General features: G+C 38.8%; 2 protein-coding genes and 2 pseudogenes across 8 annotated transcripts in view; 1 reads left to right on the top strand and 3 right to left on the bottom strand.

Annotated features, from left to right (window-relative positions):
• PHF3 (PHD finger protein 3) overlaps positions 1-998 on the bottom strand; it is an 83,353-nt gene extending 82,355 nt beyond the window's left edge. The window contains exon 1 of one of the 4 annotated variants that reach the window (XM_047858388.1): positions 665-998. The gene's annotated coding sequence lies outside the window, so the exon portion shown is untranslated. Of the gene's footprint in view, positions 1-359; positions 544-664 lie in introns of those variants that run through there. The other 3 variants (XM_047858384.1, XM_047858382.1, XM_047858387.1) reach the window with 3 other exon arrangements.
• Positions 999-18,096: 17,098 nt separating this feature from the next.
• On the top strand, positions 18,097-18,761 carry LOC125165458 (60S ribosomal protein L23-like; annotated as a pseudogene).
• An 8,524-nt stretch (positions 18,762-27,285) lies between these two features.
• On the bottom strand, positions 27,286-28,643 carry LOC125165457 (tubulin alpha-1B chain-like; annotated as a pseudogene).
• Positions 28,644-56,670: 28,027 nt separating this feature from the next.
• On the bottom strand, positions 56,671-66,451 carry PTP4A1 (protein tyrosine phosphatase 4A1). 4 transcript variants are annotated; one of them, XM_047860041.1, is made up of 6 exons: positions 65,735-66,451; positions 61,671-62,215; positions 60,277-60,369; positions 59,817-59,947; positions 58,549-58,623; positions 56,671-58,105 (listed from the first exon to the last, which is right to left on the bottom strand). In XM_047860041.1, exons 2-6 carry the CDS (start codon positions 61,773-61,775, stop codon positions 57,925-57,927), a joined length of 585 nt encoding a protein of 194 aa, XP_047715997.1. In that variant the 5' UTR covers positions 61,776-62,215; positions 65,735-66,451; the 3' UTR covers positions 56,671-57,924. The 4 variants fall into 4 exon arrangements, with proteins under 4 accessions (XP_047715997.1, XP_047715993.1, XP_047715995.1 ...); XM_047860037.1 differs by having other exon boundaries at positions 56,671-58,109; positions 65,735-66,426; XM_047860039.1 differs by having other exon boundaries at positions 56,671-58,109; positions 61,671-62,212; positions 65,735-66,426.
• Positions 66,452-72,089: the final 5,638 nt, after the last annotated feature.

Below are 72,089 nucleotides of genomic sequence, written 5' to 3'. Positions count from 1 at the left end.
TAGCACCATTAACACGCACGAATCGACAAGTGGTTCATTAAATTACTCATATTATTCCGAAAGCCACATTCTAGGCTTCCTTTTTCAAACTAAGCAAAAGGAGTCGACAGTTTGGGTCCCGAGCACAAAAGCGCGCGGTAGCAGGAGGATGGATAGAGCGCCAACTCCCCCCTCTCCAAAAGCTGGGACAGGGTTCAGCCTCGCGGCAGGGCCCAAAGCTCGATGCCGAGCTCGCTCCCTTGGAGGGAAGAGGTACGAAGGGCCAGGTCCGGGGGCCTGCGGGCCGGGCCTTCCTGGCAGCGCCCGCGGTGCCTCCGGGCCTGCAAGCCCGCGCGACGGCGGCAGTGGGGCACACTCACCGCGGAAGGCCCGGGAGCAGAAGCCGGGGAGAGGCCGCGGTCCAGACCCTCCGCCTGGCCACCTCGCCGCCGCGGCTCCCTCCCACCCCGCGATCCAAACGGTCCCGGGCGACAGAGGCACGGCCCGGGCAGGCCGGGGTCGTTGCGCAAGAGGCCGGAGAGGTTTCCCGGCTGCGCGGGAGAAAGGCGCGGAGTGTCCGCCGCGGGAGGGGCGGGGAGGCCCGCGGAGGCGCTGTGCGTGTGGAAAGGGATGGGGGAGGGGAGAATTGCCCGTCTCCCTGGCCGCGGCCAGAGCCGCAACTCACCCAGCTCCGCCAGACGAGCGCTACCACTGGCAGCAAGAGGAAGATGGTGGCCGCTGCCGCCGCCGCCGCCGCCGAGGAGGAGGGGGCCCGGTGGGTGCCGAGGAGAGGGGGTACGCGCAGGACGTCGGCGTCGCTGCCACAGCCTCTTTTGCTCACAGGGCCGAGCGGCTGCTGCTGACGACACTAGCCTGGCTTCCGCGCCGCCCTTTTTATCCTCGTAGCAGCCGCCGCCGCCCAGGGCCCGAGGGTCGCTCGCCTCGTGGGGACCGTGCGGCGGCGCGAGACCCCGCAGCCATCGGCGTGCGGCGGCGGCGCGGGGGCAGGAGCCGGGCCGCGTCACGTGACCCCACTGTTTACCGTTCCGGGGGCCGCGGCCTGCACGCTGCGCCTGCGCAATGTGGGCTCTCCAGTGCCGCGCCTCCGCGGGGCCCGGGCTGTAGCACTCGGCTGCGCTTCCGCGCCGCTCCCAGTCTTGTCTGGGCGCGGCACGCCTGAGGGCCTTGAGCTATCACCTCGCTCGCGGGGTGAGGCACAGATCGATTTTTCTCGATTGTAATGAGCACTAAGGCTTCATAGTGCAATATTGATAGTCAAATCTGCCCCCCCCGCCCCAATACGTTTCATTAATTGGGTGTGCTTTCAAGAATGGTAGGCTACAGGGCAGTACATGAGCCCCTTGCCGAAGAATCCCGGCTGGCTATACACAACAGCCCCATCATTAACCACCTCTGTTCTCGCCTTTTCTGTAAATAGATGGTCTTTTTCAGGACTCAAGTTGCCTACAAGAATCATTCCTGGTCGAAGTCAACAGTTTCCAAAATACGGCAAGAGGATCCTCTGAAGGGTTCCCTAGACCTTTAAGAGGAGCGTCAATTCTTTAACAAATTTTCTTCATCTCCTTCAACCAAAACATGTAGCAGCTGATTAAATACAGAAGGAGATATGAGAATCCAGCCACCTATTAAGCCAGACATTGAAGAAATGTGCAAAAATTTAAAGCGATGCCACTCTTCTCATTAAATTTTGTTGGGAAAAAATTCATAATAAGTTATTTATGATAACATATAATGAATTTTGTTATTTTGTGTTTTATTATTCTTAGGTTTAATTCCTACGATAGTAAATAACTAACCCACATAAACAAAAGCTCTTAGAAGTCCCTCAGTAATTTTTAAGAATATATATAGGTTCTGAGGCCAAAACCTTTGAACTCCACTGGTCTTGATTAAAGTTTCCACAGCAGCCTGTGCTGACTTCTATCTCAGCCCTTAATCAACATTGTGAGGTAATAGTTAGTTGTTAGTCATCACTCCAACCAAAACAAGCCCCTTTGAGGACAGGGATTGTGCCTTCTCTTGGCAAGGAACATTACAGTACCCACTAAAGAATGATAGCCAGCACCTGCTGTGCTCTTCAGAAACCTTTACTTGTTGATTTAAGCTTCATGCCAACCTAGGCCACATTGTAAGATTTGTGCAGAGTAGAATAATAGCTTACAGGCATGTGGTGATGAGCTGTTCTTTACTCTCTCCAGTCTTCCGGTATTTTGAGCACTCCCAATACTCAATGCTCTTCCACAAAGGAAGTTTAGATTGTTCCAATTCTACTGGAATCCTAGAATTCCATCCCCTGCCTTGACTCATTGACCCCTCAAAACTTGGTTTTGTAATCTCTTTTTTTGTGTTGTTGTTTTGTTTTGTTTTGAGAAAGGGAAATAGAAATGAGTAATCAAAATTTTTTTCTCACTTGGAATGTCTGGGATGAATTGCTAAAATAAACCTTAACTTTATTTTTACTCTTCTTCTGGACCTCAATGTGAAATTTGAAAAAGGCATTAGGAAAGAATAAGATGATAAACAAAATCCAATTCTAAGGGATTTAATATAGTAGAGCTCAAATAGAAAATCATTATCTGGAAAATTCCCTTGGAAGACCTGGGGAAAACTTATCTTCTTAAAGAAATTTTAGTAAATTTGTGAAAAAAACACAATGAAGGTTAAAAGAAACTATAGCAGGTGCGCCTGGGTGGCTCAGTTGGTTGAATGTCCAACTTTGGCTCAGGTCATGATATTGTGGTTTGCAAGTTCAAGCCCTGCATGGCACTCTCTGCTGTTTTTGTGGAGCTGGCTTCAGATCCTCTGTCCCCCTTTTGCTCTCTGCTCCTCCCCCACTTGCATGCATACTTTCTCAAAAATAAATAAATATTAAAAAAAAAAAGAAAAAGTACAGGAATGGTAAGCTTGTCACATTTACAAAACAGATTTCTAATCCTAAAAAAGCCAACAAGCTTACCACAAAGCGTGAATTTTGACCATGTTATTTTGAACCAGGCAAGAACCCAGTTCACATTTGTTCATTAATGATCTTTTCTTTTTGCTTCCAGATATAAACACAATCTGTCTTTTATCCAGTCTATAAAAAGATTACTAGAAGAAAGAACCATCATAATAATACTGAGAATGGCTCTCACAGCATGCAGGACATTGTTTTAGTTAAAAGACCTATTGGAAAATCAGATTGTATTGATAGCATTAAAAACTCCAAATTAACTCAGGAAAATTAAATTTGGTAGAAAACAAGACAACTAACAATGGCAAATACTGACCAATAGGATTGTAAATTGACCAAAACCAAAGCAAAACAAAACAAAACAAAACATGTGGAAAAATGAAAAATTGACAAAATTTGGATGTTGCAAAACTTTACTCAAGAAAATTGAGCCTGGCAGAGAGTGGGGCCATGGAAGACAGCTCACAGTGCTGGTATGGAAGTTAAGTCTGATATGAACAATGCTTGTCATCATGGAAACATTGGTTCCTACAGTATCAGTTCACTGGAGTAAAGATGAAAAAAGTGGGATGTTAACTGCAGCAAATAGAAAATCAATAAAAATATCAAATATACTTAATGTCTTTTTTTCTGGAAAACACTTTTTATATACACAGACACACTTTCACGTTAGTTTGAATAGATATAAATGGTTTTATTCTTAAACATGACATCAAAGCAGTAGAATCAAAATATTCTGAATTCATTTTACTAAGACCATTGTGAAATTTAGAGGCTTAACCCAGAACACCTTGTTCCTTATGTCAGGCTTGCTCCCTTCCCACACAGTTTTTTTTACCTACTTTCTCCAGAAAGATAGCTCCCAACTAAGGGCATATCCTGATCCAGGGTAAATAATTTGCACAATGTACCAGAGATCAGGGGGTGCCTAGAGGGGCTGGGTCAAACAATAAAATAAAAGTTTTCCATGTACCTGGTCTGCACAGGGCATAAAAGCACCTATGCAGACTTTAGCAACTATAAGGTACAGGGAAGGAGCAATTCTGTCATTCAGTGCTTTGACACTGGTGGGCACAGAGGACATGTATTCATGCTTTACCTGGCCTGGAGTGGAGACCAGGCATTTCTGACAGTGTATGCCCTCAAGGACAAGAAAGTTCTAGAGAATCTGTGTGGTTCTGGAGCTACAAATCTTTCATTATCTGGTTGGACATATTGCATCAATGACATAATCAAAATTCTTCTATTTTTTTAATGTTTATTTATTTTGAGAGAAAGCACGAGCAGGGGAGGGACAGAAAGAGAGGAGAGAGAGAGTCCCAAACAGTCTCCACACTGTCAGCGCAGAGCCCAACACAGGGCTTGAACTCACAAACCATGAGATCATGACCTAAGCAGAAATCAAGAGTCGGATGCTTAACAGACTGAGTCCCCCAGGAGCCCTTCAAAATTCTTTTAACAAAGAAAGTGTTTGTGAAAGGGTCCCTCGGTGACAATGTCCCCTCCTTACTTGAAATTTTTCCGTGGTTCTCCAAAATAAAAAGAATAAAACCCAAACCTCTTAATATAGCTGTTAAGACACTTTGGGATTAGTCCTTATCCAGCTCTTCAGCTTCTCTTCTCACGTTTCCCTGATTTTTAAATTTATGACATAGCAACATCTAACTTCTGTTTCCTACACACATCCATACTGCCTCTTAACCTAGTCGTTGCTCATGCTGTTACCTCTGACAGGAATGCTCTCTTCTGAACTGACCCTAAACACCACTACAGACCCTCCCACCACTTTTAGATTGCTTCTGAATCCTTTTTTTTTTTTAAGTTTATTTATTTATTTTGAGAGAGACAGAGACAGCATGAGTGGGGGAGGGGCAAGAAAGGGAGAGAGAGAGAATCCCAGGCAGGCTCCTCATTTTCAGCACAGAGCCCGATACAGGGCTCAAACTCACAAAATCACAAGATCTTGACATGAGCTGCAACCGAGAGTCCAGCCCGAGGCTCAACCGACTCAGCCACCCAGGCGCCCCACTTCTGAATCCTTTTAAGATGCATCTCAGTGATAGCTGTCTGAATCCATCAAACTAAATGGTGAAATATTAGAACCATCCCCACTCAAGCCAGGGATGAGCAAGACTGAGACTATGACTACCATTATTCAATATTAGCTGATACAGAAAGGTCAGAGAAGAAATGAAAGATAGATATAAGAAAATAAAAGATACAATGATTATTATTTGCATACGCTATAACTGCATATCAAACAGAATCAATTAAATGACTACTAGCATTAAGGAGTTACCTGAGTACTAGGCCAGTTGTTCAAAAATCAGTTAAAAGAAATTAATAGGTTTCCCATAAACAGCAATCTTGGTTACAATTTGTTGGGAAAACAAATTCCAACAAAAATATGTAGCACTTAAACAGCCTAACAAGAAAAAATTGTGCATTTCTTCACTATATGGAAAAAGAAAAACCTTACTTAAAAGGAAACCTGACCTAGAATAACCAAAATAATCTTGAAAAAGAAGAATAAAGTTGGAGGACACACACTTCCCAGTTTTAAAACTTACCCACAAAGCAACAGTAATCAAGATAGTGTGCTAATGACATAGGATAGAGTTATTAACCAATGGAATAAAGTTGAGAGTCCAGAAATAAACCCATGTGTCATGGTCCACTAATTTTGAGCAAAGATCCCAATATCATCCAATGAAGAGAAAGAATGGTCTCTTCAGCAAATGTACTGGACCAACTGGATGATGGATGCATGCAAAAGAATGGAGTTGGACCCTTAGCTCAAACCATATACAAAAGTTAACTCAAAATGGAGTGAAGACCTAAATGTAAGAGTAAAAATTATAGAACCCCTAAAAGAAACCATAAGGGTAAATCTTTATGATCTCAGAATTGGCAATGGATTATTAGATATGACACCAAAGTAAAAACAACAGAAGATAAAAAATAGATAAATTGAATTTCATCGAAGTTAAAAACTTCCGTGCTTCACAGAGCACAATCAGGAAAGTGAAATGACAACTCAGAAAGTGAGAAAAAACGTTTGCGAATCACATTATCTGATGAGGGACTTGTATCCAGAATGTACATATGTAAAGAACACTTAAAACTCAACAATAAAAGACAACCCAATTTAAAAAGGGTGAAGGATGAGGCACCTGACTGGTTCAGTCGGTAGGGTATGTGACTCTAGATCTCAGGGTCATGAATTCAAGACCCACGTTAAGTATAGAACTTACTTTTTAAAAAAAGCGGGGGGGGGGGGGGCGGTAAAGGATCTACATACACATTTCTTCAAAGCAGATATACAAATAGCCAGTAAATGAGAGGCTCAGTTCCCTAATTAGTCATTAGGGAAATACAAACCAAAACCATAATAAGACACTACTGTACAAATACTAGGATGTCTATGATAAAAAAGATAGAAAATAACAATTATTGGTGAGGCTATGGAAAATCAGAACACTCATATACTGCTGGTGGGAATGTAAAATCATGCAGCTGCTTTAGAAACTAGTCTGGCAGTTCCTCAAACTGTTAAACATAGAGCTACATATGATCCAGTAACTCCACTCCTATACGTATACCGAAGAGGTATGAAAACATATGTCCATGCAAAACATTGTACATGAATGTTCAAAGCAGCATAATTCGTAACAGCAAAAGGTGGAAACAAAATAAATGTACATCAACTGATTAATAGATAAAATGTGGTATAGCCGTACAACGGTATATGATATGGCAATAAAAAAGAATAAAGTACCAATGTTCTATAGCATGGGTAGACCTTGAAAACGTTATGCTACCTGAAAGATACAGTCCCAAAATATATATTTTATGAAATAAAATTTGCCTTATTTTCAGAATAGGCAAACAAGTCTCCAAATATATTTATGAAGTAAAATTTGCCTATTTTCAGATGAGGCAAATCTATAGTCAGAAAGTAGATTAGGACTTAGAACTGGGGTGAAGGGATGGATGATAGAGGGATGATGTGTAAAGGTGTAGAGTTTCTTTTCAAAGTGATGAAAATGTCCCAAAATTGACTGTCATAATGGTCACACATATCTGTGAATCTCCTAAAAACAATCAAATTGTACACTTTGAATGGATGAATTGTATGGTATATAAATTTTATGTCAGTAAAACTATTATTTTTTTAAACAGAATCTTGAATAAAGATTGTATGTTCTAGGTAGCAAAAAACAATATAATGAAGATGTCGATTTTCCTCAAAATAACCATGAATGTATTGCCATTCCTTTTATAATTTGGCAAATTAAAGTTAATCTAAGAGGGGACACCTGGGTGGCTCAGCTGGTTAAGCATCTGACTCCGACTCACGTCATGATCTTGTGGTTCGTGAGTTCAAGCCCCACATGGGGCTCTGTGCTAGCAGCTCAGAGCCTGGAGCCTGCTTCAGATTCTGTGTCTCCCTCTCTCCCTCTCTGTCTCTCTGTCCCTCCTCCACTGGTGCTCTATCTCTCTCTCAAAAATAAATAAACATTAAAAAAAATTTTTTTAATTAAATTAAGAGAATGGAAAAGCTAATATAGTCAGCAAAGTTAAAAAAAAAAGTAATGTGTGGGAGTGGGATGTGGACATTCAATTTAAGAATAAGAATATATAAATTTATCATAATAAAAATACACAAAAATTAACAAAATAGGAAAAATAGACAAAGAAAAATTAACAAAATAGAAAGGCCAGGAACAGGGGGAATGAGGATTTGCTGTTTAATGGTTACAGAATTTCTATTTGGATGATGAAAAGGTTTTAGAAATAATGCAACATTCTGGATGTAATTAATGTCACTGAACTGTAGATTGAAACTTGGTTAAAATGGCTTTTTTATAGATGCTTTACCATGGTTTAAAAAAATTAATAATAGAGTATACCAAAAACCATTACATTGCACAGTTTAGATGGGTTAATTGTGTGGTATGTGAATTTACATCTCAACAAAGCTGTTAAAAAAGTCAAGAAGCAGAAAAATAAACAAAAATAAAATTTTTGTCTGTAGTAAAGATGCCATCTCAAGTCTATAAGAAGAGGATTATTTGCTACATGGCAAATAAATAAACATTAAAAAAAATTTTTTTTTAGTGTCCAACTTCAGCTCAGGTCATGATCTCACTGTTTGTGAGTTCGAGCCCCACAGTGGGTTGTCTCCTATCAGCACAGAACCTGCTTCTGATCCTCTGTCTCCCTCTCTCTCTGCCTCTCCCCCACTCATGTGCACTCACATAGTCTCTCTCTCAAAAAAAAAAAAAAAAAAAGACTTCAGCAGAAAATAAATCTTTAATAAATGTATCAGAAAATTATCAACTTCATATCATGTATCATTAGGCAGATAAGTAAAATATTTTAAAAGTCATCATTTAGTGTTGACGTGGGCATGGATAAACTGTCATATACTAAGAATAGAATACAAATTGATAGTTTTCTAGAGAAAAATTGGTAAGGTGTATCAAAAGCCCTTAAATATGCACATTTTTTGATGCAGAATTTCTGTTCTTAGGACTGTATCTAAAGAAATAATAGAGCAGGAGGGGCTCCTGGGTGGCGCAGTTGGTTAAGCGTCCGACTTCAGCCAGGTTACGATCTCGCGGTCTGGGAGTTTGAGCCCCGAGTCAGGCTCTGGGCTGATGGCTCAGAGCCTGGAGCCTGTTTCCGATTCTGTGTCTCCCTCTCTCTCTGCCCCTCCCCCGTTCATGCTCTGTCTCTCTCTGTCCCAAAAATAAATAAACATTGAAAAAAAAAATTTTTTTTAAAGAAATAATAGAGCAGGACTCTAAAATGTTATGTACAAGGATGCTTATAATATAAAACTGAAAACAATCTACAAGTTCAATAATCATATTAAGTATATATCTTACAGAGTTTTGTTCTATATAATAATGTATATGCACACACACACCTGCACCTCATCCCATATATATTTTAACCTTTTTAATCTTCTGACTCTAGAATTCAACCTCTGGAAATTTATCTTAAGAAAATAAAAAGTTGAGGGTACCTGGGTGGCTTAGTCAGTTAAGTGACTGACTTCGGCTCAGGTCATGATCTCATAGTTCTTGATTTCCAGCTATGCATCAGGGTCTCAGCACAGAACCTGCTTCAGATATTCTGCCTCCCTCTCTCTCTGCCTCTCTCTCTCTCTCTCTCTCTCTCTCTCTCAAAAATAAAGAAAAGAAAAGGAAAGGAAAGAAAACAAAAGAAAACAAAAGAAAAGGAAAGGAAAGAAAAGAAAGAAAAAAGTTTGAATATGCAAAGATTTGTATACCCAATGGGATTTTAATATATGTACTGCTTTAAGTTTGCTTTTAAAAAATCAACAATATACAGTAAAAATTCCTCCCAGTTAATCATGTAGCTCTATAGCAGCATTTTAAAGGATATGTAAAACTTTATTTACAACTTCTGGATATTTAGAACACTTCCTCTGAAGTTGTGACTAAGTTATTTGAATGACCAAATGAATAGATCGGTGCTAAATCCTATCCATTCTTCCCCCTAGAGATCTCCAGAATCTCCCCTCCTCTGTACTTAATTGTGGAAATAATCTCCCATCTTGTCTCCCTTCAATCTGTTGACCACATGCCAGGATGTAATCTTTCTCAAAGGTCAAGGCTAATTTAATAACATTATTCCTCTGCTTGTGACCTTTCAAAGTTCCACCCTGAATAAATACAATCCTATGTTTAACTTCTTAGCATGATTTATAAGATCATTCATGATCTCATCTCAACTCACCAATATCTTTTTCTTGCTTCTTATAGTCCAGCTACCAAATTCCTCATAATTCTGTGGTGCAATCTCATGCTTCCATTCCTTTGTACATGCTGCTTCCTCTACGGGAAAGTCTTATCTGGCAAACTCTTATTCAGATATCTCCTCCATAAAATCTTTCCTAATTGTCTCCCTCCCAAAGCAGAATATTTCACTCTCCTCTTTGTATCCTGTACACACTTCTGCTATCGAACTTATGAGGCTGCTGTCTTTCCCATTAGAATTTGAGCTTTTTAAAAAATGTTTATTTATTTATTTAGGGGGAGGGGGCAGAGAGAGACAGAGAGAGAGAGAGAGAGAGAGAGAGAGAGAGAATCCCAAGCAGGCTCTACACTGTCAGCACAGAGCCCAATACAGGGTTCCATCTCATGAACCATGAGATCATGAACCGAGCTGAAACCAACAATCCAACACTTAACCCACTGAGCTACTCAGACACCCCTAGAATTTGAGCTCTTGGAGGACCAAGACACCATTTCATTTCTGTATCACTAGCAGTAAGCGCATTTATTATCTGTCTTCTCTGGTTAATGTTGTTCCACACAGCCCTGATTTTTATGTTACTTGATTCTGAAATGTTTTTCTTTAGAGATATTTAAAGCATATTTAAAGATATTTAAAATATATTTAAAGCATCCCATTAATAGGTATTGATATATTTATGTATTTACATATGTTCTGAGTGCTGTTGCACACACTAAGACATTGAGAGCTAACACTGGGTAGACTGAAATGTAAACCTTTCATCAATGTGCATTAGCACAAATCATACTGAACACTCTTGAGCACTACAGTTTCTGCTGCTCTTCTCATAACTATGTTCTACAAAGGGTGTGCTTTGCTGGAAATTTATTTCTGTAATTTATTTTAGGTTAATTGAGAACAGTTTTGACTCACAGTGTCTAATAAAAGATGCATAATTCATCGTGATGGCTATGCCACATAAGAAACAAAGGAATAGTATCAAGCTGATATTTAAAAACTAGCTGATTTTCCCCTAAAGCTCTCTCCATAGAAATAGAAGGAGAAACAATAGTGATCACTAAATACATATTGAAGCAGTGATAAGTGTATAGCAGCTGATTTGAGAAGCTTTGTTGTTAAGTTAGAAACGGAGCAAGAGCAGGAGGCAACAGAGATCTGCTCAAAGGAGAGTTGTGTATATGAGGGTTTAGTTAGTTTGCTCGTTTGAGTGCTAACACTGAACCTCTGGAGATTGGCCTTATATAGGCATAAGGATACACTCCCCATTTTAAAGAAAGGAAGAGTGGGTAAAGCTACGGTTGAAAGTGTTGGTTGGTGGAGCTCCTGGGTGGCTCATTCGGTTAAGACACCGACTCTTGGTTTCAGCTCAGGTCACGATCTCGAGGTTTATGAGTTCAAGCCCCCACCCCCACCCCACCTCCATCCCACCCTCCCACCCCCACTGTCAGTGCAGAGCCTGCTTGAGATTCTCTCTCTTTCCCTCTCTCTGCCCTCCGAGGTGCATGCACTCTCTGTCTCTCTCTCAAAATAAATAAATAAACTTAAAAAAAGTGTTGGTTTGCTGTTATGAGAGGATGGAGGACTGATTGGAAGCAAAGGAGGCATATTGGAATATTTGAGGAGAAAGAAGAAGCAATGAAGTTGATGTCTATAAGAGTAGAAAAGCAAGCTTACCAAGGAAAATGGAAGAGATGTTTTGGGTAGTGTTGGGTGTCATTTAAAGTTTGTGATGATAAAATGAAGCCAGTTAGCCCAGTTGTGCGATTTCCCTCAGCAACAGTCTACTGTTTAGCAATACACGTTGAAAATACGGACAATTGGATTCAATTAGAGTTGAGATTTTGCCAGACAAGTGCAGTGGAAGAAGAGAGAACCAATGAGTTGTAGATCATTTTTAGGGAATAATAACAATGACAGACCTTGGACTATAAACCAGGGACACAGGAAATAAAGACAAGAAGAAGATGATAGATAATGAGAAACTAGTGGGGTTCAATAGTTTGGCATCTGAGTGAGATAGAAAAATTATGTTACTATGGATAGTAAAGTAAAGTTTTGGAAAGCAAGGCTGGTGTCTAGATTGAGGATTTCTGAAATCAAGACTCTTGGAAGTGGTATAATTTTAGGTGATGACAAGTTTTCAGATATGACTACAGAAATGAATAGTTAAGGTGAAGTGAAAGTGAGTGTCAAGGATTTGAGACTTCAGTGTATTAAACGAGTCCTTCACATGAAAACTGACATCATGAAAATTATATGATGGTATGAGTGCAGAAGGCTGAGCTAGAAGCTAAAGCCACCATGAAAAGACTAGGAAGAGACAGATGATGACAACAAGGAGGGGGATAGAATGGTAGCAGTCTGTTGTTGTTGTTTGTTTCCCTAGAAGGGAGAGAGATGAATGATCTAGAAGAAGCTGCAGTTGAGAAAAGGAAAGCCTAGCTTAAGGTAAGAGGGGTGTGAAAAATATATACCTCTACTTGGGAGGGTTGCAGAGCAAATAAGGTTCTCAGGGAATATCAAATTTCAGTTAAGTCAATGACAGTGAAAGGTATCTGCTAAGAGGCAGTTAACTATAACTTTCAACTAGTTAGAAACTGATCTCCCAGTTGCTAGAGTTGTTATTTGTACTCTTGAGTACATACAGAACCAGATTCATCAGGTGCGATTAAGATAAGATTAAGTTTTATGCTGCCTACACTAGCCCTGGTCACAGTGGGAAGGCAAAAGGGTAAGTACATAGCCCAAAAGCACAGGAAGGTTTACAGCTCTCTACACACCAGGCACAAGATAAAGAAGGGGGTGGTAGTCATTTCTGTACCTTGCAGTTTCCCAAGATGCACTAAGTCTATGTCACTCACTCCATCAGTGGAGAAGCAAGTTCAAAAGGAAGCTCAGCAAATTACAGCAACAATAGAATATAGGTCCATGAGGCAAGACTGCCTTGGAATGAGGTCTAAGAGACCTTTCTTATGGGACTAAATGTAGTCATGGCTTTACTCAAAAGGGACCAGTCCTAACATTCCTAGGCTAGGTTGCCCATTTATAACTTTTTCAAATTATAGCACCAAAAGCTAATAACTTGTTTATAATTTATGTTTGAATTAAAATTATTGCTGAAGAACAGAGTTACAAAATATTATAAACAACTTAATGTGTACAGAGACAGAACCTCAAGAAAGTGTAGCATTTGCTAGAAGCATCCAGGCTTTATGAGAAAACTTCTCTCATGTAGTCCCATCAATGGAAATATGTAGGAAACTTTTAAAAAGGGGAGGGGAGCTCCTGGCTGGCTTAGTTGTTAGACCGTGCAACTCTTGATCTCGGAGTTGTGAGTCGAAGCCCCATGCTGGGTGTACAGATTACTTAAGAAACATAATTTGTTTAAATTAAAAAAGAAATATGTCAAAAACTTTACTGATCCCAAGTTGGAATTTAGAGCCCATATTGGAAAGTTGGAAGGGGGGACCGGGGAAACCGATTTCACGAGACTAGAGAAAGTAAGGGGATGAGACTGTGTGACAATAGACAACTAAGGAGGTCACAACTAAGGAGCTCTAGGGAACAAAAATGTTAATTCAAGACTGTGATAGTAATGAATTTGGGATGCTCTAGAAACAGAAAAGGCTAGTGTGAATAGAGCATACGGTGCAAGACAGAAAGCCAACAGATTGGCAAGAACCTGGTAGGCTAGAGCAGGGAATTTAGAACGTATTACAAACAAAAGTAGATGCCACTGGGGAATTTGTTAAGCAAGGAATGACATGATCTGTTTTGTTTTGTTTTGTTTTGTTTTTTTCGGTAACAGGTTTATTGAGATGTAATTCACATATCACACAATTAGCCCATTTAAAGTATACAATTCAATAGTTTTTAGCACATTTACAGTTGCATACCATACCACAATCAGTTTTAGAAGATTTAGATCATTTCAAAGAGTCATCTCATATCTTTTAGCCATCACCACTGAACTCCCATCCTCCCACAGTCCTAAGCAACCAGTAATCACTTTCATTAATCTAATTTTTCTGTCTCTAGATTTGTCTATTCTGGACATTTCATGTAAATGGAATCATGAAACTACACAATTTTTTGGTTATAGCTCAAACATCACTTCAGGAAACCTCCTCTAACTCCCTATACCACAGACCCCCCATTATTTTCTCTTGGGCACCCCTCAACTTTTTTCTAACTGTGCCCACTTGTAATTATTTTATTAAGCATGTGTTTACTAATTGTTTAATGTTCCTTCTCTATCCTGGATTGTAGGTTTCAAAAGAGCAGAGACTATATACTGCTCAAATCTTTATCCCTAGCCCTCAGCACAATATTTGGCTCATAGTAGTAATTCAATAGATTTTCTATGGCGGCACCTGGTGGCTCAGTTAAGTGTCTGACTCTTGGTTTTGGCTCAGGTCATGAACTCACGGTCTGTGAGTCCGAGCCCCACGTTGGGCTCCATGCTGCTGGTGCAGAGGCTGCTTGGGATTCTCCTTCTCCTTCTTTCTCTGCCCTTCTCCCACTCGTTCTCTCTCTCTCTCTCTCTCTCTCTCTCAAAATAAGCAAATAAACTTAAACATTCCATGACTTGATGACTTAAATATGCCAGGAATTGATTTGCAGAAAGACTTTAGCCTCTACAAAAGGATTTTTGTTGTGTCTCACAGTCATGCTTTCCTCTGTCTTTATCACATCAGTGCCACAATCACCCCACTCCAACATCCCCCAGGCCAGGTGTCAAAAAGAGTGGAGTCTGAACAGTATATTGTCTCATGAGCCAAGGAGAGTATAATTCTGTCCCAATGCTTCTGCAGGCAGAAGCCAAAGGAGTTGTTTTCAGTGAAGGAGTTCATAAAATGTGAAGATACAAAGCACTGCTTCTTTGGTATCCATAAGACTAAGTGTGGTGTAGAAGGGGGAGAAGAGTATTCCTCCATGCCTGGAGTAGAACATAAACAGTTTTGGCACCTATCTTCAGGTAATGTGGTTTTTTTGTTGGTACCTTAAGTGTCACAGGTTTGTATTTTTTTTTGTTTGTTTATTTAGAGACACAGAGAGCAGGGGAAGGGCAGAGAGGGAGACAGAGAATCCCAAGCAGCTTCCACGCTGTCAGTGCAGAGCCTGATGAAGGGTTCAAACTCATGAACCCATGAGATCATGACCTGAGCAGAAATCAAGAGTTGGACGCTTAACCAACAGAGTCACCCAGGCTTCCCCTTATTTAGATTCTGATTTGAACAAGCTAATAAATGGTTGAACAAACTAATAACTGAGCCACAAAAAAGACTTTTAAGGTAATTGGTGAAAATTGAATACATACTGGGTGTTCATGAAATTTAAAAATATAAGTATGATAATTTTTTTTTCTTTTTTAGAAAAAGAGAATTCAAGCAGGGGAGGGGCAGAGAGAGGAAGACACAGAATCTGAGGCAGGCTCCAGGCTCTGAGCTGTCAGCATAGAGCCCAATACAGGGCTTGAACCCACAAACCATGAGATCATGACCTGAACTGAAGTTGGACACTCAACTGACTGAGCCACCTAGGCACCCCTGATACTGGTATTTTTAAAGAATCCTTATTTTTTAGAGACACATGTGGAAATTCATATGGGTGAAACCATATGATATCTGGAAATTTATTTATTTAGTTAGTTAGTTAGTTAGTTAGTTAGTTATTTTAAGTGGGCTCCACACCCAGTGTGGGGCTTGAACTCATGACTTTGAGATAAAGAGTCGCATGCTCTACTTCCTGAGATAGCCAGGAGCCCCTGGAATTTTATTCAAAAGACTCTAGAAAATATAAATAGATTAAAAGTTAGTGAATGGAGATTAGATAAGAGTAGTAACATGCTAGTAATTGTAGATTTTAGGTGACCAGTCCTAAATAGTTTCTTCTGTTTTTTCTTATATGTATTTGAAAAGTTTTAGGATAAAAAGTGAATTAAAAAAACCTTTCTTTTACAGATACACATTTAAAAAATATATTTTTGTGAACTACTTCCTTTCCACAAAAATTTAGTCTGTATGCTTTGGATTTAAAACTGTGGCAATGGAAATGGATTTGGTTTTAAGGAAAACAGAATCACCATTGAATTTCCATTTCCTTCTCAGCATTCATGACAAGCATACCAATTCCAGAATCTTCTTGGAGTTAAATGACAAGAGGATCTTTACACTAGGTATCATGTGAGAAAGGCTTGCCTTCTCCAGGAACATCATTTTATTTCTTCAGCAGCAAATGAACTTCTTCTACAGGCAATTAGTGGGTGTTAGTAAACCCTGCTATGCTTGTATTTTAATCTGAAAAGTATGGGAAAAGGCTTTATTTGGTTCCATCAGCCTTTTATATATGAACTGCCAGATATTCCATCTTGCTTGAATAGTTTGTAAACAAGCAACTCCAAATCTGAGTTGACAAAATTAATATTCTGTTTAATTCTGCCTCACAGAAATAAAAAATTCTCCAAAGGGTTTTTTTTTCTTCAAAGATTTTTTAAATATAAATCAAATTAAATAGCTAAATGTAAACTTCAATTCTTGAAGATTATTCTGTTTGATGCTATGAATTCTAATATGTCAAATGGTTCTACCAAAGTTCTACAAAGATTACAACTATCATGATGATAAAATGCAATCTCTATTATTTATTATTATTCACATTTTTAAAAGTTTATTTATTTTGAGTAAGAGAGAAAGCACGATTGGGTGAGGGACAGAGAGAGAAGAGAGAGGAAGAATCTAAAGCAGGCTCTGCTCTGTCAGTGTGGAGCCCAATGAGGGACTCGAACTCACAAACCATGAGATCTTGACCTAAACCGAAACAAAGAGTTGGACGCTGAACTGACTGAGCCACCCAGACACTCCATATTATTCACTTTTTAATTAACATTTGTTAGCTAAAAATTGATATAACATTCTTCTTAAAGTTAGCAAATATTTTCTCTTAACAAAATTCAGACGTTGAAGCCCAAACTTTCAATGGGACTGTATTTGATTAAGGTCTTTAAAGAGAGAATTAAGGTTAAAGGAAGTAATAAGGATGGGACCCTAATCCACTATGACTGAGTCTTTATAAGAAGAGGAAGAATCCCCAGAAATGCGAGAGCACAAAGAAAAGGCCATGTGAAGGCACAGACAGAAGGCAAACATCTGCAAGCCAAGGAGTGAGGTCTTAGGAGAAACCAATCCAGCTGACACCTTAATCCTGGATTTCCATCTTCCAGACTGTGGGAAATGAATTGCTGTTGTTTAAGTCACCCCATCTGTGGTATTTTGCTTTGGTAGCCCTAACAGACTAAAATATCTGACGTATAGTAAATGTTCAGACTCTGCCAGCTCTTGCTAATATCTATTATTTTCTAAGCCCCTTAGGGGTCTAGTACCTCTCTTGTTAGGTTCTCAAGGTTAAAAGGCTGCTCTAGGATGGAATTAAGATGACGAAGTAGTATGGGGACCCTGAACTTGTCACGTCCTAAAAGGCTGCCCTATCTTCCATACTGACCTAACCCCAGGTATCACTTTTTACAGTTTTCTACTCTCTGAAGATATCTTTGATTCTGTATTCATTCCTTTAAATGGTCAGTATCATGTTTTTAGAGTCTCCATGTGGTAATTCCAATATCTGAATTCTCTGAAGATCTGCTTCTTGCTCATGGTAGTTAATTTTTTGAGGTGCTTGGTTACGTATGGTTCCTGGGCATTATGTTTAAAAATAAAATACTTTGAAGTTATGTTCTTCCAGAAAAATTAGTATTTGTCTGCAGGCATGTTATAAGTCCTGCTCAAGTTCATGTCTTGACTTTTTCTGGACTTACCAGGGAATCTGACTGGGCTATAATTCTACATGGGTTCTTTCTCAGTTTGAAAGAAGACCCTGTTTATTGCAGGGATGATCCTTTAGAGCACAGCACAACCTCCAAACCCTTGTTCCAGAGCTGGTGGATTTATCTGCCATGCAGTCCATAAAAATGTCAAATTCTACTCTCACTCTTGATTTTGGGAAAATGTTTTTGGCCAAAAGCAGCTTCCTTTTTAGAGTAACTCTGTAGATTTTTACTTTTTCCTTCAAATTTGGCCTAATAATTATTTTCAATAGCTTGCTGTTTATTCCATATTTTTAAAAATATGTGGAAGCCAGACTGGAAAGGAAGGTCAGGGTTCTAGAAAGGTAATAAACACCTAAAGGAAAGGTAGAAGGGAGAGAGAGAGTTTGGCAGCTGGTTCAGACAGAGAGTTAATCAGCTCCATTGAGTTTTTCTTCAGGGGAGCTATGGTTAGGAGGTAAGCTACAGGGCTCTTTGTGTCTCACACACATGAAATAAGAAGAAAAATTGCCCCTGGGCTCCATTCAAGATGTCAAAGCAAGGACATGATGGGTCTTTGGGTGCAAAGTTCCAGATTTCCCTGGGTCTTCTGGTAGGAGCTGTGATCAGCTGTAATGACAACAAAGGAGCCAAAAATCTGTGTATCATCTTTGTGAAGGGGATCAAAGGATGACTCAATAGACTTCCTGCTGCTGGTGTGGGTGACATGGCGATAGCCACAGTGAAGAAAGGCAAACTAGACCTCAGAAAGAAGGTATATCCTACAGTGGTAGTTCAACAATGAAAGTCATACCAGAGAAAAGATGGTGGGTTTTTTTTGTTTGTTTGTTTTTTTAATTTTTTTTTCAACGTTTATTTATTTTTGGGACAGAGAGAGACAGAGCATGAACGGGGGAGGGGCAGAGAGAGAGGGAGACACAGAATCGGAAACAGGCTCCAGGCTCTGAGCCATCAGCCCAGAGCCCGACGCGGGGCTCAAACTCACGGACCGCGAGATCGTGACCTGGCTGAAGTCGGACGCTTAACCGACTGCGCCACCCAGGCGCCCCTCTTTTTTTTTTTTTTGAAAAGGATGTGGAGTTCATAGCAAACAATAAAGACAAAATGAAAGGTTCTGCTGTCACAAGACCAGTTTCAAAGGAGTGTGTGGACTTGTGGCCCAGGATTGTATCCAATGCTGGCAGCATTGCATGACTCTTTGGTATATTTCTTTTTAAAAAATTAAAAATGATTTGCTCCCCCAAAAATGGCCTTCCAAGAGTGAGAAAATCTACAGCCCAACAAACCAATCTTATGTTAATACTGACACCTGATATACACTCAGTAAATATTTGCAAAATGAGTAAATAAAGCTAATAGACTGATTACACTTATTTAATGCTCCTCCCCCCCCCCTCCATTATCATCAACTAAATGACAGTAAAGAAATACATAACAGTAAATAAAATGGGAAAGTGGTTGATTACTTAACCAGAGTTTTCAATGAACTTCTGAAAGATGGAAAATGTTTGGTAGTTTCTTGACAAATGATACTTGGAGAAGCTTTACAAGGAGTAGAAAACTATAGTGTGATGGAATCTGACTTTCCAGTGGAAACTAGAGAGGCTCTAGTTGTGGAATTGGCATGTTGTATCAGGATAGTTGTAAGTTCACTTCTGAAATACTGTTCGGTTTGTCCTGACTTTACTCTCCCTGTAGGAACAGAGTAATTAAAAGCCCTGAATTTACCAGTAGGGCTGAGTGGAGGCAGTTTTCTAAAGAAATTTAAAGAACTTCCTAGGGAGGTCCAAGGCTTCTAGTATAAGAGTTCTATCCCAGAGCAAAGTAACCCCCTCCCCACTCTCGACTCTTTAGTGGTTCTCCAAACTGTCTTCTTGCTCTCTATGTGAAAAGCCTAAATAAAGTTGGCCAACGAATACCTTTAACTCATCTGCATATACTAGTCAGGCCTACTGGAGAAACAGCACACAGCAGTAGAAACCCATGCAAGCATGTATAAATCAATCTACTCTTTTATAAATATAAAAGGACAAATATATATCCCAGAAATATGAAGAAAATTAACAGTCTAAATGCAAAGAGCAAGATGAACAAACAAACAAACAAACAAACAAACAAACAGAAAAGCTGGCAAAAACAGAGCCAGTTTGTGATAGAGAACCTATAACACTAATAAAACTTGGGTATGGGGGCTCCTGGTGGCTCATTCGGAGCCTGCTTGGGATTCTCTCTCTTTCTCTCTCTCTCTCTCTCTCTCTCTCTTCCTCTCTTTCCCCCTCCACCCACTTGAGAGCATGCTCTCTCTTTCTCAAAATAAACAAACAAATAAACATTTTAAAAATTGGGTCTGTACTCTCTGAAAAGTTCAAAATGATATTTTATTCATAAAACTACTATGGACTATGCCAGAAACTATGAAAAATAATCAGAAGACACAAAAACTTTTGAAAAAAATTATTTTTAAAAAATCAGTAGAAAGACTGCAAGAAAGTCTCCCAGAATGAGAAGGAAAAAGATAAAGATGGAAAGATGGTATTTAGAGGCTCATTCCAAGAACTCCAACGTTTGACAAACCTATATTTCAGAAAAAGAGAATTGAAGAATTAGGGTGGAGGAAATTATAAAAGAAAAGAAATGTTTGGGGACTGAAAACAAAGTTTTTATTTTATTTATTTATTTATTTATTTAAATGCTAATTTACTTTGAGAGAGAGAGAGTGTGTGTGAGTAGGGTGAGAGGCATACAGAAAGAGAGGAGAGAAAGAGAGGAGAGACAGAATTCCAATCAGGCTCCATGCTGTCAGCACCAAACACTCAGGATTCAGAGCTCCATCTAACAAACTGAGATCATGACCTGAGCCGAAATCAAAATTTGGATACTCAACCGAATAAGCCACCCAGGTGCCCCTGAAAACAAAGTTTTAAATAGAAAATACCTATGAATAATTGAGTAAGCTACATGTATATAATATATATATTATATATAATCTATATTATGTATAGAATATATAATATGTATATAATACAAAGTTACATATATAATTACATACACATATGTCCTCTTTATATTTCAAATTACCAAGAATAAAGATAAAATTCTAAAAGCCTCCACAAAGAAAATCCAGGTTCACTAACAGAGTAATGAGTATCCAACTGGGATCTGTCTTCTAATTAGCAGCACTGGATAGGAGCAAATAATAAAGAAATACGTTTATAAACTTCGGGGGGAAATGATTTTGGACTCAGTATTTTATGTCCAGTTAAATTTCAGTATTTCATGTCCAGTTAAATTATCAGACAATTATGAGGGCAAAGAATACATTTTCAGACATGCAAGACCTCAGAAAGTTTACCTCCCAATCATCTTTTTTTGAGGACGTTATTTGAATATGTACTTTAGCAAAACAAGGAATAAAGTGAAAGATGTGGAAAGCATTAAAACAATGAAACTAAGCCATAGGAAAATCAAGACAAAGCTTGTCCAGATGGAAGCAGGAAATCAGAAGATTCCTGGGATAGTAATACAACAGATAGTAATACGTACAAGGTGGGTAATCTATAGCATATGGTGGAAGGTTATGTTTCTTTTACCAGCAAGGCAAAAGGAAAGCAATTAGAAATAACAGTGAAAAATAAGAGCTTTATTAGAAACAATGGTTTAGGGGCGCCTGGGTGGCTCAGTCAGTTGAGTGCTGATTCTTGGTTTCTGCCCAGGGCATGATCCCAGGGTTGTGGAATTGAGCCCTCTGTGGGGCTCTGCACTGACAGTGGAGCCTGCTTGGGATTCTCTCTCTTCCTCTCTCTCTCTGACCCTCCCCTGCTCAGGCACGCATGCTATCTCTCAAAATTAAGAAATAAACATTAAAAAAAAAAAAAGATTCTCTCCTTCTCTCTCACTCATTTGCACTCTTTCTAAAAAAACAAAACAAAACAAAACAAAACAAAACAAAACAAAAAGAAAAAAAAAAACAGAATCACAATCCACCCCCAAACAAAATAAAACAAGTTTAAATATAGTAAACTAAAATACAGAATGATTTGAATATATGATTGAATGTGAGAAGAGGAAATATTTTATCAATGTTTGGAATATCATTTTTTGATTGGTGCATGGTAATGATTTTGGACTTATAAAGATGTATATCATCTAGTTTACTGTTTAATAAACAATGTTCACATCATTACCATAATGTAAATGCTGTCTTTTGCGGGGAGGGGTTCAATTTTTAAGATCATTCCTTACAAAACACAGAAACCTCAATTGGTTACAAAGCAGAATTAATTATTGGATTAAATTAACACATTTAATTAAATTAATTATTTTAATTCCTATACACTTGGAAGGGCAAAATCAGAGGCCAGATGGAGGAAAATGCAAGAATAGCTCATTGAGTAGGGAGACAGTATATATTTTCTAAACTGATGGAATGAGAAGTCAATATTTCAGAATATAATGTTAATTATAAATGTAACCATTTGAAGGAAAACAGCAACAAGAAGTCATTACTTATATAATATTTACTGTGTGGTAAACACAGTGCTTTACATATGTATTAACTCATTTAATTTCCACAGCAATTATATGAAGTACTCAGATTTTCTTTGGGAGTCAGTAAAACAGAGGCAACAGAGGGTTAAGTAACTTACCCATGTTTACCTAGTAATGGTGGATCAATAATGGAAATAAAGCGACAACTTAATTTGGCAGAAGGTGTGGATGGGAAAATTAGTATGATAAGTAATTTGTATCAGGGGTCAAGATGTAGTGCATATTAAACAAAGATGATAAATCTAGAAGTAATGAACTATTTAGAGTTATGGAGCTATAAAGGCAATTATTAGAAGGACTGGGGGCAGAGCAGCAGAGTATTTTCCGTTTTAAACATTTACTTAATATGTGCATAATAAGTTTTTCTTTAAATTTAAACTCATCGCTTCCTCCCAAACTTCCCACTCAGTCACATTTAATAAAATGTCTCGTAACTGAAAGACAGCTTCCTCTCAATCTTAAGTATTAAATTATGGTCATACTTGGGAAGATTGCAAATAACAAAATAGAGCTCTTTTGTAAGTGGCCTTGTGTCTGCATAGAATTCATTTTATGTTCATAAGAGATGACATTAAAAACATATTACAAAGCTATGAAAGTGTGTCATCATATCACAGCAGTTATAAAGGTAGCATAGAGAAGATCTCATAGCCTTAGAAAGTTAAGATGATGGAGGCATTATAGCAAGAGCCATACAGTAAAACTACTAAAGAGTTAAAGATGCCAAATGAAAGAGAAACCAAAGCAGTCATCACAGAGTTGTAGAAAGGAAGAGAATGTTTATTCACCCTCTTTTTCAACCAATATTTCTTTATTTATATGTTTTTAATATTGATCAGAAGTCAAGTGGTGGGCTTATAAAAAATTAAAAATACAACTTGTTCTTAGCTTACAGTCTAGCAGAGAATATGAAGGATGTGTGTATACATACCTTTTTTATATGAGGGAAATTGATAAGTACCATCAGGAGGTAAAAATTGGGTATGATATCAAAAGTAAGGGAAAGATGATCCAGGAGATAATAAAGAGAGCAATTTAGCAACTGTGTTTGCATTATGTGCTCCATGACACTCAGAAATCAAGGTAAGGTCTATCACTGGGGTTGACAAATATGAGTTACAACATAAGAAAATATGCGATGCTGCTAATAAACCAACCACATGCAAAAGTAACATGTATTCTTGGCAAAAGACTCTATTTCCTCCCATTCTTTTTCTAGGACAGGATAGTTACCCACAACTCTGCTGGAGACGTGGCTTACCCAAAGCAGGGATACTATAAAAAGAATAAGGTAGGAGAAAAAAATACTACTCTTTGGCAAAATTACATACTAGATTCTGTATTAAGGGAAAAATTTGTTGTTTTCATGATTTTCATCTCAAGGTATTCAATTTTCCCTCTTCTCCATTGTGCGTAGGGTTTGATAGCCTGTAGAGCCCACAAACCTCCCACCCTCACTTTCTTTTCTCATTCTCTAGCTCAGACAGTTAGTTTCTCAGATTCAGAAGGACTTTGAGTCAGAGAATGAGGAAAAGGACGTAGGATGGTGGGACTGGGGAGGGAGAAGGTGGGAAGGGGTGAAGGACTGCATAAGGATCTTAAGGGAGGAGAGGAAGAGAGAGAGAGACCATGAGAAGGTAGCCTTAGTGCCCATCTGCAATAGACTCAGGATGATCTGACTAGTAAGAACTCGACTCCTTGCAGGTTTTTGCTCACTTATCTGTAAGATTTCCTTTCTGGTAATGGGTCAACTTTCTTTACCTTTCAAACATGGTTAAAGCTTTCATATTTTATGGTGCAATTAGTTGCATTCAATATTTCAGAGGATTTTGGAAATTGTAAGTGTGGACTTTAAGTGAGGAGGGCAGTATCTGCTCTCACCGCATGGATTGTTTAATTTATACCCTGCTGTTCTTAGGGTGACAAAAGCTATTGAGCATACCCTCCACATTTTGCACTTTATAGAAAGGCAGAACTAAAATTCATCAGAGCATGTTAAGAAATTGTTGTGCAAAGATATTTTGAGTTTCAATTAAGCAGCTGTCTTATGATATAGAAGGTTGGCTTTGGAACAATAAAAAGAAGTGGTGTGGTGTGAAAGCCAAAAAGCATATATAGGTAAGGTAACTCCGCTGAGTTAAAACTGATTAGTAGAGTAGCCCTATGGGTTTTGAGTAGCCCTATGGACTTTCTAATGTCATATATTCGGACAGTTACTCATTGTATTTACTCCTTTCTCTAAATTACAATTTAAATAGCTGAAGACAGTTAACAATAATTACCAAATTCAATAATTATGAATATATTTACTTTGATGTTGTCAATTCTGGCCATTTATCTGTTCAAACAGCCAAGTCCCCTTTTATTTCTGTTATTATCTCTCACAGATAGATTTCTACATTTCCTAGTAGGACTCTGGCTATCTCATGGTTTTATAAAATACAGCCATAATCAAGATACATAGTTTTACTTTAATTTACAAGTTTGTATCCATTTAACATTTATTTTAGTTTTAAAATAAAATTACAACAAAAGCCAACTTAATACATATACTTACTATATTTCATGGGCATATTTCTCACTTATTCATTAATTTATTCATTTAAACACTGTGTCAGGTATCATGCTAAATTCTATAAGTTGTCACATTTGCTAATTTTTAAAAATTAGCTCAAAGCCCCTCTCAATCTGTATTTTAATAACAATCTCAGGGCGTCTGGGTGGCTCAGTTGGTTGAGAGTCCAACTTCAGGTCAGGTCATGATCTCGCGGTTCGTGGATTTGAGCCCTGCATTGGGCTCTGTGTTGACAGCTCAGAGCCGGGAGCCTGCTTCCGATTCTGTGTCTCCCTCTCTCTCTCTGTCCCTCCCCCACTTGTTCTTTCTCTCTCTCTCTCACTCTCCCTCTTTCAAAAATAAACATGAAAAAAAATTAAAAAAAATAACAATCTCACCTATGAGGTAGGTAGGAGTGGACAGGCAATTCACCACGAGCCTTGAGCATCCATGTACATTCTTGCTGGGTATGCCAGAAATGCAAGGCTCTTTCTGTTCCTTCCCTGGGACATTTCTCAGGGTTGTGTTTGCAGTGAGTAACCCTGAAGGATGAGGTAATGTCTCCCCCAGACAAAGAGTAGGTTTGCTTACTGCTTACTATAAAAGTGATGAATTCCTTATGCTCAGTATTCCTCAGCCTCAGTGGAAACTCACTGCATGCATAGCATCCACCCAGAGCTCATGCAGCTTACTGTGCTGTAAAGAACAAAGTCCTTTCTTTATAATCCATTAGTCTTGAGTTTTGGGCCAGGATCCACAAAACAGTAACATACTAACTTATTAGTTTGTAAGAAGAGTAAAAACAAATTTTGCAAATCACTTTCTAGGTCCTCAAAGCACAGACACCATTGCTTGGACTACTCAATTATGGATGAGCTTTAAGGAAAGGGCAACCAAGTTGTAATGATTTATTCAGTGCCTTCTACGTTTGAGGTGCTGAAGTAAGCACAAACAGTTGCTATTATCCCTATTTTAGAGATGAAAAAACTAAGACTCATAGAGGTTAATAACCTTCCAGATCAGGGGCACCTGGGTGGCTCAGTTGGTTAAGCATCTGACTCTCCGTTTCAGTTCAGGTCATGATTTCACAGTTTGTGAGTTTGAGCCCCGCATCAGGCTCTGCACTGACAGTGTGGAGGGACCCTACTTGGGATTCTCTCCCTCTCCTCTGTCTCTGCCCCTCCCCCAGGTTTTTCCCTCTCTGTATCTCTTTCTCAAAATAAATAAATAAATAAACTTTAAAAAATTAAAATGAAATAAACTTCCAGTTTAAATAGCTTATTAGTAATGAAGCAAGGCTCCAAATGCAAGACTTTGTAACTCTAAAATCCAGGTACATGCCATATATTTAGAAGACAAAAGATATTGCAACATTATTAATTGCATCAATGTCCTATTTGAGATTTGGTAAGTTATAACTACAGAAATTATTTTGCAATGTCAGCTTGAGATAATTAAACCAAAAGAACAGTTAAAGAATCTTTAAAAAAAAACCCTTTGTTAATTGGCTTAAAACACTTAACTTTCAATTGCATTCAATCTAGTACCTGTTTTAGTGGACATGAAAAGGTTTTATACCTATAATTACAAAATACTGAGTGGAACCTAAATGTTCAAAAGCATACAAATTGAGAGCATAGCTGAAGCTTCTTAAAGTGCTCTCCTCATGCTCACTCAGAAAAAAAACATTCCAAAATTTTGGCATCAGAAGTTAAGGATGTCCTTCTGAACTTTCTCTGGAGGTTGGGCTCCAAATCTGTGGTTACCATGGCAGTGGAAAACACGTTCACCACTTTTCATTGTGAAGCTTTAGCTATCTTACTCTCCCAGCACACAATGGGTTCTGACAAGGTTAGATTCAGGTCTTACTTATTTTTCTAATATTATTAGTTTGTGCTATACCAGATTTCTTTTCTTTTCTTTCCTTCCTCTTCCATTTCTTCTTGCTTTCTTTTTTTAAAAGAATGTAATACAATGTTCCTCAAAGGCCAAAAAAGCACAATAGGAAGATCCCTTAATTAAACCCAAGCCTTCATTTTGTATTCGTTGTGTCATTGTTTGCATTTTCTGTGATTCCAAAGGAATTTTAAGTAGAAGGCTATAAGACAAAAATTTTATAAGTTAATGTTACTAAAAAATACTATAATATTGTGTAATACATAATAAATGCTCCAATCCCTATAAGGGGAATTATTCTACCTAATTCCCCTTACATTTGTCACTGTAAAATTTCAGTTTAGTGATAGCACAGGGAAATAGTTACAATTTTTAAAAGTAATGAACTACATATGCAATAAGACAAAATGCTTACCAAGTCAAAGTCATTTTATGCTTCGTGTAGTTAACACCACTATTTGGGGCAGATAATTTTATGAATTCAAAATAAATAAGCATTCTTTATTTTTCATTTAAGACAGGGAATTCTTTATACAAATTCATCAGAGAAATGGACAGCTTGGATCTATAACAAAGCGTTGTGTTTTTAAGCATAGGTCAGTAATTGTATATGAGAATATACACTGCTACATAAAAATTAACTGTTCAGAGCACAACTTCCCAATATTCAAAACAGAATAAGCTTCCCTGTAAAAGCAGCACCTTGTGACATTGTTAATTTTAGTATTCCTCTCCTTCTTCTACACCCTTTCCTTCAACAGAATCCACACCAACCTCCTCATAATCCTTCTCAAGGGCAGCCATGTCCTCACGGGCCTCAGAAAACTCTCCTTCCTCCATGCCCTCACCCACATACCAGTGAACAAAGGCATGCTTGGCATATATTAGGTCCAACTTCTGGTCCAGGGGAGTCCAGGCCTCAGCAAGGGCTGTGGTGTTGTTCAGCATGTGCACAACTCACTTTACTTTGGCCAGGTCTCTATCAGGTACCACAGTGGGCAGCTGGTAATTAATGCCAACTTGGAAGTCAATGGGTCACCAGTCCACAAACTGGGTGGTACTCTTGGTCTTGATAGTGGCAATGTCAGCATTGACATCTTTGGGAACCACATCACCACGGTACCACAGGCAGCAAGCCACGTATTTACCATAGCAAGGGTCACATTTCACCATTTGGTTGGCTGGTTCAAAGCATGCCTTGGTGGTGGTGATCTCTGCTACAGAAAGCTGTTCATGGTAGGCTTTCTCAGCCGAGATGACAGGGGCATATGTGGCCAGAGGGAAGTAGATGCGGGGATAGGGCACTAGGTTGGTCTGGAATTCTGTCAGATCAACATTCAGGGCTCCATCAAATCTGAGGGAAGCAGTGATGGAGGACACAATTTGGCTTATCAGCCTATTCAGGTTAGTGTATTTTGGGCATTCAATACCAAGGTTTATTCGACAGACGTCATAGATGTGGCCCCATTGTCTAACATGAATCAGAGTGCTCCAAGGTGGTGTGGGTAGTGAGGATGGAGTTGTAGGGCTCAACAAAAACAGTGGAAACATGGGGGGGGCTGGGTAAATGGAGAACCCCAGCTTGGACTTCTTGCCATAATTGACAAAGAGATGTTCCATCAGCAGGGAGGTGAACCTAGAACCAGTTCCCCCTCCAAAGCTGTGGAAAACCCAGAAGCTCTAGGACCTGTGCACTGGTTGCCCAGTTTCTGAACTCGATCCAAGACAAGGTCAATGATCTCCTTGACAATGGTGCAGGGCCCTCAGGCATAGTTATCAGCAGCATCTTCCTTGCCTGTGATGAGCTGCTCAGAATGGAAGAGCTGGCAGTTGGTGCCAGTGCAAACTTCATCAATGGCTGTGGGTTCCAGGTCTACAAACACTGCCATGGACACATGCTTGCTAGCACCTGTCTCACTGAAGAAGGTGTTGAAGGAGTCATCTCCTCTCCCAATGGTCCTGTCACTTGGCATCTGACCATTGGGCTGGATGCCATGTTACAAGCAATAGAGCTCCCAGCAGGCATTGCCAGTCTCAATGCCAGCCTGGCCAGCGTGGATGGAGATGCATTCATGCATAGTTGCTGCTTTGCAGCTGCTGAGCAGATAGCAGAGAGGAAGAAGAGAGGTTGTTGCTTCTTACAGCACAACTCAGGCAATTAGTGTAAGAGAACTCTTACACTCTTTTTTTTTTTTTAAGTCATCTCTAAACCCAACATGAGGTCTGAACTCACGACTCCTAGATTAAGAGTCGAATGTTCTTCTGATTGAGCCAGCCAGGTGCCCCTAAATAAGCATTCTTACCAGATTTATAAAATCATATTTGAAAGCAGTGTATCAGGAGAGTAGGAATCTTTAACCAACATTTCCAAAAAAAATGTTAAGACAGCAAACTCATGTTCAGGTATTAGTTTTTTGTTTGTTTACTTCTTAAAACAAGTAAGCAAATATTTGAACCACGCTGCTGATTGCAATATAAGAATATAATATATATTATTCCTAAATAAATTGTATGTACATATTATTTTTATACTATGTCTTATGTTACATGTATGTATATACATCTATGTGTATATACAAATGCATTTTCTCCTTATAATGCCTATGTTTTATGTGATTAAGATAAATCAAATCAAAAGTGATAACACAGTTATCGTGTACTCCTTTTACAATTGGATTGATTTTTTTGTATAAACTTATATTGCAGTATAAAAGTTAACCTATTAGGTAAGGAGAACTTAGCACATTATGGTTATTAACATTAAAACAAAAAATATTTCGGGGCTCCTGGATGGCTCAGTCGGTTAAGTGTCCAACTTTGGCTTACGTCATGGTCTCACAATTTGTGAGTTTGAGCCCCACATCGGACTCTGCTGACAGCTCAGAGCCTGGATCCTGCTTCAAATTCTCTCTCTCTCTCTCTCTCTCCCTCCAAAATAAATAAACATAAAATTATTTTTAATAAAACAAAATAAAAAAATATTTCATGTATTTAATTTATGCTTACCATCAGATTCTTTTCAGTATTGTTGGGATACCTTTGTGGGCATTGACCTCAAGATAACATCCAATCTGCTTTACTTCAATTTTTTTTTCTTCAACTTCTTTTTAAATGATTTTCATCTTAAATTTTCATTATTAAATTTTCTTAAATTTTCAAAATCACCTAATAATAGCAAACTGGAGTTAGGATTTTTCCAATAGTTTTTATCTACTGAGACCATAACAAATAGTATGAGACCAAATAGTTGAGACCAAACAAATAAGTATGATTTAATCACCACAAATCATAACTCAGTGAAAGGAGGGCTAGTTGGAAAATTTGCTTTATACTTGACCCCCAAGTTAAAAAATATCAAGCTCAGGGTGCCTGGGTGGCTCAGTTGGTTAAGTGACCAACCATTGATTTCAGCTGACGTCATGATCTCATAGTGGTAAGTGGTGGCAGAGAGTGGAGCCTGCTTGGGATTCTCTCTCTCTCTCTCTCTCTCTCTCTCTCTCTGTCTCTCTCTATGTCACGTCCCCGCTTGTGCTCTCTCTCAAAATAAATAAATAAACTTAAAAAAAAATATTGACCTCATGGGATGCCTGGCTGGCTCAGTCAATAGAACATATAACTCTTGACCTCAAATCCATGAGTTTGAGCAAGGCACGGGGTGTAGAGATTACTTAAAAATAAAAAACATCTTAAAAAAAGTATTGAGTTAATTTTCAGGTGACTGAAGATTGGAATACTTGCTATTCTGGGCAGTATTACTGGTATTTGGTGGCAACATATTTGTGGAAAATGAGTAGCTTGATTAGGGAAACAGAAGTGTGGTTGTCAAGCCTTGGCTTCCCCGTGGAAGAGGATGTTAATTTCTTAAGAGTGATATAATCCATGAAGTGTATTCTTCTTGATAGGAAAGGACTTCATCAACCAAGAATACTAACTGCTAATGGTGATGGATCTGGGTAGAGTTATTGGGACTTGAGACTTTTCAAAATTCATTCTTCTATCAGAGCCTAGGTTCAGTCAGGGTCTTGGCAGACCAAATTAAGGAAGGTTGGGTCCCAAGTCCAGGTAGATTCAGAGGTTAGAAAAATACTGGCAGCGCCTTGGTGGCTCATTCAGTTAAGTGTCTGACTCTTGATTTCGGCTCAAGTCATGACGAGATTAAACCCCATGTTGGGCTCTGTGCTGACAGTGCAGATCCTGCTTGGGATTCTCTGTTCTCTCTCTCTCTGTCCCTCTCTCTCTGCCCCTCTCCCCACTTGTGCTTGCACTCTCTCTTTCAAAATAAATAAATAAAATTAAGAAAAACTTAAATGAGAAAGATACTTAACCAATACCAAAATCCTCTTATCATAGAGGTGATGATTTTTCAAAATCAGTCTGTGAAGTTATTGCAATTCTTATTGTACTTCCAATGGAACCTGAAAAACCCAGTCTAAAACTCAAATGGAAAAAGCCAAGAAGAACCAGGACAATTTTGAAGAATATGGAGGATTACCCTTACCATTTATTGAGTCTTATAAGATATCTATAATAATTACGGGGAGCCTGGGTGGTTCAGTTGGTTAAGTGTCCGACTTTGGCTCAGGCCCTGATCTTGCAGTTTGTGAGTTAGAGCCCCGCATCAGACTCTGTGCTGACAGTTCAAAGCCTGGAGCCTACTTTGGATTTTGTGTCTCCTCCTCTCTCTGCCCCTCCCCTGCTCACGCTCTGTTTCTCTCTCAAAAATAAATAAACATTAAAAAAAAAAAGAAATCTATAATAATTAAAACATGTCCTTGTTACAATCAATTAGATAAGCAAAAGACCAATAAAAAAGAAATAAGAATCTAAAAACAGACCTGTGCATACATGGATTTTGATTAATCCATGGTATTATTTCCCCCACGGTATTATTAATCTGTGGGGGAAAGGTGGACTACTCAATAAATGATGCTGGAACAATTGACCCTCCATACAGGGGTATAAAAGAATATTTGGCTAACTCCACCCCCAAAAAGCAAATTCAGATGGAATAGATGGTGAATATGGAAAAGGAGTGCTAGCATATTTATCTGAATATTTTAGCCACTGTATACTTGAAGAACAAGTTTAGTTTAGAGGGATTGTATATATTATGGCCCTGGGACTTCTTTCTGTGTATGGTTATTTTTTATCCTTCAAACAGTGGAATAATGGCTAAAGAAAGGTTAGGAAGCAGGATTTCCAAGGATTAAAAATTAACTTTAAAATAATCAAATCGCACATTAAAAAAAAATTGAAACATTAGTTTAACTGAGATTAGTTAACTAAGATGTAATTAGTAACCGGGAAATTTCCAGAGTATATGCCTTGTTTATAAATAGAAGAATCCCAGTTTAGGGGCACCTGGGTGGCTCGGTCGGTTAAACTCTGATTTTGGCCTAGGTCATGGTCTCGCGGTTCCAGAGTTCGAGCCCCGTGTCAGGCTCTCTGCTGTCAGCGTAGAGCCTGCTTTGGATCCTCTGTTTCCCTCTTTTTATGCCCCTTCCCTGCTCACTCTCAGTCTCTCTCCTCTCTCTCAAAAATAAATAAACATTTAAAAAATTAAAAAAAGAAAATCCCAGTTTAGGGGATTAATTTAGGCAAAAAGGGGTACTTGTCGGCTTTTGTAAACAGACCCTAACACTATCAGCAATACAACTAGCATCAGAGGTATCTGGAACCAGAGACTCAGCTGACATTAGGGTCTCCTTCCTACCCTTTCTTCCTTTTTTTTCTCTCCCTAATTCATTTGTTTTTCCCTTGTTTTTGATCTCCACACCATCCCAAAGATTGACTTTCTTCTAAGGGCCGGGAAAATAGTTCTTAGCTCTTAGGCTCACTTCCTCAGAGATAAAGGGATTCTCTTTGAATAGCTCCAATTCCAGAAGTTGTTTCTCTCTCATTAAGTCATACCAGATTCTTCCTTTTGGAAGAAATAGTTTTCGTTCTCTTTACTTCTATAGTACTTCATCTGTTCTTCTAAGACACTTTATCATTCTGCCCTCTACTGCCTCCCTAGAGAGCTTATCTTTCTTAGTAGACTGTAAATTCCAAGAGGATGGTGATTATGATTAGGTCTTGTTCTTTGTTTTGTTTTCCAGTTATTATAATCTATAACACTAACAGTAGTTAAGAGGCTTAAGAATATTTCAAATGAACATTTATTTTTAAGGCAGTATTCAGAGTTCAATCTATTCATCCAGAAGATAAACATTCTTCACATAGTTTTGTGATGCAGCAACTTTATTCAGCAGCATAGGGTAAGGTACATGCAGCCCATTGAGTATCTCACTTCAGGGAAGAGTACAGCAGAGTAACAATTCACCACTATGTGGGGGATGGGAATGTTGGTGGGGAGGGATACATGTAGTTAATAGGGCAAGAACACCACGAGTCTATAGTTAGTGATATAAGAGGTTCCAGCAGGCAGACATTTGGTATAGTGGTAGAAGTCACTGAGACCAGAGCACCTGGGTGGCTCAGTTGGTTAAGCGTCCTACTTCGGCTCAGATCATGATCTCACAGTTTGTGAGTTCGAGCCCCATGTTGGACTCTGTGCTGACAGCTCAGAGGCTGGAACCTGCTTCGGATTCTGTGTCTCCTTCTCTCTCTGTCCCTCCCCAAATTGTGCCTGTCTCTCTATGTCTCTCAAAAAATAAATAAACGTAAAAAAAAAATTAAAAAAAAAAGTCACTGAGACCCAGAAGCATCAATACAGATCTTGGAAAGGGACTGACAATGAAAAAAATGACCTAAGAAAGAATGAAGATGCCAGAGAGATAGCCAAGGATGACCTAAACTGGTAAAATACTCTAGCAGAAAATCATCAAAGGGGATTTGCCAGATATTAGAGCTGACAATGCTAGAATACAGTGATTGGTGGTCCTGTGAACCAGAGGAAGGATTGAGTTTGAAGCTGGGGACCAAGGGACTTCACCTATGTAAAAAAGACAGAAACAAGCTTGGGCCCTACGAATATAGTGTAGAGGCAATATCCAGAAACATGTTTGAGAAACAAATGGGTGAACACAGATGCCACCTCTCATTCCCCTCTATTACACCTTCAGGAATTTACCTTTTATTGTGAGTATGGAAACATCATGTGTGGTGAAATAAAAGGGGAACAAATGATACTTCTATCTTGAGGTTTTTTTTTTTTTAATTTTTTTTTTCAACGTTTTATTTATTTTGGGACAGAGAGAGACAGAGCATGAACGGGGGAGGGGCAGAGAGAGAGGGAGACACAGAATCGGAAACAGGCTCCAGGCTCTGAGCCATCAGCCCAGAGCCTGACGCGGGGCTCGAACTCCCAGACCGCGAGATCGTGACCTGGCTGAAGTCGGACGCTTAACCGACTGCGCCACCCAGGCGCCCTCTTGAGTTGTTTTTATTCTTCAGGATAATTTTTTCTCCTAATCACAAACTCCATCTTGTGAAAATTTATCTTCAATATATTGACAAATTCTTTTAATGTTTATTTGTTTTTGAGAGAGAGAGAGAGAGAGGGAGGGAGAGAGAGAGAGAGAGAAAGTGGGGGAGGGGCAGAGAAAAAGGGGACAGAGAATTTGAAGCAGGCTCTGTGCCGACAGCAGATAGCCCAATGCGGGGCTCAAACTCACCTGAGATCATGACCTGAGTTGAAGTCAAAGTTGAATGCTCAACAGACTGAGCCACCAAGGCACTTGACAATTTCTTTTTTTTGTTGTTTTTTATTTATTTTGATAGAGAGAGAGAGAGAGCACTCACACGAGTGGGGGAGGGGCAGAGAGAGAGGGAGAGAGAGACAATGTCAAGCAGGCTCCTCACTGTCAGCATGGAGCCACTAACCAACCTGAGATCGTGACCTTAGCCAAAATCAAGAGTCAGACGCTTAACCAACTGAGCCATGTAGGTGCGATATGTTGACAAATTCTTAATAGAAAATATCAAACTAAATGACACCATTGGCAGGTTTTTTTGGGGGGGGGGGTTATTTAATGTTCTTATTGCTTTTTTTGATTCAGGGTTTACTACAGTGCTTTGCAGAGGCTGGTAAAATGTGTCACATAGTACCACCTTCAATGATTGAAGCTTAACTTGAATTAAGTTCTATCAAGGGGCGCCTGGGTGGCGCAGTCGGTTAAGCGTCCGACTTCAGCCAGGTCACGATCTCGCGGTCTGGGAGTTCGAGCCCCGCGTCAGGCTCTGGGCTGATGGCTCAGAGCCTGGAGCCTGTTTCCGGTTCTGTGTCTCCCTCTCTCTCTGCCCCTCCCCCGTTCATGCTCTGTCTCTCTCTGTCCCAAAAATAAATAAAAAACGTTGAAAAAAAAATTAAAAAAAAAAAAAGTTCTATCAATCATTGGTCATGTGACACAGAAAATATTATTTCATGTCTCTGACGTGGGATTCTTTATCTGAAAAATAAGACTGATGCTAAATATCTGGTGGTTATGAAGGTGAAATAAAATGCTATGTTAATACCATTGATACAGGACCTGTCTTACAGTAGATGATGTGAATGCCAGCTACAAATAACTGTCTATGGAATTTAACAATTGTCCTTGTTTTTATCTTATTTTTGGAGATAATAAATTTTAACACTTGTTGGTTAACATACTATATTTACTAAATTCTTGGTAACTTGGAAACTGCAACGATATTTCCACTTCCAGTACATGAGGAGTGGTCTTGGGGGAAGTTCTGCTTCAGGTACTGATAGACGAGACCATTATGGTCCATCCTTCTGACTAAAATTGTTTTTAAAAGCTGAGGTTGACAGCTAGTCAGTTTGAAGTCATTGGAGAGCAACCCAAGAAGTAAAAATTTATGGACCAAGATTGAGGAGAGGAGGGAAACCAAGAGCGGTGCCTGGCACTGGAGACTGCTTTCTTCCTTAAGGTGGTTGTTAATTTCAGAAGCAGAAGCTGAAAATGTGAAAAGTTTGGTTTTAAAATTATTTTTGAGGGGCGCCTGGGTGGCGCAGTCGGTTAAGCGTCCGACTTCAGCCAGGTCACGATCTCGCCGTCTGCGAGTTCGAGCCCCGCGTCAGGCTCTGGGCTGATGGCTCAGAGCCTGGAGCCTGTTTCTGATTCTGTGTCTCCCTCTCTCTCTGCCCCTCCCCCGTTCATGCTCTGTCTCTCTCTGTCCCAAAAATAAATAAACTTTGAAAAAAAAAATTTAAAAATGTTAAAAAAAAATTATTTTTGAAAAGGTAACATATTTGTAAAGTACAACATTTACAGTATACATGGAGAATAGTGAAAGTTTCCTTTTCATTCCTCTTCTTTAGGTACTATTTCCCTTTCCACAAGGCAACCAGGATTATGCACGGTATATCCTTGTGTATCTGAAAATTAGATTATTCTTATAGTAAAAAGTGCTATATATATTTCCAACGAGTGGCATGGCAGATCCGTCAGTATCTATTTGAAGCCAGTTTACTACTCAGATAGAGCTATTGCTCAGGTTAGTCACCTTCAACCAATATTCTTAGATATTCGTGTAAAGTATATTGAGGGGAAACTCATTTCAAAGTAAATATTGTATGTAGACACTAATCCACTTATTTATTTCCATTTGTAACTTAGCCAATGCTCCAAAAAAAATTTGTAGAATACTTTCTGTAAGTTTTGTAGTTTTCTTCTGTCTCCTGTTTTCTTTTATGAATTTTCCAAACAACATAAATTTGTGAGAGCCTTGATAGGCATATTGCATGTGGGTCTTGCAAAAATACTCAATGGTATTTGACCAACTGATGCCTGAGTGGCTCAGTTGGTTAAGTGTCCAACTCTTGATTTCAACTCAGGTCATGATCTTCCAGTTGGTGAGATAGAGCTCCACACTGGGCTCTGCACTGACACCACAGAACCTGCTTGGGATTCTCTCTCTCCCTATCTCTCTGCCTCTTCCCCTCTATGCATGCTCTCTCTTTCTCTCTCTCTCTCAAAATAAATAAACATTAAAAAGATACTCAATGGAGATATGTTGGCACAATAAAACTTCTTAAAACTTCTATAACTGTTGTCTACAATAGAGTGGGGTCCATTTAACATTTTCTTAGTGTTAGTTGCCTAGGAAAACCTGAATTAATTATAATTTATTCTATTGATGACTTAATCCTGCTCAAGTTACCCTCCTAATGTTTTAATTAATATCCTTATCTAAATTTATGCTGTTTTTTGTTCCTCTTTTGTATTCTTCTGTTTTACCATCTAGCTTTAATATTAGGAACCTCCTGTTTTAATTTCCCACCCATTCTAATTTGCCCACTTATTGAGTGCTTTTAATTTTTAATCAATCTTTATTTTTAATATCAATCTGCTTCTTTAAATTTTAATTTATTTCACTAAAAAAATTCTTCTCTACATGATAGACACTTTTCCAAAGAAAACATCCAGATGGCCAACAAACGCATGAAAAAATGTTCAGCATCCTCATCATCAGGGAAATACAAATCAAAACCACAATGAGATACCACCTCACACCAGTCAGAATGGCTAATATTAACAACACAGGCAACAACAGATGCTGGCGAGGATGTGGAGAAAGAGGAACCCTCTTGCACTGTTGGTGGGAATGCAAACCAGTGCAGACACTCTGGAAAAAAGTATGGAGGTTCCTCAAAAAATTAAAAATAGAATTACCCCACAACCTGGTAATAACACTACTAGGAATTTATCCAAAGGATACAGGAGTGCTGATTCTTAGGGGCACATGCATCCCAATGTTTATATCAGTGCTACCAACAATAGCCAAATTATGGAAAGAGCCCATTGTCCATCAACTGATGAATGGATAAAGAAGACGTGGTATACACACACACACACCCACACCCACCCACACACACACACACAATGGAATATTACTCAGCAATCAAGAAGAATGAAACCTTGCTGTTTGCAACAAAGTGGCTAGAACTAGAGGGTATTATGCTAAGCGAAATTAGCCAGTCAGAGAAAGACAAATATATGACGTCACTCATGTGTGGAATTTAAGATACAAAACAGATGAACATAAGGGAAGGGAAGCAAAAATAATATAAAAACAGGAAGGGGGACAAAACAAAAGAGACTCTTAAATATAGAGAACAAACTGAGGGCTGCTGGAGGGATTGTGGGTGGGGGGATGGGCTAAATGGTTAAGGGGCATTAAGGAAGACACTTGTAGGGATGAGTACTGGGTGGTATAGGGGATGAATCACTATATTCTACTCCCGAAATCATTATTGCACTATATGCTAACTAACTTGGATGTAAATTAAAAATATAATACATAAATAAATAAACAAAACATTTAAACTTACAAAAAAAAGAAAAGAAAGAAATTCTACAATCCAGTGTGTTCAAGGGATTTTCTTAGGAAAATGGTGCCATGAATAAATAAGTTTGGCAAACAATGACTGAAACCTAGATATTATTTACTGCTATATCATTTAGTGCCTTTAACATCCTAGTGTGAATTTTGAATCTTTCCAAGAGTACAATATAATATGTAACTATCGAATAAGTCAGTTCCTGGAAGGAAATAGGTGGTACATTCACAGTGGGTAACTGAGAAACATTTAATAGAAGGAAGCCAACATGGGAGGATAGAGTACTGTTACCATCTCCAGGCCTAAAGAGGCAACTAAATGGAGATGACTGTCTCACAGAAGCTGTGACTCTGGTAGGAAGACAGCCAACTAACTAGTGGCAATCCAGCAGAAGGGAAATAAGAGAGTCAGGAATAACTGGCTATCTTCATTTCCCCATCTCCTTTAATGTCCAGCTTATCTCCCCATTCTCCCTCAGCCCTCCTCCCCCTTAGCCAAATCCAAGAGGAAGGCAGAGAGGGCAAAGGAACCTATAGTCCATACAGATCAGCTCTTTGGGCACAGAGCAGAAGGAAGACTGGTAAAGAGTGGGAAGCAAAATATTCTGTACAACTGTGGATTCCTTTTTTTCACAGATGACTGTTTGGGACTACAGTATTCTGCAGAACACATTTTCAGAAAACTTGACATTATCCATTTATAAAGATATCCAAACTGATACATATGAACACATGTTTTAAAAAGCAATGACGGAAGGTGCCTGGGTGGCTCAGTCCATTAAGTGTCTGACTCTTGGTTTCACCTCAGGTCATGATCCCAGGGTCAGGGGATGGAGCCCTGCAAGGCTTGCTACCTGTTAGGAAGGCACTGTGCGTGTAGCTTCTTTGGGATTCTTTCCCTTTCTCTCTGCCTGTCTCCTGCTCACAAGCGCTCTCTCTCTCTCTCTCTCTCTCTCAAAATAAATAGTTAGGGGCACCTGGGTGGCTCAGCTGGTTAAGCATCTGACTCTTGATTTTGGCTCAGGTTGTGATCTCACAGTTTGCTAGTTCAAGCCCTGCAAGGGGCTCCACACTCACAGTGGGAGAATCCCAGCTTGGGATTCTCTCTCCCTCTCCCTCTGTCCCTCTCCCACTAGTGCTCTCTCTGTGTCTTTCAAAATAAATAAATAAACATTTTTTAAAAGGCTGTTGGGGTGCCTGGGTGGCTCTGTCAGTTGTAGCTCCGTCAGTTAAGGGTCCGACTGTCTTGATTTAGGCTTAGGTCGCGATCTCACAGTTTGCAAGTCAAAGCCTGGCATCAGGCCTTGCACTGTCAGTGCAGAGCTTGCTCTCCCTCTCTCTCTGCCCCTCCCCCACTCATGTGCACCTGTACACACACACATATTCTCTTTCTTTTTCAAAAATAAATTTCAAAAATATTGACCTAGAACTTAAAAAACAAAAGGCTGCAAACAAACATTTAAAAAACACTCGTATAGAAAAAGTGACAATGGAAGAATCTACACTAATATGAAATATTCATTCAATTTCACTTTAATGAATCAAGTGTTGATTTTGGAAGGAGCAGAGTATAATTTCTCCAACAAAATGGTAAGATAAACAACATAATGTCCATTTTCTTTTGACTTATGAACTAGGATCACAGAGTTGGTCATTTTTGCAGAAATATTCCAGGGCTTTAATTTTCCCAGAGATCTTTATTAAGATCTGGTTATTCGGATAATTTGTCTTGAAGCATCTACTATGGCATCCATATAAATTTTCTTTTTTCCAGTTTTTAATTGATTTAACTCTACCAGAAACTCATCTGATAATAACTCTTATGGTGATTTGAGCAGTTCTTCAACAGCACTTTCACTGACTTCAGGCAATCCTGAAACTTAAATTTCACTTGCATATGTTTACATTGTGTGACTGGCTACACTGGCAAGAAAATGACCAACAAATGGGTTTGGTTCTAATACACAACGCTAATGTTATTTAGGGAGAAATACTCATAGACTAATTTTATAAATGGATGTTCATTAATGAAAATACTGCATTTTGCTTCCCTAGAACTTAATTTATATAGGGGATCAAATAATGAATATACATCTTTAGAGCCCTTAGTCCAAAGGAGTGAGGAAGAGTTCAGCTTCTATCTGATCTCACGAGATCTGGATAGGTGTGACTCACTATAATTCTGTTCACACTAGAAGCCCAACCATACTGTTGATAAGACAGAGAACTTCACCAATAACTCCCATTTCTTGTCAGCCAAGAATTCAGTCTGAGGGAAACAACCCATCAGTTGGTTTCTCTGATTGTGACAGCGCAAAACCTATCCTCCCCCCCACCCCCTTTTTAACATATTTAAATACCTATTTCTTTTGCAAAGGACAGTGTTTCAGGGCAATATCTGCCAGGCTATTTTCCTAATTTGAAGTCAGTCATTAAAAAAGCTAGCACACTAAGAAAAACAGTCTTGTAAGACAAATTGTTCTGTTTTACTAGTTAGTATTTTATGACTTATTATGTTTGCTGGGATTTATTAAATTAAATGCCAAATATGATTACTAGGTGCTTTTTGTCAATTTAATACATACATATTCTTTTAAGAAAGAAGCGGTTTGTTTGTTTGTTTGTTTGTTTGTTTTTAAATAGAGATTCTTCTAGTTTGTTGGCAGGGCTAGAGGCAAGAAAGCAAAATTCTCCTAGCCTTGAGAGAGCTACTGAGTCTTTCAATTGACTAGAATCAAGAAATTGTGTGTTAACTCCATAGACATTCATGGAGTGAGCATTATGTACCATGTGTTTGGCACTGAAGATGAAGTAGTGAGGACCAACTTGGTCCCTGCCTTCATGGAATTTAGGCTAGCAGATCAAAATTTAAACCTGAACTTCTGGATACAGCATAATAAAAAGTGTTTCTAAGCAAAAACAACCCCTCCCTAAAGATTCTGTGTTGCAAAAGAAGTGTATTTGACTGCTTCTGTTGCAAAAGTATATTCAAATAATTTTCATGGGTAGCTATCAGCTGAATGTCATTAAAACACAGAGTCAAAGAAAGCAATATATTTAAACATTAGTGATAGTTGTAGTTATGACTGATACATATGCTATGCATGAAAATTAATACTGCCATGCTTGTTTGATAGGACTTTTTGGTGCATCTAAATACTCAAATCCATCACAGGAGTGCAGCTTAAACAGCAAGATCTTGATCGGATGAACTTCCAACTTGGCATTGAGTTGCTTAACAAGTTGCACATACAAATCAAGTTGTGCTTTATGGAGAATCTAAAATTACCAATGGTTTCTATTTGGAAAATGATTCTGCCCACCAATGCTACCTCTTGATGGATAAAAACAGTTCATTCTGACAGTGTAATCAATGCAGATCGTTTTTCTGACTATGTTTTCTTCCTTTGAAAATTTCCTTTATTCCTGCACAACATAGGCAAAGCTATTACTAGTAACTTTTCATTTGTTGACAATAAGTGGTATCATCAATCCCAAGCATTTGTCACATATTAGATATGAATATTACAAATTTACCACAAGAGAAAAATATTATTTGTTTGGTGACTTACTTTATTGAAATCCTTCTCACTATTATCAGTTTTCATACAGGTTGCTTCTTAGTACTTTTTAGGTTTTGATAAGTTAAAGAGAAGCAATTTACCTCATTTATTGCTTTGCACTCACCTGAGAGAACTAATTTCCATGATAGTATGGAAGGTACAGTTAACAGGGTTCACAAAACTAAATAATATGCTGTTCTTTTGAAATCAGGCCTTCTTGGGGTGGTCTTATTATCCTATCTGAAATATGCAAAAAAAAAAAAATTCCCAGACTCAACAGAAAGTAAAATAAGGGTGTCTGATGGGCTAGGTAGGTAGCACGTGTGATCTTGATCTCAGGGTTGTGAGTTCAAGCCCCATGTTGGGTATAGGGATTACTTAAAAATAAAATATTTTTTAAAAAGTTTATTTATTTTGAGAGAGACAGAGATAGCACAAGTGAGGAAGGGGCAGAGAGAGAGGGAGAGAGAGAATCTCAAGCAAGCTCCACACTGTCCATGTGGAGCCCAGTGCAGGGCTCAAACTCACAAAACCATGAGATCATGACCTGAGTCAAAACCAAGAGTCAGACACTCAACTGACTGAGTCACCCAGGGGAACCCAAAATAAAATATTTTTAAAAAAGAAAGTAAAATAAGTTTTCTAGCCCTCTCAACATTTTGTTTCTTTCACCTCTTTGTACAGTTTTCTTATGTTTTTAGGTTTTACCCAAAATAAGTGAAAGCAAATAATTTTTGAAAGCAAATAATGATACAAGAAATCTTTAGACATGTTGAAACTACAGTAATCAAGTGGCTTTTCTACCTTACCTGTATTCACTAAGATGAGGATTCTCAAACAAGCCTGCATCAGAATCACTGGAAAGCTTGTTAAAAGCACAGGTTGCTAGGCCCTATCTCCAGTATTTCTAATTTAGTAGATCTAGAGTGGTGTCTGAGTATTTGAATTTCTGAGGAGTTCTCAGGTGCAGCTGCTGATCCTAGGAAATCTCTTTCAGAACCACTGCCTTAGGAAAAGCTATTTGAATGTGTAAGGAAATGGGAATGTTGACATGGATCTATTATATGCAACCTGAACCATAGCTTCTATGGTAACCCAGAGGACCTGCCATTTACCAAGGCATTAAGAAATAGGTTGGGGAGGGGCTGATTTCAGCTGATCTCATGGGTCATGGGATTAAGCCCCCTGTTGGGCTCTGCACTGGCAGCACGGAGCCTGCTTGGCATTCTCTCTCTCCCTTTCTCTCTGCCCTTTCCCTGTCCGTGGGACAGGGAAATAAGTAAATATTTTTTAAAAATGAAGAAATAGGATGGGGATGATGACATCACTTTCTGTAATGAGCCCTGTGGTAGGTGTCTTCTGTATACAAGAAATAATATTGTGGAGGGCACAATATTATCAGTCGGTTGAGCATCCTACTTTGGCTCAAGTCATGATCCACAGTTCTTGGGTTCAAGCCCCACGTCAAGCTCTGTGCTGACAGCTCAGAGCCTGGAGCTTGCTTCAGATTCTGTGTCTCCCTCTCTCTCTGCCCCTCCCTGGCTCACACTCTGTCTCTTTCTCTCTCTCAAAAATAAATAAACATTAAAAAAAATATTTTTAAAGGATAAACCCCCCCCCCCCAAAAAAAGAAATAATATTGTGGGATACCACAAAGGAATTGGATTGGCCAACTCCAGGGGAACAATGAAATCTTGGGGAGTTAGAGGTCAGGTGACAGTGCTGGATAGATAGAGATAAAATAGGTGAAATTACTACAATAAGCCACAGGGATGAAATGGTAATTAATATTTTGTTCCTGGGTTCTATGGTGGTGGCTAATTCATCATGGAATTCCCAGAAACAAAATGGATGGGCAGCTTACCAAGGTGCCACCTGACATATAGATATAGGTCTTCTGGCCAGAAGTGATGATATATCACTTTTGAGATTAGATAATAAAAAAAGACTGCAGCTACCATCTTGGGCTCTGCTCTTTGGGAAACCAGCTGCCACATCTTGAGGACACCCAAGCAGCCTATAGAAAGGAAGGAAAATGAGGTGTTTAGCTAAAGCCAGAGAAATTGAGGTCAGCCAACAACCACTGAGTAAACTTGGAAACAGATCCTCCAGTCTTCTGATGACTATAGACATCCTGAGCCAGAGCCACCAAGCCAAGTAGCTAAGCTACTTCTGGATTCCTGACCCACAGAAATAGTGAGATAAATGTTTGTTGTCTTAAGTTGCTAAATTTTGAGGTAATTTGTTATACAGCAATAGATATACTTAAAACAACAATACCCTACTGGGGTATTTGAAGCAACTGCCTGATAAAATGTCATTATATCCAAATATATTTTGACGTGCATTGCTAAATGATAATTTATCTTTTTGAAACGTACCACAATATTATTACCATACCTAAAAATTGGCAATAATTGCCTAATGTTATCCATTGAATCACTGTTCAAATTTTGCTGATTGTCTCCTGAATTTTTTCTTTAGTACTTTAGAGAGAGGGTCAGGGAGAGAGGCCAAGGAAGAGAATTATTTTAAGCAGGTTCCAAGCCCAGCATGGATCCCACCTCAAGGCTTGATCCCACGCCCCTGGGATCATGACCTGCACAGAAATCAAGACGCTCAACCAACTGAGCCACTCAGGGACCCCAATCTCATGAGTATTTTTTTTAAATTGTTAAAGATTCACATAAATTCCATGCATTGCAATTGGTTGGCTTTTTTTTTTTTAATTTATAGATTCTCTCTCAATTACTTTCTTTTCCTTTGTAATTTATCTGTCGAAGAAATTGAATTATTTGTCCTTATTTGAATTTTCCTTATTCTGAATGCTGCCTACTGCATTCACATGGTATCATTTAACATGCTTATCTGTTTTGTTTTTTGTGTTTTGTGTTTTGTGTAAAGTGTTAGTGATAAAGATTTGTTCAGATCAAGATTTGTTAATTCATTTATTTACTTTGGTAAGATGTCATCATAGGTACTCCTTTTAAATTCTGAACCATTTCAATATATTTAAAAATAAATATATACAATTTTAAAACCAGTTTTCTTTCTGTGAAAAAAAACAATCATGGTGCTCGGGGCACCTGGATGGCTCAGTCGGTTGAGTGTCTGACTCTTGATTTCAGCTCAGGTCACGATCCCAAGGTGCTGGGATTGAGCCCTGTGTCGGGTTCCTCGCTGAGCATGGAACCTGCTTAAAATTCCCTCTCTATCTCTTTCTCCACCCCATGACCCTGGCTTGTTCGTGGACACGTGCTCTTTCTAAAAAAAAAATAAATAAAAATTAAAAAAAAATTTTTTTAAATCCTTAAGAAAGAAAAGCAATCACGTTGCTCAAGTAAAGCATAGCCTGAAACTTCTCCAATTTATTTGCAGACACTGATTAAGCATGATTTCATTTAAAAAAGGTGAGATTTGCTTGCTAATCCTTAGAGAGCTGGTCTATTGAAAGTTATGATGCTAGGGGTGCCTGGTTGGCTCAGTTGGGAAGGCATGTAACTCTAGATCTTAGGGTTGTGAGTTTGGGGCCCATGTTGAGTGTAGAGGTTACTAAAAAAAGGAAAGAAACTTGAAAAAAAAGAAAGCTATGATGCTAATGAGTGAAACGGTAAATAAGCCAATACTTTAGATTTGATAGATTTCTGGAGTGAGCCTTTCAGGACAAATATGCTTCCTCTCCCCCCCTTTTTTTATTTTTTATAAGTGTTTATAGATTTGTAAAAGAAAGAGGGTAAGTGGGAGAGGGGCAGAGAAAGAGGGGAACAGAGGTTCCGAAGTGGGCTCCCCTGACAGCAGCAAGCCCAACTCAGAGCTTGAACCCACAAACTGTGAGATCATGATCTGAGCTGAAGTCAGATGTTCAACCGACTGAGCCACCCAGGCGCTCCTCAGGAACTAATATTCTTAGTAGCTGGATTTGATCCTAAAATGAAAGGCCCTATGTGTTTTCTTTTCTTCAAGTCACCTGCATATCAGAACACACAATTTCTTACAAAGTTATACTTTTTTCTTTTCTTTCTGTGAGTCTTAACAAAAGTATATGTGGCAAAGATATAGCTGGTCTGAGATCAATATCAACCTCAGAATGCCTTTAGCATTCTATGGTTTATTTAACTGGAATATCTTGTCAAATCTTTGACAAGACTAAATGAAATTTCTAGAAATCACTTAATATTTTTCCTGATAAGGGATGTGTATGTTTATTTAGATTTTTTAAAATGTTATGTGCCCCTCAAAGGAACAGTTATTTCTTGAGCCCTGTGAAATATAGTTTGGTAGTGAATTCAAGATGGATTTACCTCAAGTAACTAAGGAATGGAAGAATAGCTGCCCTATTTATTGTCTTTCCTAGAGTTAATCAAAATGGAACATATGCATTAAATAACATATAAAATATGGTAGTGCTTAAAAATTTTATGTGATGCAAATGATAGAGATTTTAGTCATATTTCTGTCTATTCTATAGATATCGTTAAGTGAAATAATTTAGATAGTAAAAAAAATACAAAAAAAAACCTCACAAAAAACAAAAAACAAAATCTGGAGTGCCTGGCTGAGCATACAACTCTTGAACTTGGGGTTGTGAGTTCAAGCTCCATGTGGGTGTAAAGATTACTTACAATAAATAATATTTTTAAAAATCCTAAGACACTCTTGATTGCCTATCCTACAGCCACTTCTGTGAACTTCCTTGTACAGAACTCTTTTTTTGTTTGTTGTGCAACAGCTCCAGAGAATGAATCATGTTTGATCTAAGCCATGGGAGAATTTTACAATACCAGGGCACAAACCCAGAGCAATTAAATCAAAATCTGTGCAAGTTGGGCACAGATGAAGATATGTTCTAAAAGCTTCCCAGGTTATCCTTATATGCAGACAGGAAGTAGGGCCACAGGGCCAAACCAGTTATGGCAATCCAGTCTCTTTTTCAGTGGCCAGAGGAAGATGTGTAAACGCTGTTTTGTCTGAAGAGACTTAAGGAAGATTCTGCTAAGGGCTTCTGGTAAAATTTTTCCCTGAAATAGGATAAGAATATAAAAAGAAAGATTTTTACGTGCCAATACTCCTGCTACTTGCTTGTGGCAATGTCATGTGAGAGCATAATGGTTGATTGGTGGCCATTTGCAGCCATGAGGAAAGATATTATTGAAACAATAAAGACAACAGAGCAGAAAGATCAAAAGATTCCAAGTGTATCAGTAGGAAAACAGACGCAGTGTGAATATAATGAGGATTGGGTATTAATTATAATAAACCCGACCTTACACAAATAGAAGAGTTTCAAAAGTAAAGGTTTGGTAAGGGAGTCAGAGAATCAGAAAAAGAGATAAGGTGTGAGTGGACAGATTGGAGAGAAATCCAACAAAGCAAGTTCAATTGCTTGCCAAGGTGAGACTGCCCAGGGAGAACTCACAGAGAAGTCTCTTCAACTTGTCACCCTAGAGGAAATAGTAGCGTTTGTGTAACTATCACCTCTGGGTCTGCAGCTGTGTCCAGTGGTGGGTCAGGGGCTGCTATTGGTTAGTAGGACCAGTAGGTGGCAAAAGAGGCAAGACACTGATTGGGGATTAAAAAAAAAAAAAGACAAGGTAAGACTCACTAGGTACCTCTACCATCACCGATTCTGACAGCAATGACCTTCTGAGCTTAATGGTTTCAATTCCATGCACTTTGATACAAACTCTGCTTTTGTCCAATTCTAACCTGGAACCATGTGGGAAAAGGGATTCTGGGAAATACACTTCCCAGTCTTAGCCAAGAAATGGGATAAACAAGCTGTAATCCTTCTGGAAAGTCTAAATTTAATGGTTCAAATCAGTAATATAGACAAATGTCATTTGCAAATGACATATCCCATTACATCAGTTACCTTTTAGTTTTGCTGATTGTTTCCTTAGCCGTGCAGAAGCTTTTCATATTGATGAGGTACCAATAGTTCATTTTTGCTTATGTTTCCCTTGCCCCTGGAGACATGTTGAGTAAGAAGTTGCTGCAGCCGAGGTCAAAGAGGTTTTGCTTGCTTTCTCCTCTAGGATTTTGATGGCTTCCTGTCTTATGTTTAGGTCTTTCATCCATTTTGAGTTTATTTTTGTGTATGGTGTAAGAAAGTGGTCCAGGCTCATTCTTCTGCATTCTATGTCCAGTTTTCTCAGTACCATTTGCTGAAGAGACTGTCTTTATTCCATTGGATATTCTTTCCTGCTTTGTCAAAGGTTAGTTGGCCATATGTCTGTGGGTCCATTTCTGGGTTCTCTATTGTTCCATTGATCTAAGTGTCTGTTTTTGTGTCAGTACCATACTGTCTTGATGATTACAGCTTTGTAATATATCTTGGAGTTCGGAATTGTGATGCCTCCAGCTTCTGTTTTCTTTTTCAGGATTGCTTTGGTTATTAAGGGTCTTTTCTGGTTCCATACAAATTTTAGGATTGCTTGTTCTGGCTCTGTGAAGAATGCTAGTGTTATTTTGATAAGGATTGGATTGAAAATGTAGATTGCTTTGGGTAGTATCAACATTTTAACATTATTTGTTCTTCTAATCCATGAGCATAGAATATTTTTCCATTGTTTTGTGTCTTCTTCAATTTCTTTCATAAGCTTTCCATAGTTTTCAGTGTATAGAATTTTCATCTCTTTGGTTAGGTTTATTTTATAGTTTTGGTGCAACTGTAAATGGGATTGATTCCTTGATTTCTCTTTCTGCTGCTTCATTATTGGTGTATTGAAATGCAACCGATTTCTGTTTTGGGTTTTCCATACAGAGTATCATGTTGTCTTCGAAGAGTGAAAGTTTAACTTCCTCTTTGCCTATTTGGTTGCCTTTTATTTCTTTGTGATTGCTGAGGCTAGGACTTCCAATACAATATGAATAATAGTGGTGAGAGTGGACATCCTTGTCGTGTTCCTGACCTTTGGGGGAAAGCTCTCAATTTTTCCCCATTGAGGATGATATTAGCATTGGGTCTTTTGTATATGGCTTTTATGATCTTGAGGTATGATCCTTCTATCCCTACTTTCTTGAGGGTTTTTATCAAAAAAGGATGCTATATTTTGTCAAATTCTTTTTCTGCATCTGTTGAGAGAATCGTGGTTCTTGTCCCTTCTTTTATTGATGTGATGCACACATTGATTGATTTGCAGATATTGAACCAGCCCTGCATCCCAGGTATAAATCCCACTTGGTCGTGGTGAATAATCCTTTTAATGTATTGTTGGAACCGGTTGGCTAGTATCTTGTTGAGAATTTTTGCATACATGTTCATCAGTGAAATTGGTCTATAGTTCTCGTTTTTAGTGGGGTCTTTGTCTGGTTTTGGTATGGAGGTAATGCTGGCCTCATAAAATGAGTTTGGAAGTTTTCCTTCTATTTCAATTTTTGGAACAGCTTCAAGAGAATAGGTGTTAACTCTCCTTTAAATGTTTGGTAAAATTCCCCTGTAAAGCCATCTGGCCCTGGACTCTTGTTTTTTGGCAGATTTTTGATTACTAACTTGATTTCTTTACTGGTTATGGGTCTGTTCAAATTTTCTGTTTCTTCCTGTGTAAGTTTTGGTAGTGTATATATTTCTAGGAATTTATCCATTTCTTCCAGATTGCCCATTTTATTGGTGTATAACTGCTTATAATATTCTCTTGTTATTGTTTGTATTTCTGCAGTGTTGGTTGTGATCTCTCCTCTTTCATTCTTGATTTTATTTATTTGGGTCCTTTCCTTTTTCTTTTTGATCAAACTGGCCAGGGGTTTATCAATTTTGTTAATTCTTTCAAAGAACCATCTCCTGGTTTCATTGATCTGCTCTACTGTTTGTTTGTTTGTTTTTTTATTTCAATAGCATTGATTTCGGCTCTAATCTTTATTATTTCCTGTCTTCTGCTGGTGTGGGTTTCATTTGCTGTTCTTTTTCCAGATCTTTAAGGTGTAAGGTTACATTGTGTATCTGAGACCTTTCTTCCTTCTTTAGGATTGCTATATACTACCCTTTTATGAGCACCTTTGCTGCATACCAGAGGTTTGGGGCTGTCATGTTATCATTTTCATTGGCTTCCATGTACTTTTTAGTTTCCTCTTTAACTTCTTGGTTAACCCATTCATTCTTTAGTAGGATGTTCTTTAATGTCCAAGTATTCATTGTCTTTCCAAATTTTTTCTTGTGGTTGATTTCAAGTTTCATAGTATTGTGGTCTGAAAATACGCACAGTATGATCTCGAGCTTTTTGTACTTGTTGAGGGATGATTTGTGTCCCAATATGTAATCTATTCTGGAGAATGGTCCATATGCACTCGAGAAGAATGTGTATTCCACTGCTTTAGGATGAAATGTTCTAAATATATCTGTTAAGTCCATCTGGTCCAGTGTATCATTCAAAGCCATTGTTTCCTTGTTGATTTTCTGTTTAAATAATCTGTCCATTTCTGTAAGTGGGGTTTTAAACTATCCTACTGTTATGGTATTATTATCAGTGAGTTTCCTTATGTTTGTGATTGATTGGTTTATATATTTGGGTTCATCACATTGGGGGCATAAATGTTTACAATTGTTAGATCTTAGTGGATAGACCCCTTAATTATGATATAATGCCCTTCTTCATCTCTTGTTACAGTCTTTATTTCAAAATTTAGCTTGCCTGATATAAGTATGGCTATTGCAGGTTTTGTTTGTAACCATTAGCAACATTAGATGATTCTCCATCTAATGGAGAGTACTCCATCTAATGGAATAAAGGGATGGTTCTCCATCCCTTTACTTTCCATCTGAAGGTGTCTTTAGGTCTATAATGGGTCTCTTGTAAACAGCATATAGACAGATCTTGTTTTCCTATCCATTCTGTTACCCTATGTCTTTTGATTGGAGAATTTAGTCTATTGACATTTAGAGTGAGTACTGAAAGTTATGGATTTATTGCCATTGTGTTGCCTGTAGAGTTGGAGTTTCTGCTGGTGTTCTCTGGTCCTTTCTAGTCTTTGTTACTTTTGGTCTTTTTTTGTTTTCTTTCATCTTTTCTCCCCTCAGAGAGTCCCCCTTAAAATTTCTTGCAGGACTGGTTTAGTGGTCATGAACTCCTTTAGTTTTTATTTGTCTGGGAAACTATCTCTTCTTGTATTATCAATGATAACCTTGCTGGATAAAGAATTCTTGGCTTGGCATATTTTTCCAATTCAGCACATTGAATATAGCCTGCCACTTCTTTCTGGCCTGCCAAATTTCTGTGGATAGGTCTGCTGTGAACCTGATCTGTCTTCCCTTATAAGTTATGTACCTTTTTTTCCCTTACTGCTTTCATAATTATTTCTTTGTGTATTTTGTGAATTTGACTATGATATGCTTTGTTGATGGTCGGTTTTTGTTGAATCTAATGGGAGTTCTCTGTGTTTCTTGGATTTTTATGTCTGTCTTTCCCACAGGTTAGGAAAGTTTTCTGCTATGATTTGCTCACATAAGCCTTCTACCCTTTTCTCTCTCTCTTTATCTTCTGGGACTCCTATATTTCAGATGTTATTCCTTTTTAATGAGCCATTGAGCTCTCAAATTCTTATGTTGTGCTCTTTTGCCTTAGTTTCCCTTGTTTTTTTTTTTTTTTTTGCTTCATTATTCTCCATAATTTTGTGTTCTATATCACTGATTCGCTGGTCTGTTTCATCCATCCTTGCCACTGTGGCATTCATTTGATATTGCATCTCAGGTATAGCATTTTTTATTTCATCCTGACTAGATTTCACTTCTTTAATCTCCACAGAAAGGAATTCTATGCTTTTTTCAACTCCAGCTAGTATTCTTATTATTGGGATTCTAAATTCTAGTTCAGACATCTTGCTTATATCTGTGTTGATTAAGTCCCTGGTTGTCATTTCTTCCTGTTCTTTCTTTTGGAGTCAATTCCTTCATTTTGTGGTTTTGGAGGAAATAAAAGAACTAATAAGATTGCGGTGCCTTGATGGCTCAATTGGTTAAGTAACTGACTTCAGCTCAGTTCATGATCTCACAGTTTGTGAGTTCAAGCCCCACATGGGGCTCTGTGCTGACAGCTCAGAGCCTGGAGCCTGCTTCAGATTCTGTGTCTTCCTCTCTCTCTGCCCCTCCTCCGCTCACGCTCTATCTCTGTCTCTCAAAAATAAATAAATGTTAAAAGAAATTAAAAAAAAGAATTAATAAGATAAAAAGCTATAATTAAAAAAATAAAAACAACACAAAAAATCAAATAAAGGAAGCTAGATCCTAGGTGTGTTGTGGTCTGGTTGTTGAAAGAAGCTTGATGGAATAAAGAAAAAAGGGAAAGAATAGAAAAGAAAAGTAAGAAAACATTTAAAAATTTAAAAAAATGTATACAATAAAATAGAATAAAATGAAATGAAGAGAGTAAAATAGAATTTAAAAATTTACAAAAAAATGAAAAATGTAGTAAAAAGATTAAAACTTTTTGATAAAATGGAAAATAAAAATATTTTTTTTCTCTTTCTGTATGCAAGAAAACAAACAAACCAAAAAAACCCTGAATAGATGGACCAGTGAACAGAATGAAATTACATCCAGTTTCCCCTAGAAATCACACTATGAAGCACTTTATAGTCTGTACACTAAGCAGGCAGAGACTTGTGGTGGTCTCTAGGGCGTGGTTGGCACAGTTGGTTGGGGCTTGGTGTAATGGCTCCATCCCACACTAGGTGGTGCTACTTAGCTTACTGGGGTGAATCAGTGTGGTGTTGGTGGTGTGTATGCATATGCACAGGAGAGGTGAAAATGGCATCACTTGCCTTCCCAGTCTCTAGCTCCAGAACTCTGTGCTCTCACGCCCGGGGAATCAAGCACCCCTCCTTTGTCTCCAGCTTCCATCCACTTCCTGCTTCTACATTGTCTGTGTCCAAGCCTTCAGCCTGCCAGGCAGCACCTCCTTCCAAAATTTTATCTCAGATGGGGCTGTTTCCAAACCCCTCACTTCTGAGGTCCCTGCAGCTTAGATCTGCTCTGACCCTCTGGGGGAGAATCTCGCTGAGCAATGGCCTGGTGCCAGCTTGCCCCCAGGAACGTTCCTGCGATCACACTGCTATGGAGGCTTAGAGATTGTGGCCAGGTGCCAGCTTGCCCCAGAAAGAGTTCATGTGATCATGTAGCGGCAGCGGTTCAGGAATTATGGTAAATGACAACACACAACCAGTGCCAGGTTTCAGAGCAGGCTGGTGTCTTTGTTCCAATACCAGCAATTGTGGCTTTTCTCCAGGGTCTGCTGAGGCTTTGCCTGTAGGGAGGTTATACAGCCTCTACCAAATGACCTCCTAGCAGGGGAACAGCTTCTCCCTGTGTGGTCCACAAACACCTTGGACCTCACTGCCTGTTCCTGGGGATTCGACCTTCCCATCAGAGCACCACTAGATATTGAGCTGTGGAATTTGCGAGTCTGGTTTCCCCTGTATATAGAGTCCTAGTGGTAATGAAACCCTCTCCTTTCTCCCCTTCTTGTTCAGTCACTTGTGGGTGTTTCCATTCTTTCTCTCTCAGCTACTTTTGCGGGGGGGGGGGGGGGGGGGGAGGTGCCTTTCCTGTACTCTCCATTCTCTGTCCTCTCTCCACCAAAACAGCTCCCTACTCTCCGTGGTTTCTCTCACCTCCAGTTCACCTCTCCACGCCGTGTACCTGCTGAATTCTGTGGCTCGTTATGCAGATTGTTATGTTAACCCTCAGATCAATTTTCTAGGTGTGCAAAAATGGTTTGGGGTTGATCTAGCTGTATTTCAGGGACTAGAGAAACAGAGAACTTCCATGCTACTCTGCCATCTTGGCCAACTCATCTGGATTATGAAATTTCTGGCCTTGAAACATACAAAGCCAAATGTAATGGTTCATAGTTTTGATGATTAAGGGTAATTATAAATACATGTACTTGTTCTGTGTTCTGTAGCACTGATGTGTCCTAAATGGCTACTCTTTGAATTCAGCTTAGTTTTTTTTTTATTTAATGTTTTTTTTATTTTTTTTTGAGACAGAGAGAGAGACAGAGCAAGAGCAGGGAAGGGGCAGAGAGGGAGACACAGAATCCGAAGCAGGCTCCAGGCTCTGAGCTGTCAGCAGAGCCTGAAGCGGGGCTCGAACCCATGGACTCTGAGATCATGACCTGAGCTAAAGTCGGATGCCCAACCGACTGAGCCACCCAGGCACCCTGAATTCAGCTTAGTTTTTACAGTCCAAGTCTGTCAACATCAGCTTGACAAGTAGATTTTATCCGTGTGCTTCTCTCCCCATGCTCTGCATCTTATCTATTATATCTAGTCTGGCAGGAAGCCAAATTATCAATGCTGGCTAGTTACTTGATAGTAAGATTAAATAGGCTTTATTTAAGCACCTTTGATTCAATGAGCACACACTTTAATGCCTAAACTTCCTGACATCTATTTTGGTTGCTTGGAACTTTATCTCCTATGCTTGATATTTCAGCTATGTGAGACAGTACTGTGGATATACTCTTTAGGAGAGCCTGGCTGGCTCAGCCTGTAGAGCATGAGAATCTTGATCTCAAGGACGTTGACTAAAGCCCCTCATTGGGCACTGGGCTTAATTTTTTCTACTTTTTAAACTTTGAGAGGTAGTGGTTGCTGCTGTGTATTTCTGCCTTTTCAGCACAATAGAATTACATTTGGTTGCTGGGTGGCTATGTGACCAGTTCTGTGCAGTGAATTCGATAGAAGTGTTATGTAGGATTTCTTAGTCAAGAACTTAATTATCAAAGCCCTTTTGTCACCACTAGCATTGTTCTAGAGAGAAGATGCTCTATCAGTTTGGGTCCCTGTGATGCATATGAAGTTCAAGGAATAAATCTAAATTATTTTCAGGGTTGTTTCTGCAGCATTATTTTAGCCTATCTTGACTTACTTCAAAAAAAGTGCAAAAAAAGTAAAACATTCAATCTAAATGAAGAACTTTACAAAAATCACATGGCTTTCACAGAGAACACTTTGTTAAGGAAAATGAGTTCCATAGGCAGTTCAAGAACTCATAAAACCTTTTGTAGTCAGGCATACGTAGCCATAGCTGTGTGGTGTTGTACAGTCACGTTTGAATCTCTGCATTCTATTTATCAGTTACCTAACTGGAGGCTTATATCCCTTATGTATAATATTGGGAAAACAGGATTTTAAAATAATTGAATTATGAAAATTACCTGACAGTAAGATCTTTAATAAAAGGTAGTTATTATAACAGCTATATTAATCGGTTAGTCTGGCAATATAGATCTAATTGTAGAGTTACTGTTAATCCTTCCATTCATAACTTAATGCACATAACTGGCTTAATTCATTGAAGGCAAACATTTATTTTCCTTTTCTTTCCAAGATTCTGTTTAGGCTAGTTACACCAAACATAATGCAGAAACATTGTGTTGGACATTTTTAAACCAGTCTTTAATTTCCAATTCAGGTATTATAACACACACACACACACACACACACACACACTCTCAAGAAAGTCAGGGAATATACAGTATAAACATGTATAGCATATCCTACCTTCATGCATTCTTTTTAAAACATACTTTTAAAATGAAGTTCTTTTAAAAGAATTAGAAAACGTAGAAAGAAATTACTTATTCTGCTACTTCCCTTTGAAATTCCATTGTCTTAAATTCTAATAGAAAGTGTTCTTAACTATGGAAAGGGCTGGGATATTCACTGCAGACCAAAATCTGGTGATACCATCTTTTATGTTCTCTGCTGTACTCTCAAATGCCTAGAAACAGTAGGTATTTGTCAGATAAATAGAATGACATTTAAAAACAAATCCCAGAGATAAAGGTTCTGAAGCCTAGTTGGGGGACCACAATATCATTTTGAAGTGCTCTGGCTAAAGAGGGGATGTGACCAAATGTAATCACATGCCTGGGCTGGATACTTCTAGGCATAGAGCTGTGTGAAGGTGTGGGAATAAGTGCACTGTTCTAGAAAAAGGGGGGCATTAGGAGCAATAACAAATGAAGGTTACAGTATACTGCAAAATGACCAAGCTCATTTTCTAGGTTTTGCTTTCAACTAGAAGATTGCACGGTCTCCTATGATTCAGTAATCATATTACTCCTCAGCATTATGGTTCCTAGACAGGCCTAGTCAATGTTATGATTTACATCATCCTATTGAGGGAAATTGTTATCCAATACCAAGTAACCCAATTCTTGAACACCATCTGAAGACTTTTTATATTCAAGACCTCATTATTTCTATTTTATTTCTTATTAGATAGAAGGAATCTTCCAGAATGTATTGTGGGTATTCCTATAATTAGTCATATTTACAAGACACAAAGTATTTGGGTAAAAAGCAAATTTCATCATTTGTATACTTACAGATGAGGTTTATAAATTGATTTTAAGCACCATATATATACAATCCAATACTACAAACCAACAATGTTTCAAACTCAAGATGTTTCATTAACCATGATGCCACCTTGTCTCAATAAACAAACGCTGTTTTATGGGCTATGTGAGAAAGCAATCATCATTTAGTTATCAATTACACAAAATTATCTTGAAGGGTAGACTGTATTTAAAAAAGAACAAACCAACCAAAAAAGCCAGGCTAAATAACTAGCCCCAATTACAAAAGATCAAAGATATAAAGAACTAAGGGTCCCCAGAGACGCCCTCATTCCTTTTGCCTTGGCTCTAAGTTTCAAGAATGGTGCTGAACTGGCATGAAGAGATGGAAGCAAAATCTTTAAAACACAATGTGGAGTACCTTTTTGAATCTTACTCAGTTGTAACTATTTAAAAAAAAAGTTCAGATAAGGACATCTGTCCTTTTTTAGATTAACATGAGCTATACAAAAGAAGCATTTTAGATTATTGAAAGAAATTTAACATTTATTAATCCCTCATGTGCCAGATACTCATGTTCAAATATCAAAACCTACAAAGGGATCTATTATTTGTAAATGATAAACCGGCTCAGAAGTTGCTCAAAACCAGTTATTAATTGTTGGAACTGAGCTTCAAATTAAGGCCTTCCTCTAGTTTAATTCAGGATAGCACACTGGTTGGCAGTGTACTAAGCCTGTAAAAAAGAAAGTCTATAATGGAAAGTATTTTTTAATATTAAGCAGTTCTCACGACCTTAACAAATTGTATCTATAAAGAGCTTATAAATGTCAACTTCATTTAATCCTTCATTTGTTAAAGGAAAAAAAAAAGAGGACATACTTCAAATGGCACTAAGTGAAGCATACTTCATTTATATCATTTTCTACAAAATAAGTTAACTTTAAGCCAAACAATTTCAATGATGATAAATGCATTTCATTATTTATTTAGATGTTTAAGCTCTCGCACTAGATTTTTACAAGCTGGTGAACACTGACAAATTATTTCTCCCACAGAACTATAACCACACATTCCCAGACAGTATAAATATATGGTTGAACTAACATTAATACACATCACCATTTTATCAATTACATAATAAAACAAATTATCAAGTATCCAAATATTAAGTTACACAGCTCAAAAGGCATATAAAATATTAGATGTCTGCTCAATTCATTAGCAGAAACCCACTTTTTTTTTTTTTTTTTTTGCAAGAGAGGTTGGGAAGAGAAGGAAAAAAAAAATCACACTTCAAACAAAAATAAGTTGGTAAACAACTTCAGATAAGAAAAAAAATACAAGAATTTCAGAAATTTTATGATTAAGAATTGTTTTAGCTACAATAACAAAGCATCTCTACCTTTTAAAAAAATATTTACTAAATTAAAGAGCATATTCTACATGTTCTGCACAAGACAAAGGCAACATTTTACTAAAAATACTTAATAGCCCCCTCCCATTCTTTTTTTCAGGCCCTCCCTGTAAGTTGCACCCCAAAGTGCAAACATTAAAATTAACTGTAAGGCTTTTTTTGTCTGGAGACATTAAAGACATGTGCTTCTGTACAATGTAGATTTTCAAAATGGAGGTTTTCCTTAACAGCACAAAATAAAATTTGTAGAAAGACATGAAACAATCATTGTTAAGACTTGGTAAAAATCCAAAAAAAAAAAAGGTTGAGCAAACCTGATGTATACTGGTACAAATGTGGGAGATGTAAACATAAAGTGAGCAGGCAAATAACCATATAGGCCCTAATTTCTATGTTTGAAATGACTGAAGGAATAAACCACATAAGGTCCAGAGTGTTCATAGTTCCTGGGATTTTAGTTCTGTATAACACTAAAAATATACAAGTATTGTGCTGGGTATTTTGGCACCTAATCTTTCTAAATTTCATATATATTGATAAGATTCTGGCATGGGAATAGATTTAACGACATAACTCAATACTGCATGATTTCAGGAAAGGTCAATTGGTACAAGTGATAAGCACATTTTAAATGTTGAACAGCAAGAATCTTTTGCTAAGCGTCCAAAACAGGTTGATCGTAACCCAAGCATAGAGGTTGCAATTCCATCAAACTTGTGGCCTGATAAAACTGCTTTCCAATACTCCTATGGAAGCTTCATTAGACTTATTCACTAAGCCAACATGTTGGCTACTATGTATGACAAATTAGGTCCTGTTTCAAGTTCCACTTCCAAGGCAATGACATCAGGCACCCCATTTTATTGAATGCAACAGTTGTTTCTATGACCATTGGAGTCTTTGAAGCGCAGCCGCATTTTAGGACGATATTTCTCCAAATACAAAAGTTGCTTGCTGTTAAAAGCTCCACGCCGCTTTCTGGATGGAGAAAAACAAAAGATGAAGCAACTAAAGCAAAATCCCTCTGTATTTCCATTTACCATGTTATAGGCAATTATTGTCTCTCTGTGGCAATTAATCTTTTGATTAGTACGCTGTGACTTAATGCAGAAAAATGGATAGGCATACATGTGTAAATGAAAAAAGGGTAGTAAAAAGTTCAAAATCTTGGGTGTTTAGTTACAACAGTCAAAATTTATATATCCATTTACATGAGGTGTAAGAAAAGACAAATTTATTGGATTAGAACCTCTGTAATATGAACAATTACATGAAATTCAAAAAAGGTAAGATCTTTATTCCCTGGCTTTAATACTGTCTTAAAAATGAACTTAATGGTTAGGTGGACTGTGGGGGAAAAATTGTAATATAATTAAACTCACTAACAATGATGAAAAAAAATTCATTACACACTTACTGTCTTATGAACTGTACTGCATCTTCATATTTCATTCCACCTTCAATTAATGCTAGGGCAACAAGCACTGGAGCTCTGGTAAGGTAAGAATTTTGGTAAATCACTTAAAAAAAAAAAATCGAATCCTAGGAAATTCAATACTCCAAACATTCCCCAATCCAAAAGTACTATAATTTACTACCCTTCCTATGTAATACCTTATAATAAATCTTGACTTCATGTTAAAAAATTAATAAAGTATCAGCATTTTCCTACCAAACCCAGATTTTTACCTGGAACCAAAAATGAAATATACCTTGAACTGTTGCAAATAAGTCTAGAAATTAAGATTTATATTATTGGAGGGCAATTTTGAAAAAATTTAGGAGGGTAAATCTTGATAAATGCAGACAATTTTTTCCTGAATTCCAAGCAGTGAAAAGTATATTCCATTAAAAAAAAAAAAAAATTGTTTTTAAAGGTCACGAACTCCTCTCCTAAAGATCTTCTGCAAATGTTTGCTTTAACCCCCCTGCCCCCCAATCACTGGGCCATCAGTGTTCATTTTACTTCCCTCCACTAGAATAGAACTTTTTTTTTGGTGGAGGGCATGGAGGGCAGTGGTAGTGATGCACAAATCTGGACATGAATATTTTGGTATTACTGGGTAAGGAGTTCTCATTGAATCAGAATTCAGGATCAAGCACTCTATCAAAAGCACACCATATGCAATGCAAATTACCTTAGAAATGATTCATAGTTCTTTTTCGCAATGAGTTTGGACCATGACTCTAATACCATTGATATAACCTAGCACACACGATTAACTCTGTAAATAATTGTGCCCACAGAGACAAGTGTAAATTACAACTATAGTGTCTGTTAGTTCCAGACTGGAATAATGTACTGGAATACATTATAGTTACATTCATTTATCTTTTTAAAAAAATTTTTAAAAAAATGTTTATTTATTTAAGACAGAGAGGGACAGAGCATGAGCAGGGGAGGGGCAGAGAAAAGAGGGAGACACAGAATCCGAAGCAGGCTCTAGGCTCCGAGCTGTCAGTACAGAGCCCAATGTGGGACTTGAACCCACAAACTTGAGCTGACGTTGGGTGGTTAACCAACTAAGTCACCCAGACACCCCCACCTACTTTTTAGTTTTAATATGTAACGTAACAAAGCAAAATGACTCAAAAAATGATAACGGAGTCTTTACTGGAATCAAAATCAAGTTTTTACTAGAATTAAGACCAATACCACCAAACGGATTTAAGAAATTCTCTTACCTCCCAAGACCTGCAACACAATGAACAGCAATACAACAACCAGGTTCTTCACGAAACTTAATTTTTACAAGACTTAACCAGTCATCAACAATCTGGTTGGATGGTGGTGCACCATCATCAAAAGGCCAATCCTAAGTCAAAAGAATATTTAAACAGTTTAGATTTTTTAATAAAATACCAAACTAGTAATTCTAAGTTTCTAACACTCCAATGTCTTCAGAAGCATTTTAATATGTCTAAACATGTGTTTTATGAAACCCTACTGTCAACGAAATGCAAATAAATGCTGAATCTTTATAAAGATCTCATTACTTCAAAGCTTTACTTAGCTTTCACCTTTACTTAGAAATTAAGATAATGCATTCTCTTGTAATAACTTAAAAAAAATTAGGCATTTTGAAGTCGGTCATTTTTTTTGTAGCACAGTATCATAAACACATAGGAACTATTATATACTTACGAGAACATGGATGCCTTCTTTCTCTACAAGAGTAGTGTCATAAGTTGCTTCACATACTCTTACTATTGTGGTAACACCATACTTCTTAAGTTCCTGGATAAAATATACATAAAACACACTTAATAAGTCTTTACAACAATGTTACTATTGCTCACCAACTGTCCAACAGGTATTGCTAGTTAACAGAAATTCATTCATGGAATCACTGATATAACCTAGGTATGTTTAATAGGGAAGTTAAATAAATCAATATATCATTTTTTCATACCCATCCACTTTCATGACTAAACTCTGGGAAGTGAAATCTTGTTTTAAGTGACAATACCAGAGCAGCATAAAAAAGGGGAAATACTAAACATCACATATTTTTAACAAATGAGACGTTAAAAAAAATCCTATGGCCCTTCATACATGGAAGTTGTTTATAGTCATGGTAACACAAGCTGGATGGAGATCAAGTACTACCAAAAGAGGATTAGAAGCAATTCAGGGACAAAGATAAATAAAATAGAACCCAAAGGAATCACTCATGACTGTAAGTAATCTGACCTGACATGATTACATTAGTTCCTTAAACTTTTGCTCATTTGCAGTACATACTGTAATTTAGAACCTTAGAAGTAAATTCAAAGACTCTAAAATCCCGAAACTACAGTGTAAAAAAACCAATATCATTTAAAACTACAGGGTATAAGACTCATAATCCATTATTATTAATTATAATTGGTAGCTAAAAATTGGCTTCTAAGCATCAAATAGGGTCCAAAACATAAGCTAACTTTGGTTATGATATTAGTCATTAGGCTAAGCAGATACATGAAAAATGTCTACGTGGTAGCCTTCCTCCTATAAATTTCTTGTGAAAACCATACTGTTATACCGCCCTCACAGAAATTTAAATAAGCAAACTGTGAGGCATGAACAACTAAATTATCTTATTATAAATCCAAACTAATTCAAGTACATGTCCTTCTTTAGATGTAAAAAATAACCTAAAGGGAAAAACCTGATATTTCATTTCTGGGAATTGAACTGCAGTTATACCAACAGAAATTTTCTTTCTTTTTAACATTTATTTATTTTTAACAGAGAGAGAGAGAGAGAGAGAGAGAGAGAGAGAGAGAGAGAGAGACAGAGTGCAAGTGGGGGAGGGGCACAGAGAGAGGGAGGCACAGAATCCGAAGTAGGTTCCAGGCTCTGAGCTGTCAGCACAGAGCCTGACAGGGGCCTCGAACTCACAAATTGTGAGATCATGACCTAAGTGGAAGTCGGACACTTAACTGATTGAGTCACCCAGGCGCCCCGCTCCAAACAAAAATTTTCTAAACTACTATTTTGTTAGATAAAAAGCCCCACCACCAAACTGTAATCAATATAAGAGTATCAAACCTTACCTCTATAAATTTGTTTAAGGTCGCATTGGTTGGATTGTGTGTAATGAGAAATCTCATGTTCTTGTATGTGACTTCCACAGGAGCTGGGCGGTTCATTCGAGCCATGTTAATTTTGTTAAAAACACTCAATAAGGTTATGAAAGAATTTTAAAAATTGAAACAGAAATGATGCAAAGAAACTGAGTCTACTTCGATATACTCCACTTGAAATTCTCAGTGCTTTGAGTATGAAGTTGGGAGTAATGGGAAATGAAATGAACCTCCTAACAAGAAGCAGCAATTCTTCAATCCAGTAATACTGAGGCAATAGAAAGGAAGTGCACTGAGGTTTACCCCATCCAGGTCAGAACTCTTGTAAAATGCTCTGTGGATTTCAATTCAACACTCTGTGTCCAGGTTAACCACTCTTATGGGGGCTTCTTGGTGGAGTAGTAATGAATTTCTACAGTTCACTTGTCTGCATAGAGGTCGTGCTGTGCCTGGCAGTAATCTCCACTGCCCTTCAGAAACTCCATAAATGTGTGACCAAGAACACCACAGAACTGCTGTTTAAAAGAAAAAAAGAGAGAGGGAAAAAAATTGTTTTCTAATTCAAAGGAATATGTTACACTTTTGTAGTATTTAAGTGCACAACTATCTGCAAATATGGGCCCAACCCACCTCTTCAACTTTTACTGAAAATACAAAAATGTAAGAGTGATTACAGATTAAAGCAATAACCATAAAACAAGCATTCACAAGTAGATTACTTTAAATTGAAATTACTGCCCTAAAACAGAAAACCCTCATATACCATTGTTACCTTTGGTCAATATCACTTACATGTATTTTTCAATTAATTATTCATTTTAAATAGTTATTGGCCTTACACTGTTATAAGCTCTACCTACGAACAGCTTTCTATGTAGAGTTTTCCAACTAATAAAATATTTTTACATATTGTAAACTTCATGAAAAGTTTGGAAGCTGTTAGTTCTTGCATAGTTTACTTACTCCTCTAAAGACTCAACCTGTGTGTGTGTGTGTGTGTGTGTGTGTGTGTGTGTGTGTGTATATATATATATATATATTTTAAACCTTTATTTTTAAAGTACTCTCTGCAACCAACATGGAGCTCAAACTTACAATCCTAAGGATCAAGAGTCACATGTTCAACTGACATAGCCAGCCCGGCTCCCCTCAACCAGTATGTTCTTAAGAGGAAAAACAGAAACTAGTTTTCAAATTCTTCCAGATACACTATCTCATTTGATTCTTAGCAACCTAATAATTCCCTTTCAACAGATTTTCCTTATCTGAGTCTTTGAAAGTCAATCAACTTATTATATGAAGTATCATAAGGATATACATTTATTAAAAAAAAAAAAAGACTTGTGTTTGCATGTGTGCTTAGGAGTAAAGCCAGGAATAAGAAAATTCATAGGTTAATAAAAGCACCAAGTACCAGGCACTGCCTCAAACACTTTATATGTATTTCCAAAAGCAAATTACCCAATAAAATGTATTCTTTTAAGAATAAAAGATTACCCTAAATTTAAACATTTAAAAGGCTTAAAATTAAATTCAATCTATCTGCTATTTTCATTTTGCAACTTTAAATAGCATTTTGCACCATGCCAGTTATAGGCTCCAGAATAACTTTGCTACATTTTGAAGAATTCACATATGGCAAATCATTGAAACATCAAGTCAAAAACCCAGTTCATTTTTTCTGTCAAAACAAAGGAACTAGCCTCAGGAGTCATTTCTTACAAGATTGTCCCAGAAGAAAGAGGACTTTCATTATTCCAAATTTGTTTAAATGAGCCCTCAGAGGTTATTCCTTCACCTATTTGCTAGCTGGGTTAAAACATTAGTGACTACCATTAAGGACTTTGCTCTACTACAGCAAACACAGACTGCAGTAATCTGGAAAATAATTTCAATTATATGTTTTCCTCAAATCCTAAATATTATTTCCTTAGAATTGAAAAAAAAAAAAGTGATTCTGGCAGCTTTTCCATGACATACAAGGAATTTAAGAATCTTTGTAAAGTGTTAAGTGCAATGACCCGTGTAGTTCGGTATTCTGATTTCCAGATACTCTTTTGTCAACTAAAAGCAAATATGTAAGACAGTATTTCACATCACGATTTCCACATTTAACAGCTAAAATTCTCGTCACAGCTGAGTCTGGACACATCTCTTCATATAAGCAACTTTCATCAGGGAGCAAAGAAAGCAACAGAAATAATTCACTTAGTGGAGCCATCCAGTGGCTGGGGGGGAACTTCACCAAAATAGCAGTCACCACAGCTACCTAACACCTTTCCTTACTGCCTAAGACATTTCCTCATTACCAATTTCCTTTCCACAGGAGAAACTATCCACAATAGGCTGCTCAGAAATACCAAGGAATGTCTTTCCCCTTCCACCTAGCAGTGCATATAATCACAACAATATACACAGAGCGAAGAAAGCAGTTTCTGTGCAGAAGCTTAAGTTGGTCTGTCAGACTGCAGTCAAAGCAATTAATCTGCAGGACCACTTTGTCCAGTAGTTCGTTGGAAAGTTTGTTTCAGATCTACTTGTATCTTAGGTAACGCACCTGGTACAGAGCATATGTGAAATGCACGGGAATAATCTAGCTTTTTGGTTTTCAACCGATTTACTGCCATCAAACAAAATTCATATAAAAAGAATAACAGGAAGCATTGCCTCAGAATCTGGATCCCAAGCAGGTCGACGGTTCCAACTACAGTGCAAATAACAACTTAATACTCTTGGAATGGCAGAAGGCTTCCACCGACAGAAGATAAACCTCAGAATTCTGGCTCTGGTTGCCTGCCGTTGCCACAAGCCAAAAGCAGGCAACAACACATTACACCAAGGATTTCAGGAACAGTTCTAAATAGTCCCCTATTAAAAGGCGCCATCCAGGGCCCCAAAGATTGGCAGGGAAAGTGCATACTGGTGCCCGGCCGTGGACTCCTTCGCTTCAGTGCAACAGTAGTCCTGGCAGTTTCCAAGGCGCTCAGACCCAGACCATTTCTCCACCGACTTGTCCCAGAGAAAGGACAAGACTCGACTTGTTCCCATTATCCAGAGCCCGAAGTGGGGCGTTAAATCCGGAACAGCTCGAATTACCAGGTGGAGACTGAGGGAGCAGGGCGGGGCAGGGAGTCGGTGTTCTCACCTAGCAGAGCCTCGCACTAGTCCCCGTAAGGCTGCAGCTCGGGGAAAGCCCCCGCTGGCCGCAGCTCAGCACACGCGGCCGTGCGCGCCGGGGCCCGCCCGCGGCGCTCCCTCTCCGCGCCGCAATCACGGGTTCGCGCCGCGCCTTCAGTCAGGCGCGGACGCCGAGGCCATTTTGTCTGAGGCGCCGGTCGGGCCGCGGAGCACAGGGGTGGCGGCACCAGGCTCCTGTCCCGCTCCGGGCCGCAAGCCCGGAGACCTCCCGGTCGAGACCGTTATCAGCCTCGCCCGCTGCCCCGCCTACTCCACGCCGGCCCGGGTCTGGTGGCGACCCCGCCGCCGCGCCCTCCCCGTATCCGGCTCCGCAGTGACACGCGCAGCCCTTGCCCCACCCCGGGCCACGTCTCCCGCTTCCCAGGCGGGCCGCTCTCTTTCGGCCAAACAAAGGGGACTCGGGACGCCGCGGAGCCCGCCGGGCCCCGGCCAGGCGCGCCAGACCCGAGGGCCAAGGGCGGAGGCGGCGGTCACAAAGCGGCTTTTGTGCCGCCCCGCCCGGCCTGCTGCGGTGGCCGAAACCGCCCCCGCCCGCCTCGCAGGCCCGGCCGCACCGCCCCCACCGTCCCCGGCTCGGCGGGGATGAGGAAGCCGGTGCCTCTGGCAGCCAACCGCCACTCCGCAGCCCCGTGGACCCCAGCGTTCGCCTCCCCGCAGCCAGCCCCACCGGCCGGCCACAGGCCCGTAGTCCGGACTGCTCCTGCCAGGGACCCACCGGAACTGCGTGCTGGGGCGGTGGGGAGCGGACGCCGGGCTCCTAACAAAGGCGACGGTGGGGATGGGGGGGCCGGCCGTGGAGCCCCGGCCCCAGAGGCGGCTGTGCGACGGATACTCACAGGAATATGTTTACTCATTGAAGATTGTGGCCTAATCATACAGCCGGTCCCGAGGCGGCGGCGACACAGGCGGTGGCGGCGGCTGCAGGGCAGGGGGTAGCGGTGGTCTTCGCGGGGCGGCGGCGGCTTTGCAGGCGGCGGCGGGGGCACCAGACTCTACCATGCAGTGAGCGGCTCCGAGGAGAGCGCGTAGCCCAGCCGGCCCGCAGTACAGGGAGCCAATACGCGCGCCGAGGCGCCCTTGCGTCACAAACCCTCTCTTTTATAGCCGGCACGACGTGTGAACTCCCGGCCACCAATCACCGCCGGGGGCCCCAGGCCGAGCGCCGACGAGCGGGGGCGGAGACCCGCCCCTTGCGGACGTCACCGCTCGGCGGCCGCTGCCGGTGTGAACCGGTTGATGAATGGCGAAGCGCTGGAGTCGTAGCATCTCTAGGGCGGGGGAGGGAAGGGGCAGTGGAGGGACTCAGGGGTGGACGAAGTCTGGGGTGGGGAAGGAATGGGAGCGGGAGAAGATTTCGATCGACTGTAAGGAATCACGCCGGAAGCCCTGGTTGTCATAGTTAAAACCGCCGAGGAGTGCGCAGATGTCACATGGGGAGCTGTGAAGTTGCCTCAAACTTAAAATGCAATCCCTTTAGGGCTGGAACCGTGCCTTAGCCCCGACCCTACTTTCTTCTGCCATAAGTCAAACCACAGTCATCTTTGTCAGCGGTTTACTTTGGCACCTGCGCCACTACGATCTCCGTCATCAAATAATATTTATGTCTCACGGCCGCTGTACCCGGTGACTCAACACCTTGAATGCCACGGCCCTAGGCTCGGACAAGGTGGATACTTGTCGCCGGGGGCACTTTCAAGCGGGGAGAAACTTCGCAAACTTCTGCTAGGGGAGACTGGGAGAGTACCTTGTGAGGCAGATAAAGCCCCATGCTTCCTATAGTCTTTTTTGGTCACGCCTCCATACTACACACGCGGGCGACTGCAGTTGGCTCAGTTGTGGCATTTCGAAATCACATGCATCCTTTGTACTGCTGCTCACTTGATGTGTTGTCACAGATAATGAAAGGTTAGTCACTGCTAGAAGGAAGCGTTTTAAAAATTAAGAATCTTTGGTTATGTCAAGGACTGCTGTAATTCTTTGCGTCAAAGCTAAAGCTTGCTTTCTTTCTTTCTTTCTTTCTTTCTTTCTTTCTTTCTTTCTTTCTTGTTCATTTTCAGTTCTGTTGTTCCACTGTTTTCATAATTTAGGCCCTTAAGAAGTAAAGCTTTATAATTGTTCGGTGTTACACAAGGGCAACTTTGTCACAATCTGGAAACCCTTTCTCCTCTACTTTATGGAGGGACTAAACAGGACTTTTACCTGCTTTGAAGAACTCGGTTTTCTACTAACACTGAGGCCTTTTGTTTGCTGTTTTCACAGAGCAGTAGATTGAAAACGGCTTTAGGGATCAAACTGTGTTCTCGGTCAGTGTAGTGCACCATTTTAGGATTTATTAGTACTTCTATTCAGAGACCGTGCTTGGGTAGTTATTCAACATTCTTATAAACATATACTCTGTAAACAAAGTAAGTAAGCACTTTTGAAAAAAGGAATTGGACCAGGCTCTTATCGAAGCAAAAATAAAATCATCTTCATTTTAAAGAAATTCCTCTCCTAGGAAACTTTGAATCCATCTAAATCAAGGAAAACTACAGAGCTGAGAAATATATAATGTCCTTTTACAAATACACTGTAACAGAAGTAAATATTTTAAAGTGTTATGTTAAAAAAAAAGGAGTATTAAAAAAAATCTTGGGGTGTGAGGGACCTTCCTAAGTAGGTCAGGGAACTCAGTCACACAGAAAAGGATTTTCATTATATAAAAATTAAAAACTTCTATATGGCAAAAACTTTTAATAAAGTTTAAATATTAATGCACACTATGAGAAAATATTAACAACATGTCATGGGCAGAATTAACTTCATAATAAATGCAAAACTTGACCAACATGTACAATAGTGTAGTTGAAAAACAATCAGCTATTCTCACTCCAAAGGTGGTCAACACAGTGATGCTAATTGGAATGGTGGAAAGTTTTTCATGTAATGACTTTTCAAAAAATGAATGTGCTGGACAAGATATAAATTCAACAAATAGTAAGCAGAGACAAATCAGCCTTAGCCAGTTTTCTTGCAAAACTTGTGATACAAGTTGTGAGCCTCGTAAGGCACACATCTTGTAATTGCCGAAAGTACTACTGACATGAAATATCCAGTCAGTTACGTTCATCAACCTCTAAAAGCCAGGCCCAAACTCACAAGTGGATTAATCAGCTTCCAGATGTCTTAGCCTCTCAGATGAGGTACCACCTTCTTCTATTTTGAAAAGGACATAGGTCAAGGATGAAAAACTAGAGAAAGCTTTTGCTGTTGAGAGAAAGGACACACTTTAAACGGGATATAAATATGGTCTTGCTCAGGGTAGTCATGGGCCTGTCACTCTGGCAGCTGTCATGTTTACAAGTGTCCTGTGCCATTGTGGTTCACTGCTGTGCTGAGGGTGTCTGCTCTAGTCAGCCCAATAGTTTAAAGGTGTTGACTCTCACAGAGCAGTAGTCCATCCCCACATCAGTCAGAGACTCCTGTGGTCTGAAGACTCACTAACCTCTATTGATTCGCATTTGGAGCATCAGCACCTGCACTTATTAGCAAAAGGTCTCCAGACTGAGCCAACGTGCTTGCAAACAGTGGTCCAGACATCTACAGGTAAGAAAACCCAATGCTGAAAGCCAATGCTTTTGCTAAGCTCCAGAAGAAGCCCTGAAATGGAAGACTTCTTCTGCCACTAAACAAGACACCCAGCTCTAAGTTACTTTACTCAGCAAAACATGTCCTTGAGCTCATCAAGGTAGGTAGGACTTTTTATCAACATATTCAAAATGCAAAATCCGACAGTTGGGAGATAAAAATGTCTCTAAGACCATTATGAGGAAGATCCTTATGGAAGAGGAAATACCGCAGAAGACAACAAATCAGCAAATCCTGATGTTGACGAACAGAGAAATCCTTACAAGTGTGGCAGATCTCATAGTAAACATGGGATGATTTCAGTTATACCAGACATATAAGAGGAATGGAGGATTTCATCCCTTTCAATCTCCTTAGGTCGATTGAGACAATAGAATGGTGATTTGGGGCTGTGAGGAAGTCTGATTAAAAACATTTAATAGGGGCACCTGGCTGGCTCAGGAAGTAGAGCCACTTGACTCTCAATTTCAGGGTCATGAGTTCAAGCCCCACATTGGGTGGAGCCTACTTTAAAAACAAAACAGGGGCGCCTGGGTGGCTCAGTCAGTTGGGTGTCTGACTTCGGCTCAGGTCATGATCTCACGGTTCGTGGGTTCGAGCCCCATATCAGGCTCTGTGCTGACGGCTCAGAGCCTGGAGCCTGCTTCAGATTCTGTGTCTGTCTCTCTCTCTCTGCCCCTCCCCTGCTTGCTCTCTGTCTCTCAAAACTGAATAAACATTAAAAAATAAAAAAATAAAAACAAAAAACAAAACAAAAAACCTTCACATTTAATATGGTATGTTTATTACCATCACAATGATAGAAAGATCAAATGTGACAATACCAACCCAGAAACAAACACTAGACTTCAATATATAATAATGTGCTGAGTATACTTAGTAGAGGCAAATACTACAGTGGGTGTCTGGATACCAGTACAGAGGTCAATCTTAAGTATATTCCCATACTTAAGAAGTGTCCTAAAAATTTAGGGACACAACCATAATTACACCACAGTAAAAGTTTTGTTTCCTTTTGCTGTTATAGAAAAGCCCATTATATTTTATATCTAAAATTAATCTTCCTGTGTGATTGTAAAAAAAATGTTAAAAAATGTAGAGTACATTTAAATTTCTGTGAACATGTAATTGTCAGCATGAATGTTTAAAACTGAAGCATGCTCTATGTTAAAAAGTTTTCTTTCCTTAAGACACTGATTTAAAGTTTTATCAAGTCTTTTTTTTATGTATTTGTATGTATTTTTGTGTATTTATTTTACTGAGATATAATTGACATACAACATCATATTAGTTTTAGGTGTCCAATCTAATGACTCAATATTTATATATATATTGTGAAATAATCCCCACAGTAAGTCTAGCTAACATCCATGGCCATGCATAGTTACAATTTTTGTGTGTGTGTGTGTGATGAGGAGGATATCAAGTCTTTTTAATAAGTTTGATGAATAATAAAACCAAACAATAGTACCACATCATTTCTGTGGGAATTTTAGACACAGAAATCTCCAAACAAGCACTTAAGCTTGTCACAACAAACCTTTCAAGGTCAAAGTCCATTGGCTAATCACTGTACTTGGGCTATTGTGTTTTGTATATGTCAGACATAGACACTGTCAGAGACCTAGGTGGATGCTAAAGATGTAAATATCTTTAGGTAAGTGAGTCCTGCTGGATCAGAAATAAACATTTTATTAAGTCATCAAACCCAATCATTAGAAGTAATATTTTCTCAGTAAAATTAAGGAATTTTCAAACAACTTAAAGAAAATTGTCCACTTTAAGAAATAATTCTCTTCAGTTAATCTCTATTTTGTCCATCGTCTGTACCTTTAAAAAAAAAATTATTTATTTGAGAGAGAAATTGAGAGATTAAGAGAGAGGAGGAGGAGGAGGGGCAGAGAGAGAGACTGAGAGAGAATCCCAAGCAGGCTCTGTGCTGCCAGTTCAGAACTCAAAGTGGGGCTCAATCTCATGAACCTTGAGATCATGACCTGAGCCAAAATCAAGAGTTGGATGGTTAACAGACTGAGCCACCCAAGAGCCCCATCCCTCTACTTTTCATAACTAATTTTAATCAACTTAAATACAAACCTGGAAATTGCCTAGGTAAATTCAAATCAGATGAAAATGTGTTTTCACCTTAGAGATCTTGCCACTTAATATAGTATTTACTTCTGTGGACGTTCAGCATGCATATTACAATGTGATGGACAGATTAGTCAAAATAATATTTACATTTGCATGTTGGAAAGAACTGTTTCCTTGAGACAGTGAATAAAGGACTTATTATGGACCTAAAATAATTCATAGCATTTTCATAGCATGCCATTATTATGACTGATTCACATACTGTTACCTGGAAGAATTTAGCTTGAGAAAACTCTTCTTATTTAGTGAACTTTGAAAAATTTCTTTTGCTGTTCTAAAGTCTGAATGAAAATCCCTTGGGAATTGGAAATCAGGAGGGCCATACTTTCCATAGAACGGTTTAGAACATATTGAATTATGCCACAGTCTGGAGTGAGTAAAAAATTGCTTAGGAAAGGAGAATTTAATCTGGACAGAGAAAGGGAATGGAGTATAAATAAATTTTAAAGGTTGGTTATGCATGCTATGGCAAAGCTGTCACTTGACAGGTTTAATTTACAGAGTTGGCATTTAGGCTGCAGATAATCCAGACAGACACTGACCTAAGCAGCATTACTGGGGTAAGCCTTACATAAGGAGAAATGTTCTTGAACAGTTTCTGACAAACATAATAACCTTTATTTAACTAAAAGCTACAGTAGCCATACTTTTTTTTTTCCTACTCTAACACAATTTTTTTTTTTAATAACCAAGAATTTTGAACAAACATTGCTATCTTAGTGCATTTCTCATTGTAAGATACTGAGTACGAGTGAAGTAAGTAAAATAAGCCAGCAGAGAAGAATGAGCATCATATAATTTCACTTATATGTGGAATCTAAAAAACAAATGAACAAACAAAAGCAGAAGCAGACCCATAAATACAAAGAACAAACTAGTGGTTGCCAGAGGGGAGGGGGTCTTGGGGGGTGGGCAAAATAGGTATCGAGGAATGGGAGTTATAGGCTTCCAGTTATGGAATGAATAAGTCAAGGGAACAAAAGCTAAAGCATAGGTAATATAGTCAGTGGTATTGTGATAGCAGTGTTTGGTGAGCACAGCATAATGTATATAGAGTTGTATAATAATTTTGTTGTTCACCTGAAACTAATGTAACATTGTGTGTCAACTGTACTTCAATTTTAAAAAAGGAGGAAAATTAGTATAGTAGCATTTTGAGATTTTTTTCTATTTAAGGACAGTTGTCATATTATATAGCCCTTGAATCCTCACACATATTAATATACATAGTAGACACTCAACTAATATTTTTTTGGATATGATCAGGTTACTTTTTCACTTAAAATCCTTTTGGGGCATCCCAGTCCTAGTTTTCCCAGTCCTAAATTTTCTTTGCAGGCGCCTTTAACAATGGTGTTTGCTGGCGTTTTGTCCTTCGGTCTCTAGGCCCCATTCTGTATGCTCCCTGGGGTT

The sequence above is a fragment of the Prionailurus viverrinus genome, chromosome B2, assembly GCF_022837055.1.
Source record: "Prionailurus viverrinus isolate Anna chromosome B2, UM_Priviv_1.0, whole genome shotgun sequence".
In the NCBI taxonomy this organism is placed as follows: domain Eukaryota; kingdom Metazoa; phylum Chordata; class Mammalia; order Carnivora; family Felidae; genus Prionailurus; species Prionailurus viverrinus.
Note: the sequence above shows the minus strand (reverse complement) of the source record. Positions and strands in the feature narration are given on the sequence as shown.

Excerpts from the sequence above, each read along its gene's own strand:
- PTP4A1 (XM_047860041.1), bottom strand. The coding sequence starts at position 61,775 with ATGGCTCGAATGAACCGCCCAGCTCCTGTGGAAGTCACATACAAGAAC. Across the intron at positions 60,370-61,670 it reads CCTTAAACAAATTTATAGAG|GAACTTAAGAAGTATGGTGT; the intron begins GTAAGGTTTGAT and ends TATTTTATCCAG. Across the intron at positions 58,624-59,816 it reads TGTGTTGCAGGTCTTGGGAG|AGCTCCAGTGCTTGTTGCCC; the intron begins GTAAGAGAATTT and ends TTACCTTACCAG.